The sequence below is a fragment of the Xenopus tropicalis genome, chromosome 8, assembly GCF_000004195.4.
Source record: "Xenopus tropicalis strain Nigerian chromosome 8, UCB_Xtro_10.0, whole genome shotgun sequence".
NCBI lineage: Eukaryota > Metazoa > Chordata > Amphibia > Anura > Pipidae > Xenopus > Xenopus tropicalis.
In genome coordinates, this window is record NC_030684.2 from 57,522,652 (window position 1) to 57,594,740 (window position 72,089).

Sequence of the window (72,089 nt, forward strand, 5' to 3'; positions counted from 1 at the left end):
TACGGGGCAAGGGACCTCTATCCTCTTATCTCTTTGATTCTTAACTTATTGTAACTGTACCTTCTACTTATTTGTTTTTATTGTTATACAGGTATGGGATCCCTTATCCGGAAACCCATTATCCAGAAAGCTCCGAATTACGGACAGCCCATCTCCCATAGACTCCATAATATAATTCAGAATTTTAAAATGGATTTCCTTTTTCTCTGTAGTAATAAAACAGTACCTTGTAATTGATCTCAACTAAGATATAAATAATCCTTATTGGATGCAAAACAATCCTATTGGGTTTAATTAATGTTTTATTGATTTTTTAGTAGACTTAAGGTATGGAGATCAAAATTACAAAAGGCCCCTTATCCGGAATATCCTTGGTCCCGAGCATTCTGGATAACAGGTCATACACTTGAACTTTGAAATTATCTATTATTATTTTAATAGCCCCCTGTTGTATTAATCTATTCTACTGTACAGCACTGTGTACATAAGTAGCGCTTTATAAATAAAGATATACATACATATATGACCAAGGCACAATTAATACTTAGCACAGATATGTGATCACTTATCTGGAAACTTATTATTCAGATTGCTCCAAATTATGGGAATGTCATCCCCCATTGAGCCTATTTTAAACAGTTTTAAGTTTTGCAAATTATTTCCCTTTCCTCTGTAATAATAAGACAGAATTTGGAATGCTTAGGGCCTGGAGTTTTCTGAAGAGGGGATCTTTTAGTAATTTGGATCACCATACCTTAATCTTAAAGGAGAAGGAAAGGCATTTTGGCATTTTACTGGCAACAGATTAGTCACAATAGTGCCACCTAGATCGATATATTTATCCTGCAGAATGCTTTACCATACCTGAGTAGACAGCCCTAGAAGCTCCCTCTGTTTGTTTAAGATAGCAGCTGCCAATTCAGCTTGGTCTCAAGAGTAAGTATATTACTCTACAACCATATTAAACCATCAGTCTTCTTGCAAGTGTTTATCTATTTATGTCACTTCATATAAATATCAACAAATGTCAGTGTGCATTTTGGTTTATCTTTATCCAGAACTCTATTTGCAAGGGCTTTATATGTTCTCCCATTGATTCCATGATCTCCTTTCAGCATTCAAACAACATGCTGATAAACCATCACTTTAGGAAATTGACTTCAGGGGACATTCAGGGGATGGGGAGTTTAACGAGCTTCCTTTAGTTAGTTAAGAAGAGAATGAGGTGGTTGATCAAGGTCTGCTTAATATGCCATCACTATAAAGGACTAGAGTAATGACAAAAAATATATATTTTTTTCCCCTTGAGTACTTTGTTTGCAGAAAAAAACCTTGCACACAAGAATTGCATAATTTTCAGTGAAGCTGATAGTCTTGAATATTTTAATAAAATGGTAATAGAAATAATTTAAGTTGTTCTCTTAAACTTCTGTAGAAACCTGACGGCTTTTTCATGCTTGCCTAGTTTTTTCGACTTTCGTCAACTTTTCACACATTTTTTTATTTAATAAATCCTGTGCTTCCTCGGGAATCGAGAAAAAAACACTGACCCAACATTTTTGCTAAATCTGCCCATGGACAAAAAACAATATTGCACCAAATCCAACCCTTCAGTGGCATTTAGTATAAACTCCCTGCTATACACAAATTTTGGAAACAAATGGATCTTGGATACTTTAATTATTATCAAATATTACAGTCCAGGAGTCCATTTATCTGTGTTTAACAGTAACAAAATATAAATAAGAATAATAAAAACAAAACTCTGTAAACATTCAATGTTATTTACTTCTCATATTTCCAATGTGCATCTCTCTAACCTGCAATACAATTCTTATTTGGTATTATTAGAATAATCCTAAAAACACAGGTATTATTATAATCAGTCTGATCAGTTGGATGGTTGGAGAGGCTACTGTTTTGACCTCATAACTTGGCGTTGTTTTGCTATACAAATGTTAATTCCCTTTGTGTGTATTGGAACAGAACAAAAAAGGGAGGCAAAAAAAGCAAAATGGACAATGTCACACAAAACTTGGACCACTCTTCCTTTGCAAACTACTCCAGGTCTCTCTTATTGGAAGGGCGCCTTTTCCCATCAGCAATTTTAAGATATCTCCACAGATGTTCAATGGTAATTAGATCTGGACACATTGCTGGCCACTTCAGAACTCTCCAGCACTTTCTTGCCATCCATTTCTGGGTGCTTTTTGATGTATGTTTGGGGTCATTATCCTGCTGGAAGACCCAAGATCTCAAACACAAACCCAGCTTTCTGACACTGGGCTCAGTGCAACCCAAAATCCTTTGGTAAACCTCAGATTTCATGATGCCTTGCACACATTCAAGGTACCCAGTGCCAGAGGCAGCAAAACAACCCCAAAACATCATTGAACCTCCACCATATTTCACTGTAGGTACTGTGTTCTTTTCTTTGTAGGCCTCATTCTGTTTTCGGTAAACAGTAGAATGATGTGCTTTACCAAAAAGCTCTATCTTGGTCTCATCTGTCCACAAGACATTTTCACAGAAGGATTGTGGCTTACTCAAGTACATTTGGGCAAACTGTAGTCTTGCTTTTTTATGCCTCTGTGTCAGCAGCGGGGTCTTCCTGGGTCTCCTGCCATAGCGTTTCATTTTATGCAGGACAGCATGAATTTCTTTGGAACTTGTTTGGGGATGCTTATCGACCATCCGGACTATCCTGTGTTGCAACCTTTCATCAATTTTTCTCTTCCGTCCACGCCCAGGAAGATTAGCTACAGTGCCATGGATTGCAAACTTCTTGATAATGTTGCGCACTGTGGACAAAGGCAAATCTAGATCTCTGGAGATGGACTTGTAACCTTGAGATTGTTAATATTTTTCCACAATTTTGGTTCTCAGACAGTTCTCTTCTCCTCTTTCTGTTGTCCATGCTTAGTGTGGCACACAAAGACACACAATGCAAAGACGAAGTGAACTTCTCTCATTTTTATCTGCTTTCTGGTGTGATTTTTATATTGCCCACACCTGTTACTTGTCCCAGGTGAGTTTAAAGGAGCATCACATGTTTGAAACAATCTTATTTATCCACAATTTTGAAAGGGTGCCAATAATTTTGTCCAGCCCATTTTTGGAGTTTTGTGTGATATGTCCATTTTGCTTTTTTTCCTCCCTTTTTTGTTCTGTTCCAATACACATAAAGGGAATAAACATGTTTATAGCAAAACATGTGTTACCGCAATACTTTTCTGTGAGATATACTTGATTTTCTGGAAAAATTTCTGGGGTGCCAACAATTTAAGCCATGACTGTATGTAACAAAAAAGAAACCAGTAACACAGGTAACACATTGTAAGCTTTTTAATTAAAGTGTTTTAATAAAAACAATAAATTTTCCAAAAATATTCATTATTAATACTGTACAGAAATATATATGCATATATAAGTCCATATTTCAGTTATTCATAAATTCAAAATGCTTATATATATCAAGATGCAACAATTGATTGTATAGGTTGTTATCTTGGTTTGGATCACTCAGGACAAAATAAAGCTCACGTCCATGAATCTCTTTAAAATTTGCTTGAAAAGTTGTAGAATTATATCCAACCCACACAGTATATCTGTAGTCCATTGTGCGCATGGAATATCCCATGATTTTTATATCTTTTAAATCAGGAAGATCAGAATTCCACTGTGGAAAATCAGAAGGCCGCGGATAACTGCTGTAAGCCACAGCTAATACTGCATCATCGTGCGTGTTCTCAGATGCGTGCAACTGATGCACAAGGCTTCGGCCTTCAGTACAAAGTTCCATATGGAATGAAGGCTGTGGACAAGCAGGGGGTGCAGGAAGTTTGGCAAGGTCAGCAATGGTGGAAAACAGGGAAACTAGCTCAACAGGATATTCCCTTGACTTGCCTGCGTAGATAATACGTTTTAATTATATTCAATAGAATTTTATAATGATTTTAATTTCCACATGTACTGTAAAAGCATTGCAGCCATCACAAGAGGAACTATTGCAAAAATGAAAATGTAATACAAGTTCCCCTTGTGGAAACTTTCTAAATATAATTAGTTACATTTCTGTTCCATTTCTGAAATAATGGATTCACTATACACCTTTCAGCATTCTGCCTTTCTACATGCAGTTTTTTTTATGTTAGAGGCGGTTATAGTGACATAACTACACAGTGCCGGGCCCCCATTCTCTCTCAAAAAACAATCTTGGAAGGGGGCCTAGCGCACACAGCAACATCCCTACACAACAGTCTCTTCAACGCAAGATAACATGTTAAATATTTCCATGCCACAAGTGGCTAGCTATTTCATTTGAAAACAGATGCCTAGTCATAAATTAGTTAAAATACTTAAAGCCCTTCAAAAGAAAAATGTAATTTTCTTGTTCTAATTATACAGGAGTGAATGTATTTCCTTCTTATATGATAAGGTTATTAGGGGGCTCCATGACCATAAAAATAATCTAGGCCTCAGACCAAGTTCCTTTACACAATTGGCATATGTAATGTTTGGAGCAGCACAGTCCTCCTCAAAAATTAATGCAGGGATAAAATTGCCCTTACTTATCATTTCTATATAATATTACACACCATTAGGGCAATGTTCAGGAATAAGGAATAAGTGAGGATCCCAAAACAATGCCGTTTTGACACTTCTAGCATCTGTTATATCAAGTGGGTTTTTTATTTCAATGAATATTAAGCAACTGACAACAGTCACGTGTGTTTTGATCATTGCGGTTTGAAGTATAAAGGGCTAGAAACAGAATTTTCAATTTGTGTAAATTACAGCAAAAAAAAAATAAATCTGCATTTCTATAACCTGCATCTCAGCAGGTTTAAGGAGGTAAGAATTTTATTTTTTATGACTTTCTTTATAAAAAACACAGTTGGAAGGAATTTCGCCACAATTTACAAAATATAAATAAGCCCATAGTGTTGACTTTATCTACACTTTTAACACCACTTTTAGAAAGAACAACATTTGTATTAAAAAGCTCTACATTCATTTTGTAGGGCTTACAATTCCAAGTCATGCATCAACAATATATAAATTTTAAAAGACATGTAAACCCCAAAAATAAAAACTTAATTCTAAGCAACTTTGCAATATACATTCATTACATATTTGTAATTGTTTTTAAATTATTTGTATATATAGCTGCTATTAAAAGGAGTGTTTGTCCTTTTCTATTCCCTGCCCTGGTGGCACTGACTATTGAAACAATGTAACACAAGGCAGCAGATTTTACAGACCTGCCTTGCTGGAGGAGCGTAGCACTTGCAACATTGTTTAAAAAGTAACAACCAGGAGTACCAGGAGTTAAAAAATTATTTTTGCGATTGACATGTCATGATATTTTTATCCCACAATCTTGTCTTTTGCAGGAATTTATCAAATCAAATTAAAAAAAAATTGAATCTTGCCACCAAAACCCTAGTGAGATGTCACAGGAGTCAATGGAAAGTGTAGCATTCCGTAGTCTTCTATGTATAACATAAAAGAAAAATGTTGTTTACCTGGGAATTTTCTTTGTAGGTTAGTACTAAAAGGATCTATGTATTGAAAAATAGGTTGCTGCGGAATATTGGTCATTCCAGGGACATAGAATATCAAGGGGACACGAGTGGTCACATCAAAATTGCTGTACTTTGCCCATTCACCATGCTCTCCTAATGACCATCCTACAGGCATAAAATACAAATGTACTAAATGCAGAAACTTACAGTATTTAATGAAAAAACATTGCAATCATATTTTAATAGTCATGCACATTATTGTAAACTTCCTAAATGTCCTTTTACTAATCAGCAGGCTTAACAAGTAACAAAACAAGGACTTGTAAAAGACATTGAGTCCTATGGAAGGCTTCCAAAGCTAGACAAGAAAGGCATCAAAGCCAGAATGTTTTCATGGCATAACAAACTTTTCGGCAAAAAAATATTGTGACGTTCGAAACGCAATTTCAATATTTTTGTGCGAGCGATTAAAGCATTGTCGAGACATTTTACAACTTCAGAAATTATTGTGGTTACTCCGAATTCATACCATATCGTGTTTTAAGCCCAGAAAAAAACGTATCTTAGTAAATGTGCCCCTAAGTTGCTGATGCTCCCACACTTGCAAAAGTAACCTCACAGGCACAAGTTGCCCATTTTCACAATCCCCAAGCAGTGTTAGGCACCCCCAAGTGACTTAAATCGCTTACCTTTAACCCCGGGCTGGTGCCCCTGTTAGGAGAGAACTGCACCAGCACGGGGTAGCAGCGAGGGTTCCTTTTTCCGCGTTGGCGTGCTTGCGCAGTAGAGTGAAAAGCCGAACTTTAACAAGAAAGTCGGCTTTTCACTCTAATGAGCATGTGCCGTCCCAGGGATTTCCCGGCAGAAGAAAGAGGAAGGAGGAAGAACTCGCTACAGGTACCCCGGGCTGGTGCTGTTTCCTCCTAACAGGAGCACCAGCCCAGGGTACAAGATTTAAGTCACCTGGGGGTGCCTAACATTTTGGCACCCCCAAGTGACTTAGCCTTTCCTTTTCCTTTAATCAGAAAAAAGAAAATTAACACAATACCGTGATCTGAAGAAAATACAATAATGGTATCATTAGACAGTCCCAGGTCTTCTACTGCATTCAGCAACTGCCCAATCTGATCATCAAGGTAAGAGACAGAGGCATAGTAACTCTGACGAATCAGAAGCTGCAAGATGAACCAGATTAAGCATAACACAGTAAATTACTTTTCTGCACACACTAGTATGTCAAATGAGAAGTTGGGAGGAAAACCTTGAACATTAGTAGATACATTTGTGTTCTGTATTCTCTTTCTTTTATAGACCATAGTTCTAATGCAATATGAGAACAATTATCACAAATAAAGCTTTTGTTACATTGTATGCTTTTAGAAATTCAATGTACCACTTACACAATTCTTCAGTTAAAAATCAAAATGAGAGCCACTAAGCAAATGAATGCATACCTGGAAATGCTCTGGAATAGGACCATAAGGAAAACTGATGTTTAATGCTTGCACGTCCTCTCTTTTACGAATATCTGTCCATGGGTTGTAGGCCACCAGAGGAAGTTTCTTGGGTATGTCTGGGTCTGGTGCCAATGAAATGTTTTCAATAGGATATAACTTCAGGAACTCCTTAAAAATAGTAAATATGCCAAAATGTAGTGGGCACCCCTAAAGTGAAATCCAATCGGTCATTCACCTTTAAATTAACTTTTGTATAATGCAGATATTTATATTCTGAGGCCATTTGCAATTGGTATTCATTTTTTTAATTTATTCATTTTTGTGGTTTTTCAGTAATTTTGTGTTTTTTTTTAGTTTAGCAGCACTCAACGTTGGTATCTCAGCTGCTATATGGTTGCTAGGGTCCAAATTATTCTAGCAACCAGGCAGTGGTGTGAATGAGAGACTGGAATATAAACAGAAGGGAGATGGAATAGAAACACAAGTAATAAAAAGTAAGAATAACAATAAAATTGCAGCCTCACAGAGCAATACTGTTTTAGCTGCTAGGGTCAGTGACCCCCATTGAAAGCTGGAAAGAGGCAGAAGAAGGTAAATAATTAAAAAAAAAACTATAAATAAATAGAAAATGATGACCAATTGTATAGTTCCTAAAAATAGGACATTTTATAACATACTAAAAGTTAACTTAAAGGTGAACCCCCCCTTTAGGGCAAGTCAGGAAAGGCTTTCACTTGGACCCCACACAAGTGGGATAAAATGGAAAATAACTTTCCAGCTTTCAAATGAAGGCCATTGACCCCAACAGCCAGAAAATATTGCTTTGTGAGCTTACAATGTTATGATTATTGTTACTTTTGTATTACTTATGTTTATACTCAGTCCCTCACCTATTCATATTCCAGTCTCTCATTTAAACCACTGTCTGGTTACTAAGGTAAACAAAACCCTAGCAATCAGTTACCTACTTAAATTCCAAATTGGAGAGCGGCTGAACAAAAATCTAAATAAATGAAAAACCACAAAAGTAAATTTAGACTAACTGCAAATAAATTGTTAATTTCATATTAAACATTAATTTAAAGGTGAAAAATGCCTTTAAATACTCAATGCCAAGGTTAAGGAACAGGGTCTTAAACACATAAAAATAAATCTTTTTTCTACAGATATTTCTTTTCAGTTCAACAAGCCAGCCTTTAAATGTCTTACTTTTGGAAACCTAAATGGAATATGTGGTTTATGATATCCAACAGCTAAAAAAAATGAGGCATTCTGTTGTTTTACAGTCTTTAAAAGTCGGATAGCTTCTTCTGTGCTCTGTATATCTGGTAATGTTCCTTCAGGGACTTCAGAAACATCAACTGGACACACCAAGTTGGCATGAAGCTTGCCATCTTTACCCTTACAAGTCTGTACATAAACAAAACACAAAATAAGATGTGGCTGGTAAGTTTTAAACAACAATCACAGATAATGCAAATAATTCAAATGTACCTGTGAATTTTCGTATTTTTCTGCAGAAGGGTGGTATGGATATACTGACCAGCTATAAGGATAGTCATCACTATGGTTGGATGAAATACCTAGAAAAGAAAAAAATTAAATAGTGCTAAATGGGAGACAAAAGCAGCCAAACCAAATTGGCTAATAGACAGATTACATTGTGCAGTCATGTACCTAACTTTAAACAGATCTGAATATAGCAATGGCATCACAAACAAGTGCACACAGTGACCAGGACCCACCCAGCACAGGCCTTGACCCAATGGCAATACTAGCTTTCACATTATAGTTACATAAGGCTACATTGTAGCTGAAGTCACAGATGAGGATGGATGGTATAGGAGGGATTAATGTGTAGGAACTACCTGGATTAACAAAACTAAACTAGGTTTAATAGACAAGGGAAACAATTTGTTAGACAACCCCTACTAGATAACATATTATAGCACTGTATCACCATTTTTTATGCTTTACTTGCCCAGTATAGTATTTTTTCCAGCTTTGCAATAGTGTTTATGTGCAGGCCCAGGGCAGGCATGGGACTGCTGAAATTTTTTTATAGAAGCGCTGGCCTGAGGTCACTAATCTTTTCTTGTCAAATGGGCATGCTGCAATTTAACCACCATGTTTTTTTGTGATGTCAAAGTACCAAATCCAAGTAGATGAAGGATCCATTTACATTTTGTTTTTATTAACAAAGCATGAACCTTCCTAGAGTTAAGTTGCGACCTGGAGCAGACCTAGAAACATTCAAACACTTGTTGAAGTTGTGCTTATTCCACATTGAAAAGTCAGTTATAGTAATAACACATTTAAAGGGCATGTCAACACCAAAAATAATTTTTTCCATAATGAAAGAAAACATAATTCTAAGCAACTTTCCAATCTGAAATAATTAAAAATTTGTAGCGTTTTAAAAGTTATTTGTAAATGTAATTGCTATTGAAAGCAGCATTTGCTGAACTCCTGGTTGTTACATTTTAAACAATGTTGCAAAGGTCTTGCTTCTCCAGCAAGTCAGGTCTGTCAGTCTGCTGCCCTGTGTTACATTGTTTCAACAGAGAATAGAAAAGGACAGGCAAACACTGCTTCTATAATTCTATAAATACAAATAACTCAAAAACCATTACAAACTTGTAATAAATGTATATTGCAAAGCTGCGTAAAATTTCAGTTTCTTTTATTAGGCAAAAATTATATTTTGAGTTGCCTTGTCCTTTAAAGCCATTGAAGCTTTCACACAGGATCCTTACATGTCCAGAAAAATTAGCAAAGCTAATTTAAGAGAGTATAAAGAGGGGGTGGATATTGTTCATGGTTCTCTGCACAACCATTATACAATACAGACCTGCTGTTTCTGGATTTATTTGCAAATGCTGGCTAGAAATACCTTTATTTAGAGTGTATCATGTCTGCACTGTTTGCTATTGCAGACCTTGCTGTGTGGATATGTTGACACCTTGTGGCCAATACAGGACAATAGAATTTCATTTTTTATATGTACTATCTGCATGTACTGCATGGTAAAAATGAATTGATTTCTGACACATAAAAGCATAAAAGCCCTGTTTCCCTCACTTTGCATAAGTCATTAATTACAAGCTGTGGGTATTTTGTAGTGGGCCAATAATTTTGGGCAAGAGATACAACCATGATAGATTACAAAGTATTTTACAAACAAAAATGTTTTTGAATAGAATCTATTCTATGACTCTTTGGAAACTATGACCAACCTATAACACCAATATATAGTAGTAAAAGGTACACTCCGCTATTACAACACTACGGCAGTACAAACTACAGCAGTACAACACTACACTAGGGGAGCAAACATAGGGAATTGTTCTATTATGATACAAGTTTGTAAAATCTAAAACTATTAGTGTTTTCCGATACCCAAAGTATCGCAGAAGAGAGAATAACAATAGTATCTCTATAGTACCATTTTATTTACATATAGGGAAAATAAAAATAATATTTGCTTACAGGTAAATAGTGCACTCCCTTTTTAATCTCAGCTCAACACGTTTTTTGTGGTACACATATAATGAAAAAATAAACTGTTTGTGAACTAACATTGATAACTTGTTACCTGCTGCCCTCTAAAGGCTAAAATATGGTATGATGATTACAATATATACAATTGGGATCTATTACCCAGAATACTTGGGACCAGAGGTTTTCTTGATAAGAGATCTTTCCTTAATTTTTTCATCTCTTTCTTGAGCAGAACAACAACAAAACAATTCTATGTTTTTGAAGGTTTCTAAATGAAGAGCACTTATATCAGTCTCACCTGGGTGGAAGATTTTCCCAACTGACATTGTCACATAACCATGTTCTTTAAAGTACTGAGGAAGAGTTGTGTAGTTTCCAGCATGTGTTCTCCAGTAGGAATTAAAGTCAAAAAGCCTGGTTGTGTCTGGACGCCTTCCTGTTAAGAAGGACACCCTGCTTGGAGCACACACTGCTTGCTGCAACAAAGAATGAAAGTCTATTATTGAGCAAATATCTGGTGAAACCCAAAGTGCACTAGCTTGTTTAACAAAATATCTAGACGAATACACCAGTAACAATGAAATAACCAAGGTTGGTTTTGCACTATTTATGCTCAGAAATATAGTTCTGTGTAAATACTCAATGCAAGCTCAAAATCAATTGTTTTTATTAATATTTGAATTTTTTTATTAATATTTATAATGAATATTAGTATATGAAGCTGGTGTATATTATTATTCTATAGGCCGTTCTATAGGATGGTTCTCAGAAGCTTGTGCACACACTCACCTGTGCATATGCATTTGTAAATATTATACTTTGTGATGCTAGGTGATCGATGTTTGGTGATTTCACAGCACTGTCACCGTAACAGCCAAGACTTGTACGTAGATCATCAGCAATTATAATTAAAACATTCTTTCCACCTAAACACAAATAAATAAAAAAAAACGATCATTAGATGACAGATGGGTACTGAAATACTACTGCAGCATATTCTCTCTTCATGATCTCAGGTATGGGATCTATTATTTTTAATCATATTATCCAGAAAGCTGCAAAATAGAAGAATGCCATTTCCTATTTTTCCTTTTCTCTGTAATAACAGTAACTAAGCTGCATAAATCCTTGTTGGATTCCAAAACAATCCTAACAACAAAATCCTTTTTTTTTTTAAAAAGCACAAATTTTTTTAAATATTTAATTTTAAAATTTCACATGGGGCTAGCCATGTTCTTCATTTCCCAGAGTGTCACAGCCAGCTCTAATAAACTTCAGTAACAATGTACAGCTGCCCTCTAATAATTTGGAGCCCACATGTGGTCCAAAAATCAGACGGAAATACGTTTATATCAGTGCGTGTACTGCCAGCTTTAGAAGGGATACTGTGAGACGCCAAGGTCACTATTTTTGAGGCCTCAATATACCTGAAATGCCAGGGTCTACTTTAAATATTGGTGTGGACCTACCCCTTGCAGAGACACATTATCCCTTAAACAGACGTTATTCTTTTAGCAACCACTAAAAGCCACCCACTCATTAATGTACAGATTACAGGACTACACAGCCCCAATATCACATAAAAATAACAAATGTTGGCCTGATTTGCCCTATAGCAACCAATAAGATGTTCACTTTTAAACAGGTGACCATTACATTCTACCTGTTTATTGGTTGATATATGGATCTAGAGGGCGGTAAAATGAAACTTTCTTCTTTATCTTGGCCCCAACCTGTCGCCGTCACTGATAACGTAAACGCATCACAGTCCCTAACCTGTAGCGGTATGTTTCGGTAAAAAGGGCTGTTGCCAGACAGCAAACACAGTGGTGGCGCACATCAGGAAACGAAGGTATCCAAACAAATTCATTGCGTACTGTAGAACACCACAACAAGCATACTTGTAAGAGCACTCAGCTGACAGGACACGCCACTAAACCACAGTGCTCAAATATTTCCTGAGAAATTAGTTATCCTTAAGGAACTACAATTCCCTACACCGCTTTCGGCGTGGGCAGGGCTCTTATGCGTAAGCGGCTTCGCCTCTATATAGCTCTCTCAGACCTGGTACATGTAAGCTTTCATTTGATTGGCTTAAAATAACACGACGCCAAATAAATATAATTTGAGAGCCTGCCATTGGATCTTTGATCGGTTTGCGTCAGAGTGCAGGAAATGAAACTTTTTCTTGTGTAGCAAAGATTCTAGGAGCAGAAACTTGATGTTACGTCTGTAATAGGTCACGTGACTTAATAATTCTTCCCTTGCAAGTAACTTATGAGCATGGGGGTGGGTTAGTGTCCTGAATGTAGGTGTAGGGAAAACTGTCATAGAGTTTTTAATTAAGATGGAAGGAATGTATTTGTATACCTTGGTATTCATAGGGACGCCATTACCCGGACATATACTTATTAACGTGACGCTCTTCCTCAAATAATTGTCTTTAATATTATTTTTTGCCAAACTTGCTTATTTACCCAGTTACACCCGTAATTATAGTAATTATACCGGATATTATCCACTGATTTCTTCAGAACTCTCCGCCTCCCTTGTTACCGTACTGATCTTAATAGTAGCGCACAGCTCGTTCTGATCTATGCAGTTGCGGAAGGGTGATGGGCTTTAGTGGAAGTAGTTACGGCTGTGTAGGTTAGAGCGGAGGCTCTGCTGGAGCAATGTCCGCCTAGTAAAGCTCGGAGAGGGGCTCGCACCATGAATCTTAGGGGCCTCTTCCAGGATTTTAACCCCAGGTGAGACTCAGAGGAGGACAGAATGAGATCGAAAAGAGGAGGGCGGAAATTAGGCCTACATGGGAAGGGGAAGAGCGGTGGGTAGGATCGACAGAGTAAGCTTGGGAGCCTATATTGGAGGTAAGGAGGCCCATCTGTGGGTAGCCTCCGCTGCTTGAGATCCTGTGGAGCTATCTCTTCCCAAACCCACCATGGCGGAACCGAAGGCCTTAAGTTTTCCCTGGGATTTTGTATTGCCCAGAATGGTCTCTGCCTTCCCAGGGAGCGGCAGGCATGGAAAGCAGTGGCACAGTACAGTGTTACGGCTCCAAGCCACTGTGGTGCCCCGCTTACTTCCTACCGGGGGACATTGTTGTATGCACCGGCCTGAGTTAGTCATCCTGTTAGTTCCTGAGGGGCTCTAGCAACATATAAGCACTTAGCCCAAATCAGTCCCTAACTGGTCTCTTAGCTTGGACCCCCATCGCTCATTACAGATACACTAGAACCCCAGTTTGCTGGGGGACCATGTCTAGACACTAAATTCCAGGAAAATGTAAAATCTGTTTATGACAAATACAGTTTGCCTGTGTGGGACTGCTACAAAATCTACAAAAACTGGGAAACTGTAAAATTCAGGTTTACTGTATATAGAAATAGTGGTATAACAGGTACACGTCTAGACTTAGTGGATTTACCCTAATCAGGCTATAGACTGGACCTCCCCTTGGCTCATAATAAGGTTACAGATATATAAAAACATTAGTACAGTATGGGATCCCTTATCCAGAAGCCTGTTATCCAGAAAGTTCCGAATTATGGAAAGGCCGTCTCCCATAGACTCCATTATAAGCAAATAGTTCTAATTTTAAATGATTTTTTAAAAATGATTTCCTTTTTCCCTGTAATAATAAAACAGTACCTTTTACTTGATCCCTACTAAGATACAATTAATCCTTACTGGAGGCAAAACAATCCTATTGGGTTTATTCAATATTAAAATTAATTTTAGCAGACTTAAGTTATGGAGATCCAAATTATGGAAAGATCCCTTATCTGGAAAACCCCAGGTCCTGAGCATTCTGAATAGCAGGTCCTATACTTGTGAGTCTACCTACTGTAATTCCAGGGGTAACAGGGAATCTCTTACCCTGAATTTACCTTATTTTTGGTTCAGACTGGGCCCCCTTAGCTCATGACAAAGCTACAGATATATAGAAATATATCAACTGAAGAAGCTGCTCGAATGAGTAGTGAAATGTCTTCAAAGATTACTTACCAAGTCCATTTACCTTAGATTTGCTTATACTAGATATATCATGACCTGGATGAATGAAAATCATAATAGTCATAGGTCTTTACACTTGCCACTGGAGCTCCCCATCTTGGATTCTATTAAAACTGGGGGGGGGGCTGTGCAGATGCCCAAAACATAATGTACAACATATCCACAATACTTCTTTAGTTAGGCTTTAGTTCTCCTTTAAGATGAGTATGTTATCAATTAGGTTTATCTAAACTACAGCTCTATTTACTTCCTAAGGCACAGGTCGGTAGGCATAGGTAAGTAGTGGTAAACATGAACTTGGCATACAAGTGGTTGCAGTGAGTGTTGCACTACACAGATAGGAAGGGAGAAAAATGAACACTACGCAAAGTGAATGGACAGTTACCCCTGTTTTGGGGATTTTAACCTTGTTGGAAATTCAGTTAATTTGCTCCAAGTCATTTTTACTGCCTAGAGGAATCATGGTGAAAGATATGGTTAGTGGCTTTACAGTTTTTGTTTACTTTTCACATTTTTGTCTTTAAAGGGAGCCTGTCACCCTAAGTAATAATTTCAATTTCTTTTCTATTCTGTTTTTAAAGCAAAATTAACTTCACATACTATATAAATGATATAAATCTTGTTTCCTTCAGTCTTGGGTAGTGCTGGGTGGTATACCGCCATATACCGAATACCGTTTTTTAAAAAAAAACTGATATTAATTTTTTAAATACCCCCATACCGGTGTAGATCAGGGTTGCGCCCCGTGACCTAGGGAAGGACCCATAGCAACTGTGCAACCCCCCACACCGGGTACCTTTATCCTGCTGTTCTCTCGAGCCTGATGGTGACTGATTTTTTATTATTATTATTATTAAGATCGGGGTAAAAAAAAGTTTAAAAACACAAAGTGCAACGGAGAGTGGCTCTCGGACACAGCCAGAAAGAAAATCTTTTACTGTTCTGTTACGAACAGGAACGCTTGAGCGCTGGCTGTGGGGAGCAGTATTGCTGAGGGACTGCTCCTCCCACACCCGGAAGTATAGAATCCTAAACCAAAGCACGAGATTTTGAATATTTTCATTGTAAGCGGCTATAGTTCTATCAGGGCTTTGTCCGCTAAAGTAAGTAGTGATGGCAGTATCGCTGTACAATATAAGGCAGGAGAGTGTAACCTGTGGCTTCTATAGTTCCCAGACTTGTAATGAAGCACCCTGAGTATCATTGGTGTTAAGAATATATAATAACATGAGGGAATGTATTAAAAGATGCAGTTTGCCGCTGGCGTAGTAACCCTTAGCATCCCAAAGGGGGGCCAACGTTGCTGATGATATGTTTAAAAATAATATGGGTTAGTAAACCTGGGCAGGGTGGAGAACATCTCTTTGTGAACAGCTGCATACCTAAAAAAAAATACTGTCAAATACCGTGACACCGATATAATTTTGAAAAATACCGTGATATAAATTTTTGGTCATACCGCCCAGCTCTAGTCTTGGGAATATACAATCACAGCCAGCAGGCAGGCGCCATTTTGTGGGCATTGTTATTAAGGCAAGCTTTGTATCACCCCAAAATATTGTGTATGTGCTGGAATGGGGGACCTGATGCCCTTGCCCATGCACTGGCTACAAAATTTAGATGGTGAGAAGGTAGGGAGAATGTGAGTGCTGAATGGAAAGTTTAAGTAACTGTCTGCCCTACCTCTATGCCTAAGGCATAGAGGCGGGACAGGCAGTATATGATTGACAGCTGGGATTTTTAAATGCCTTTATAATGGGTTTGGATGTGTTAATATAAAAATGAATTTTGGTTTCATGTTTAATTTGAAAAGGACTTGTATTATACAGCTTTTCATGTTTGGGTGACTGGTCCACTTTAAAAAATATAACATTTATGTTTATAAATGTACAAAATTTAAATTTCTACAATTTTATTTTCCTGTTTTTCAGTAAATTTCTCATCTACGCATGTTTGTTGCTCTTCTCTGTTCTCCTCGCCCTGCGACTGGATAATATTATTCAGTGGAGTTACTGGGCAGTGTTTGCACCAATATGGCTGTGGAAGCTAATGGTTATTGTAGGAGCATCAGTTGGTACAGGTGTATGGGCACGTAACCCTCAATACAGGTAAATAAATAAGTTAAAATCCAGTACTTACTTGTGTGCATTACCCTATACAATGCATTATTTGTAATTTGTTGGGGTTGTTTGGGTCCTATGAGTAGTCAGTGTGTTTTTCTGCGCTAAATTCTCTACCAATAATCTTATTTGCCCATAAAGGCACCTCTTTCTTCAGTGAGTATTTCACACTTGCTATTGATTATTATAGAGGCTTGGCTTACCTAGATCTCAATGTCCAATAAACTATCTATGACATCTTACAGCAGCTCATCTGGCATTTGGCAGAATCCACAGATTGCCAGTCTGGGCCAGACCTTATTCCCACTTTTACTAAAAGCAGTAAAGTGTCTATGCAATGTTTTGGTGTCTTCCCCTATTCAAGTGCTACTGCCCTGAGGTATTGTATGAAGTAAACCCATTTGCTATAAATGGCTGGAGCATGTGTTGAGTAATATACCAGAGGGAGTAGCTGGACTGAATTCCAGTTAAGACAAAATGTGTATCTTCAGTAATTTTGCACTTATAGTTTTTGTACAAACAACCCCTACACCCCTTGGCAGATTTGAACTGTGATTTCTGATTTATTATTAATAGCGTTAACCTCTGTTGTTACAGGGCAGAAGGTGAAACATGTGTGGAGTTCAAGGCCATGCTCATTGCAGTGGGAATTCATTTGCTGCTTCTTATGTTTGAAGTTCTTGTTTGTGATCGTATTGAAAGAGGAAACCACTACTTCTGGTTGCTAGTCTTTATGCCTTTATTCTTTGTGTCCCCTGTATCAGTAGCAGCTTGCGTTTGGGGCTTTCGGCATGATCGGTCTCTGGAAGTAAGTAAAGAATTTTCCTCCTTTTTTTAGCCATCCAGTGTATTAGTTTAATTTAACCATCTTTCTCAGTCCAATACTGAGGTCCATGCCACCGAGCTGGGACAGTTGTGCTGGACGGGGGGAAGTAGCTTCTCCCTGGCTGTCAGTACAGCTTCTAGATCCCAATGTATTTGTCTTACTGAAGAATCTACGCACATTTAACAATTAGATCCCCGGCCCAGCAGTCATACCAAAGTACTGATATAAAACTGCTAATATCTTTTAAACTGCAAAGAATAGGGAATTTAAATGCTCATAAGGGTACTCTAAACTATATTGTTTTAATTTTCTTTTTGACTTTGCAAAACCTTATAAGTCAGTTGGTCCGTTAGAGAGGTTTCAGTCAGAGTGAACTCATACAGTCTGACTAGCTTTAGAATTGTGATGGTACCTACAGCTGTTATTATGGCACCCATACATAAACATGCATAAAATTAAAGGAACAGTAACACCAAAACATGAAAGTGTATAAAAGTAACTAAAATATAATATGCTGCTGCCCTGCACTGGTAAAAGTTGTGTGTTTACTTCAGAAATCCTACTATAATTTATATAAATAAGCTGCTGTGTAGCCATGGAGGCAGCCATTCAAAGGAGAAAAGGCACAGGCACTTAGCAGATAACAGATAAAACACTATTGTATTCTACAGAACTTATCTGTTATCTGCTATGTAACCTGTGCCTTTTCTCCTTTTTTCCAGCTTGAATGGCTGCCCCCGGGGCTACACAGCAGCTTATTATATAAACTATAGTAGTGTTACTGTAGCAAACACACCCGTTTTACCAGTGCAGGGCAACAGTGCATTATATTATTATTACTTTAAAGCGCTTTCATTTTTTGGTGTTACTGTTCCTTTAATACTCATGGATGCTCTGTGAGGAGCTTGCTGTGGAGCAAGGTGAGGGAGATAGATTGATTTGAAGGTAGAACAAGGTTCATCTAATCTGAGCCTAAAGAGGGGTGTGGAAAAGCTTCCAGCAGAAAGACTATTATGTTCAATCTGTTGAATTAGGTATGTCTGTTTAAAAAAAAAAATAATAATTTACATTTATTTCTGGTAGTTCAGATATGCTTTTTGCACATAAACTCAGCTGAGTTAGTTCATGTCCAAAAGATGGGCTTGTTACATTTCCCATTTAAAGAAACTTTCCAGGTAGCATGCAAGACCCAGCAAAAAAAAATAAAGGTGAGTGAAAGAGAAAATACCCAAAATTAGACCAAAAAGGAGATTGGTACGGGAGGGAAGAGGGTTGAAAGGAGTAAAGAAAAGCACAGTATAAGAAAGCATGGCAAAAGGGAGAAGAGTTCAACAAAAGGATAGATGGAAGGGATAATGTGGAGAACTTTTTCAAGTTCTCCAGGAACTTGAAAAAGCTGAAGGGTAGAGAGATTGGGTAAGAACAAGGGATGGGATGGAACACTAACATTAGACTCCAAATTTATTTTAAACATGTTTTTTGAAAATACCAATATGTACAGCTGTACTGTACAGCTGTTCCTGCTGAGAGTTCCATTTAATACCATGCACTGTCAGGTCTATCAGGCCATACCAGCTGGATAGCTAAGCAGTGCCCTCTTTTGACTTTATATTGCAAATTATATAGTAATAGGTTAAACAAGACTACAGTTGTATGTTTAGCCAACACACCTCCACAGGAGTTGGGGAAGAATAGTATTTATACATATATTTTATTTCCATTAGTTAAGTATAAAATGACAGTATGCTGGCCATTTAAAGATAAAGCTTTCGGATCACATACAGTAGTCCTATTAACGATTATATTAAAATTAGTTTTGTGCATAGCTCCTAGTAATATACTTTTCATTGTCTATTACAGAAAAAAATTGTAGTGATTGGATAAGGTACCAAAACAGATTTGCATACATGCTGTGATATTTTCTTGAAAAAATGACTTAACTGTTTGCTTTTCTGTTTTTATAGTTGGAAATCTTGTGCTCCGTCAATATTCTGCAGTTCATATTCATAGCACTAAGACTTGACAGAATCATCACTTGGCCTTGGCTTGTATGTATATCCTTTGTATTCTCACAATTTATTATCATTTATAGATCACTGGCATACTTTCAAGGTCTCGGCTATATAATTCCAGCAGTTTATACATGCTATGTTTGCAATGTTTTTCTGAGTAATAATTTAATACTACTTAAATTTCTAAATTAAATATGTTATTCCTTAGGTGGTGTGTGTCCCGCTGTGGATCCTGATGTCCTTCCTGTGCCTAGTAGTTCTGTATTATATTGTGTGGTCGGTTTTGTTCCTGCGTTCAATGGATGTTATTGCAGAACAAAGGAGAACTCATATCACTATGGCAGTCAGCTGGATGGCAATAGTTGTGCCGCTGTTGACGTTTGAGGTAAACCTGAAGTCGTTTTAAGGTATTTCACTATTTAAAGAAAATCCCTTGCAGGCAAATAGCCCTCTCCTACACTTCTGTTAACAATTGCTGCATTACAGCTGTAACCTGCTACATTACAGCTGTACAGAATATACATACATATTAATTTTATAAATGCGTTTTAATAATAAATGCTGACCTTTACAGAATTTAAAGGGATGCTAACTCACAAATATTTACTGGACAGCGTAAGTATGACATAAAAGAGCTACCTGGCACTAATGTACTCAGGCCCCCCATTGCTTACCCACTTCAGCCAGTGATATTTCCTCTCCTAGCTCTAGTCCAGGTAGGACAGCAGGCTAGGAGGTGTGGAAAGTCCAGAAATAGACATTTTGCCACCAACTCTCTGGTGACATCACTGGGAGAAGGTGTTGGTAGCAGATCTAGCTAGACAGTGAGGACTGGCGTATAACTGCCTATGCCTTTCTCTATTACAGCTCCATTACAGTTTCAGGCACTAATGGTTAGTGGGGCTCCTCTGCCTGCTGAAATACTCTGGTGGGGTGGTGCCCCGTGTGCCTTTCAACTCAAAGGATCTGTATAAGCTCATTAGTTTAAAGAGAAACAAAGGATTTTAAATTTATAGATTTAATTGAACTAAATAAAATATATTTTTATGCATTTTCATTTATTTTTTCTAGATTTTACTTGTTCATCGACTTGATGGGCACAATTATTTTGCATATATCCCTATATTTGTTCCACTTTGGCTTTCCCTGATAACTTTGATGGCAACAACCTTCGGGCAGAAAGGAGGAAATCACTGTAAGTAATATGTCCATGATGTTCTAATCTGCTGAAAAAAATATATTTATAAGGTTTGACTGGGGTTTATCCCTGAGTATGCTCGCTATTAGTGACCAAAACTAATCCATTACCTTTATTTTTTTTGTGCAAATCGGGAGTGTGCAGTGCTCACTGGAACCATGGGGTAAACCTCCTTCCCTTTTGGGTGGCAGATTTACCCATTCCCCTTTTAGCCCTTTATCTCCAAGCTTTTCAGTTTTAATAGTTCATGGGGTTTGTCAGGCTTTTAGTCAAGAATTTCTTGGTCAGTGGTTTCCCTTGGCACCCTTAAACCTGAGACATATGTGCTCTTCTTGGGTCAACTCTGTGTTGCCTGACAGAGGGCTCAAGGTCTGTGTGTATGTGTTGAAAAATCATACCCCTTCCATCAGCATTTTGTTTAGTGTATACTGGTCAGTAGCTGCCTTATGTTGTCAGCCTGTATTCTACCTTTCCCTACTCTCCTGTCCTGGCCTTGTCATTGGTGTCTTCATCCAGCAGAATGTTAGTACCACCTGATTGTGGAGGACTATTCTTCTCTCTCCTCCACCAATCACAAGTTGGTTTTCTTGCCCTGTAAAGGGTAAATGAGGTGGTTCAGAGGTTCTCTAGTGAATTCCTCCTTATATATCCATATTGCTGAAGATAAAAGGGATTCTGCAGTCCCCAGTGGAAGGAAGCAGTCCTTTAAAGTCACTGTTTCATGCCCTTATTCCAAAAAATGCCCTATCAGCTCATGTTATGCCACGACAGCTTCTGTAGAGCCCATCTTCTCCACTAGCTGATCTCTCCCTTGTGGCTCATTTTTGAGCTTCCCCAACAAAGGCTCCCAAGTGGTTCTCCTAGTAAGTCCTATGTCTGCTCAGATCATCTTTGTAGTCTGAAGAGGACAATCCAAATAAAAGGGAAGTTACCCCCTTTGTTTTCATAAGAAGGAGAACATACTTTCACCCCATAGGAACATAAAAGACATTATTTGCCTGATTTTGTTGATCTTTTAATGTCAAGGACTGAACCACTGTATACTAAACTCAAGTTGCTATTTAAGAGGCAGGCAAGCCACTGTCTCTGCTATTCACCCAGTAGAAACTTCAAGCACTCAAATTCCTTACCTTTACAGGAATCCATTTTCAAATATGCCTCAGATAAGAAGCCTATGGCTAATGCCACATGAGACCTTGTCTGCACCTGAAAGCATTGTATCCATCCGGTTGCAGGCACAGGTGATGGATATCGGCAAAAAAAAAAAAGAGTATGCATTTCAAACCGATATCTACTGCATGTGCCCGCACCGGGGTGGACACAATACTTCCAGGTGCAAGTTTGGAGGCTGATGCCAGTTGAGGGGCTGATTCTCAGCAAGCATTTTTCCTCAGGCAAAGAGTCAGTCCCATGTGGCATCAGCCTAATGGATTCTATAAACGTGTGTTCTCCTTTATTGGTGCTCCTTTGGCCAATCCTAGCTTCAGCCTAAATAGCAGTGGAAGACTGACCACAGACCCTTGTTTCATTAGTAATGGAGGTACCCCAAAGTTTTTCTTCTGGCCTACTTCTGGCCAGGGGTTCTTTCCTTTGATGCAACTGTGCTTATAAAAAAAAAAAAAAAAATTCTCAACCAAAGAGAAAGCAGTCTAGCAAAATCCCTCCAAGTCCTTGGAGCAAGTAATTATTGGCATGACTGTGTGTTTCAGTAGGGAGAGATTCAAGGTCTTTCCCAACATTTTAGTTTACAGCATGTTATCATTAAACTATTCTCTCAAGCTGGAATTGCTTCCCTTCAGAGTTTGTCTTGCCTTTCCTTTAAATCACACAAGAGGAAGGCTTTCCCCCTGCATTGCAGACAGTTTTGTAGAATAAGCAGTTGAAGGTTTAAAAGAACAATGATTCCTTCTGTCTGATCCGACACCTAAAGTTTATCATACATTAAAACACATGCTGACCTAGTGAACTCTAACAGAAGTCGGCTTTTCACTCTACTGCGCATGCGCATGTCGTTTAGTCCTTAGAAAACGAAGCAGGAAGGAGGAAGCGCTGTGCTACAGGTACCCCGGGCTGGTGCTGTTTTCTCCTAACAGGGGCACCAGCCTGGGGTACAAGGTAAGCGATTAAAGTCACTTGGGGGTGCCTAACTGGCATCTGCCAGTTCAGGTCCTTCACAACGATTCGGCAGCTTCTCTGCCTGTGTGTGGGCGCCGATATCTGACCTAAAATTGGGCAGATGTCAATCGGGCAGGTTTGATTTTCCTGTCGGATTGGGGGCCACATTGGCTCATTGATGCAGTCTGCTCTCCGGCGGGTCCTATTTCCGTCATTGTAATTCGATCGTTTGGCCCTCGGGATTACTCCTATATTTCCAACCTTAGATGGGCATATCGATGGAAAGATCCTCTCATTTGGCGACCTCACTGAATGACCGGATCTTATAGTGTATGGCCACCTTTATTCTAAAATTTTCCTACTGTTAAATGAATAGTTTATTGCAGGTAATGATAATGATGTAATAAAAGGGTCCACACTCCTGGGATGCCCCAATTCCTGTAATTTGTGAATGTAAATAAAGAATCAAATGTGCAGCAGCAATTTTCTTTGGGTTTGGATTCATACATATCCTGTATTCAGTCACTAGAACATTAAAAGGAGCACACTTATAATACTCATGTAACTTTGCATTTGTTGCAAAGATAAGCTTACATGATGGGATATTTCATTTTAGCTGGTTTTGTGTTAAGGGGAAGGATTATCAAAATCTGGAAAGTGTTTTAACTTTTTCCTCACGGAGAAATCACGAGCACTCCACCAGTCAGGAGATCAAGCTAAGAAATGTTGACATTTTTCTAAACATGTTACTTAGTATTGGATGTGTAACACACTAATCTCTTTAAACCAACACAGGGTGGTTTGGAATTCGCAAAGACTTCTGCCAGTTCCTGCTAGAGATTTTTCCTTTTCTGCGAGAATATGGCAATATATCATATGATATTCATCATGAAGACAGTGAAGATGCTGAAGAAACGCCTGTTCCAGAGCCCCCCAAAATTGCACCGATGTTTCGGAAGAAGACTGGTGTTGTCATTACCCAGAGCCCAGGAAAATATGTTGTGCCTCCTCCTAAACTAAACATCGACATGCCAGATTAAGGTGAAATTTGGTGGTGTGAGGGCACCTTTTTTTTTTCTTAACTAATCCTGTTAGAGGTACACTTTCAGGTGTTGTGGACTGAAGGGAAAAAAGACTTTAAAAGCTACTGACCTCATTCCTTTTGTATTCCTTTGTAAATTTGTTTTTGTTCCTGCAGTGGTCTCTGTTTGCTTTTTCCCATCCCTAATCTATGTCATTTACTCAAGATCAGGGACACCGAAGCATCAACTACAGTTCTTGTGGGCAAAGGATGTTGGAATTTGTAGTTTATAATCTGTGGATGGCTATACGTGTTCCCCATCTATGGTCTTGGTAATAATTGCAGTCTTTGGACTCTAGTTAAATGTAACCTAGAGATATACAAGCTGTGGCCCTTTAGATACTGAACTGACAATAAGCTTTGTGAGACATTCTGGGAATCTTAATTCAGTAGCTCTTGGGCCACAGGTTGGATTTTTCTGTAGTAAAATTAAGTATAGTATATCTATTAAGGATATGTCCTTGTGTGTGTTAATAAGTAATGCAGCTATTGAACAGATCAGTCTTCTTTTACAGCAGAACTTGTGCTGTTTTATACCACTAAATTTTTTTTTTTTTTAATTTCTGTGTAAGGATCAAGCATTACCTTGGAGAAGTGATATTTGAGCAGAGGGCTTATGGGATATATCTAATATACACCTTCCCTTTAGGAGTTACTCCTTGCTCCTTTGTATAGTATTTATAAGAACATTTTATCAATGTAATATATTATGTTCAAAATTATTCTTATGTACAGTATAAATGGATAAATACAAAGTATTTTTTTAAGTAAAATGTGTAAAATACATATACGTTGTCAAAATTTCATTTGTAATTTACATTTTAAAATGGATCTATGTGAATTCTACAATGAAAAAGATACATCTGTACAATTTCAAAAGCCAGTAAGTCATTTTGCTTTCTTACGCTGATAATGCAAAATGTACATTTTATGTATGATGTAAAGCCAGACACCAATGACAGGAATGCTAAGTTATTAGACTATGAAGAAAACATTGGTTTTATTTTACTTTGTAACTTGGATGACAGTTAAGATAAATGTTTAATAAATTCTTTTCATGCGTATGAAACTCTTCTTGCTTGTGACATTTTCATTTACTGATCATCCTGATTTATTCAGACATTTTCAGTAGGATGAATGATTTCAGTCTATTGACAAGTCTATTCTGGGGCCCTGTAACTCTTATATAACAATCCTTCAATAGATATGATTACTTTATTTCAGCTCTTGAGCTCAAGCGAGACATTGTAAATATGCACAATAGGGGGAACATTTCATATTCAAAAAGAATAAACATACTTTTTACAGAAAAAGTGCTGTTTTTATTTTTATTTTTTAAACATTTTGACAAATAGACATATGTGTAGGGCGAATTTCACAGACCACGCAATGGTACTTACCTGACGTTGAAAGCAAATGGGTGCAACTAAAAGTACTTCCAGCTCAACCAAAGGACTTGACAGGTTTCTGTGAAGAAACAAATTAAAAACAAAATTGTTTATAACCATACCATTGAAACATGACATAATACATTGCAGAAGTCAAATTTAGTCCCAGATTGTCATTCATTTGATTCCTCTACCTCAGAGCTATCCAACAGGAGGCCTACGGGGCAGATGTGGCCCTGCAAAGGATTTTTTTTGGCCTCCCATCTGCTCTAGTGCTCCACAGACATCACTGTATGACATTATTTGGATATAAATGTCCCTCGAATATTAATCAACCCAACACCCTCTAGTAACAGCTAGTGTTGCATCATAAAATTTTACCTGGCGTTAATACCAATCATTTTAGTCAAACAATTGCAATCTACTCGAAATTTATCCAATAAAGTGCTCCCCCCCCCCAACATGCTTTTAGGACTGCATTGATATGGAAATTTTATACGTATTTAGTGGGCCCACCCTGTGGTATTGAATAGTTTTCCACTTAAAACAAATCTGGTCTGCAGGCCTCCAGTTGGACATCCTTAGTCCACACCCATAACGCTGGCAAACAGCGACCACACAGTTGTCTTTATGTGTTGGATAGCAGTAAGTTAACGGACATGTGGCTAGTATTAATAATTCACATTGTAGTATCCACTTTATGTCCTTGCTTAAGTTAGAAATAATTACTTTGTATAGCTAGGCAACAGAATAGAGTCAGATTTATAGAAGATATACCAAAGCTCTTGACGGACAGTTGCCTGATTAATGCAAGAGAATCCTGCCTGCTCTGAGTATACCCAGATCTTTTCACCAGAGGCATTAAATGCCTAAATATCAAAATATCCAGTTTTCTAATTTTTTTATTAAAATGTAGTATTGACAAGAAAAAGTTGCAATAAACCTTCATCACATCGGTGGACATGATTCTTATTGGAAAATACTTTTCAATTTATGCTTGATAGTAACTTTGACGCATTTGTTATAAAACTGTGCTACTATCACTAGTAAAGGAAGACTGCACTTTTCATTTTAAAATATTTCCCCCTAGTCATCCCTAAACGTAGTGGTGTTTTGGTTTTGTTTTTTTACAGCCTTTGACACGCACAATTGAGCAAGGATAAATGTTCTGTCATTCCCTTCGATCTGGTGGAGATCCTATAGGCTGGTGTGCAAATGTAAATAGTAGTGCTGTCTAAAGAAGGATTACACAGTCACCAGACCTTCATGCAAGACAGAACTGTCTTTCCATGCTTAGCAGTAGTGCCTGGATTTCTAAATTGCGCTGGGCAGGGAGATGGTTTAGAAGGGATTCCTTTACTAGTGTTATTAGCTTGTTTGCCTGCTTAGAAGTACTGTGGGGAGCTTCAGTGAACAAAGGACATCCCCCTTTATTTCAGGTCACAAACCAAAGACCTTGAAATCATCAATGTTCGATTGTTTATATATTTATGGGAGCAGAAAATGTTTAAGGCTTGGGTTGTACTATTACACTGTATGGCCTTACATAAAAGTTCTTTGTTACTCTATGTTGTGCACAACTGCAGTTACTGTTTGGGGACACAAATATAATACTAATGCAGCTGGTTCTATCAATATTATTTGAATTATTTATTTTAAAATATTACACACTCTTTCTCCAAAAATACTACTTATTAATGTTGGGGGTGGGGGGGAATGTTTACAGTGCTTGCCTATGACACAGCCTTGGCTACTGTAGGCCTTTGATTTACCACTCCACCAACTGACTTTTGTACAAGGGCTTTAATGGAGAACTGAAGCCTAACTAAAGAAGTAGGATAGAAATGTTATATATTATGTTTGGGGCTTCTGTACCAGCCCAAGGCATCCACAGCCCTTTATCAGGGAACATCTGTTCCCCTGAATATGCCCCCAGTAGCTTCTCATCATATTTTCTGCTGCTTACCAGCACATATTCTGTGCTGCTGTCACTTACATGAGCTTATGGATCAACTCACAATATACTGTATATACAGAATATATATGTCACAATATAAGACTGACTAGTAATTAATAGAGCCAGTTACTACATGGCAGGTCAGAAACCAGTGCAATAAGCGTCAGAATTTAATAATCAGCTCTGTAGGATCAGCTTAAATGACAGGCCAACCTCATTTTCTGCTTGCTAATTTGCAACAACCCCTAAGCTTGGCTTCTCAACAGCTGCTTAGATCCCACTGAGCGTGTGAGCGTTACAGTCTCTTTCCTAGATGGAGTCCCTGTGACATGTAGTCCTGGATCATTGCTGCTATTGAGATGCTAAAACTAGGCCAGTGCAGTAAGTTCAGTATATAAAATATGGCATTTTTAGCCATATTCATTGTTAGGGTTTAGTTCTCATTTATATGTATAGTAGAACCTCCATTTTATGTTTTTCAGGGGACCAGATAAAAATGGTAAAATCTGGGAAGATGTAAAACCTGGAAAAAATATTATGTGTTAAATAGTGTTTCACTGTATCTAAAGCAAGATCATGAGCAGCTGATCTGGGCATGAGCGCAGTCATTGGCTACCATGTGAGGACCAAAGCTAAATGCAAATGTAACACAATGAAGTGTAACTGGGCAAAAAGTCAGTTTTAAGCAGTCTTGCCGGACACATGTAACACGCAGCTGATTATTTTATGTATGATATTAAGTCGGTGTTTAAAGTGGTCCTGTGCACAGCTGTTTCTCTATAATAGAGTACATCTTGATGGTAGCCCTGGTAGGCAGGATTTTCAGCAGAGTATACTTTTGTACCTGTATATAGCATTGGGACACCTATTTTGGAGAGTACAATGTAAGAGTTGGTGGATAGTTTACTTTAGGGCATAGGATATAATAATTGCTTTACTCCTCCCCCACCCTCATATTAACCACTAGAAATTGTTTTCAATCACAAACAAAACATTTCTATTTTGATGACAAACATACTTTAAATTGTGTTGTGATAAGAAAAGAGGGCCATTATTATCTGAGTAATTACTGTACATTACTGAATAAATGAGATAAATTGTTTTGTATACATGCTTAATTAACATGCATTTCACAGTGAATGGAGTTTGTGGCAATCTGATTATGAGTTATAGCTCCCTGAACTACCTTTTTTTTGTTCCTGGAAAAGCAGATGTGTCAAAATGAACAGTGTTTATATCTGCCATTCAGCTAATAGTTTTATATCTACAAACAGAATTGTTGCTTTTAGTGCAGGGAAGATGAGCAGCACTACAGCTAGTGGCTTGCAACTGAAGGGGCATAGTATGCATTTCAGGGTTGAACCTTGTACCCCATCTGCAGGAACAAAGTGCTAGTTTGGAAACTGAGCATTCACAAAGGTACTTGTGCCCATTATCTCTAAGCATCTTGTCCAATGCGCTCGGACTTGCTGGTATTATGAACCCTGGGACTGCTGCCAGCTTGGACCTGATGGCATTTCCACGGTTCACAAACAGGTTTTGTCCATAGATGTCCATAGATTTACCTGACTTGCAAGCTAGTCAGAATCTAATACCAGGCCAGAAGTGATGCCATCCCAAATAGGAAACTGAGCAGCAACTTGTGTGTGGTTCCCAATAAAGCAGGTACTAATTGCATCCATGTCGGCCCATCTCCAGCAAGTTACATTGCCCTTTGTACTTGCTTTGTAAATGATCCCTAAAGCCTTGAGCAATCCCCAGTTCCAGGCATTGTGCAATGCTACAACCACAGTTTATTAACAAAATGTCTTGCAATCTGTAATTAGGTTTGGGACAAATAGGCAAGGGGTTGGTGTGATTGGTTTTACTGTGGGTGCACAGAGAGACCTGTGGATATTACATTGAAATACAGCATGGGGAGGGAGGTGGTAGAAAATAGGTCAGGTGGGATTCACATTGGAGATTTCTCTTGCGTCAGGGTGCTAATTCTGGAGACCTGGAGAAAGTTTTTTGAACAGAATATAAACTTTTTTCCAGACTACACGTTACAGTTGGCCATCAGCCTCTCAAACCTATTGATAGGAAGCATAGACAGGCCTGGTGTGTCTTTTCACCCACCCAAGATGACTCACCATGATGGGGAAATGTTTTATTAAGCGGTATTGCTTTAAGAATACAGCTTTGATGTTGGTGGACTATAGCTCCCAGCATGCCTTGATTGTATATTACAGTATGCTTGTATCTGTAGTCCAGCAACAATTGAGTTCGGTGTGGTTGAACAGTTTTAGCTAACTTTTATACTTTGACAGTATGTTGGAAGTTGTAGTCCAGAAACATTTAGCTAAAGCAAACTATGCTCATATCCCATTTTAATGGTGATCTAAATGCCCTCTAATTCTTTAATTGTTGCTGAACTTTCTAAAGTAGGCAGTACTGGAGCTCAGTTGCTCAATATTATATAAATCTGTGTTTAATGCTCCCAGCTTCAATTGTAGGAACACAGAACATGGAGCCAGATTTACCCAGATCAGGTGCAAGAGGAGGGTCACTGACCCTGAGGACTTGGATGAAAATTTTGTTGAGTGATGTTGCTTTAAAGGAGAAGGAAAGGTGAAAACTAAGTAACTTTATTAGAAAGGTCTATGTAAATACTAGGAATGCACCGAACCCCCAAACCCACCGCCGAATCCGAATCCTAATTAGCATATGCTAATTAGGATCGTGAAGGGTTAAAACTTGCTAAAATTCCCCCCCCTAAATGTTAACCCTTTCTGAATGCTAATTAGCATATGCTAATTTAGGTTAATTCAGATTCGGTTCAGCCGGGACCGTGGATTCGGCCGAAACCGAATCCATCAAAAAAAAAGCTGGATTCGGCCCGAATCCGGACATCGGTACATCCCTAGTAAATACAGCCATAAGCACCCACAGAAAAGCTGCACTGTGTGATCTGAGCTACCAGCAGCTAGAGCTGCAGTATGGAAGCTTCTGAGACCAAGCTAAAATGGCAGCTGCAATCTTAAAGGAGAAGGAAAGGTAAAAACTAAGTAACCTTTATCAGAAAGGTCTATGTAAATAAAGCCATAAGCACTTACAGTAATGCTGCACTGAGTCCTCTATCAAAAGAAACAAAGGATTTCTTGTCTCTTTTTTTGTAAACATGATGTTTCAGTGTCTGACTTCCTCTCTCAGAAACATCCTTAATTCCTGTGGCCAGAGTCTGCACAGTTCTCTCCTCTCTCCCCTCTCCTGCTCCCCCTCCCACTAGAATGCAAAGAATCCCTTAGGAATGTGTGATCTGAGCTATAAAGGCTAGACTGCAGGCAGGAAGCTACTTAAAATGGCAGCCGCAAACAGAGAAAACTTCTAAAGCTGTTTACTCAGGTATGGTAATGGTTTCTGCAGAATAAATATATTGTTCTTGGTGGCACTAATGTGGCAAATCTATTGGCAGTAAAATGCCAAAATGACTTTCCTTCTCCTTTAAACAAACTGAGGGAGCTTCTAGGGCTGTTTACTCAGGTTTGGTAAAGCTTTCTGCAGAATAAATAGATGCTATAGATTGCATTAATGTGGCTAATCTATTGGCTGTAAAATGCCAAAATTCCTTTCCTTCTCCTTTGAGAAAACAGCCCTGATCTATTTGTTACGTATACCACAACAAAATGTAAAACAGAACTATGTAACAGTAATAAACTGAACAACATGCATGTAAGCAATATCCTGCTTAAGCAATGACCAAGACAATGTTTCAAAAAAAGGACCCATTGCTTCAAACTGATGTTTTTCAGACCCTACATATTCATTCCAGTTCCTATGCTCGGTGACTTTTATGCAAGGGCTTTAGATATTCCACTTTCTTCTGCAAGAAGCATAATATCACTGTGTCTTTAAAACAGATATTTCCAAATTTAGTACGATCATCCTACATTTCATTCTTTACTGTAAAGGTTAACTACTAATATGGAAACAAACTGTGTGTGTCACATTCCTGCACATCAGCTCCGCGGCACATTGTGTGGGTAACAGCCAGAGAACAGAGAAAGGAAATGCCTCTAATGCTTTTTAAATACAGTAATCGTGTTTAGTTTGGCAGCATCCGCTGCAGCCTAAATGAAACTGTCCCCTCTATTTGAGAAATGATTTTCTGATTACACCATGGGGGAGGATTGAGGGATCCTGTTCTCTAAAAATGATCATCAAAATAGCCTTCTAGTGATATGAAGTGTGATTTCTGGCAAACTGCGGTAGGATTACACTGTTCCCTGTGTATATTTGCACTTTGCGAGATGGGAAAAAAAGGGCAACCTACACAGTCCCATGACATTAATGCTAGGCATTTCTTATGAGAACCACTGTTTAAATAAGGTTATTGGTCTAAGCCTACAAAGGGTGCAAGAGCTTTACTAACAAGGCACAGTGACATAATAGTTAGCATTATCTCCAAGGAGTCAGGATGTTATTCCTGTGCTGCATGAGTTTACTCCCGCGCTCCAAAATCATACAGGGAGGTTAATTGGCTCCTGATAAAACTGACCATAGTGTGTAAATGCAGTATTGGACAGACCCACTAAGATTCCATGGAAACCTGTCAGTATGCTCTCCTGCCCCTAACCATTTGGCCTATTTCATGGTCATTACCTATTTTTGTATGGAAACAAAGAGGAGAAATGGATAAAAGGATAGATTATAGTGTGTAAAGAAAAGAGACAAACCCCTATATGTAATAAGAGGCACTACATTTGCCCAGGAGGAGTAACCAGTAGCAAGCAATAAGATATTTGCATTTAAACAGGTGACCATGAAATGCTACTTGCTGATTGGTTGCTATGGGTTAGTCCTCCTGGGCCTACTTAGTGCCTTTTATTACATATCCCCATTGGAGAATGGCAAGAGGGTCTCAGGTGTTTTGTTGGGCCCCTAGCATCCTAGTCCAGCTCTGTGGCTATTATGGGGGCCTTAAATAGTGAAGCGCTGTCAGCAATTAATATATTAAATTTAATACATAATAATGAGGTAGTTGTGGCTACAAAAAAGAAACAGAAATAACAAATTATTTTCAAACTCTGTAACATCCAGTCCCACTAGCCCATAGATCAACCTTGTATTATTCAAATGAATGAGCAACATTTTAAATATAATGTTTTTTATTATAAAAAAAGTACTGCACCAACTGAACACAAATGCTTCAGGCCCAACAAACTGCACCATATATATATATCCTACTTTTCATTCTCATATTTTACTAGTCAAAATTAGGTAAAAGTAAAACAATGGGCTATTATTATCACCCTTTATACACTGACAGCATATTACACAAGTACTAGAGCACCACCAAAGGGAAAATATTTCTTATGTCAGTCTAAATTTCAAGCAAAATGCATCTTCCTTATGCCTCTGCCAGCTCCCTGTAGTTATTGCCTATTCCATATTAAAGGATTAGGAAAGGTAAAGTCACCTAAGAATGCCAATTTGTTACCCTGGACTGGCACTCTGGTCTTAGGTAGTTTTCTTTAGGCTATGCAGTCACTGTCTTCTCTCTTCTACCCAGGCTCACCTTGTGCCAGGTCAGGCTTAACACATGCCTAGAAGTGGAAGCTTCTCCATTATTACCAGTCTGTGTGAAAGGGAACTAAATATGGAAAGAGTAGAAATGCTTATGCAAATAAAATTAAATAGGTACAATCACTGCAATGGAGTTAAGCAGAGAAATGATTATAATATATGAATGACAGAATATATTATTCCAAACTGTAGCATGCAATAACAGTTGAGCAGCATTTCATATCTGCCTTGCTGGCCATTTGACCAATTGAAGTGATCAATCTGATGCAGCTTCAGCTGGCTCATTTATCAACACTGGGCAAACGTGCCTATAGCAACCAATCAGTTATTGGCTTTTTTAGCCAGCTGCAGGTAGAACAATTAAAGTAACAATTTGATTGGTTGCCATGGGTAACTGACCACGGGCATATTTGCCCAGTCTTGATAAATGACTCCCAGTGCATTGTCCAAAGGCCAAAACTTTGCTCTTGTAGAAACTCTGACCAAAAAACTGAGTCTGTGGTTTTTGTATTGGAAATGCTATATTTAAGCCCTAAATGATCATTTACCTGGGTAAAAAAAGCACTATGTGTGTATGGGTGATGTAATGTCACTTAGTTTTTTCCAAATGTGCAGCTATTTATTTTGCTTTATTAACATACATGCTCATGACATTGTTTTAAGGGGGTCAGTTTTGTAACAATAATGTCTGTCCATCCCCCTAAAATTGTGTGTCCTCAGCTGACTACCCGCATCTCTCTGCTTTCCAAGGAGTGAGGTGAAACTGAACAGCTATTTCTGTGACTGCCTGAGTCCCCCCTTCCCTGCAATCTTTACATACCAAAAGAAAATGTAACAGCAAACACCCGATTGGTTGCAATGGGTCACTAGATCAGCGGTTCTCAACCTGTGGGTCGAGACCCCTTTGGGGGTCGCACAACCCTTTCACAGGGGTCGCGTAAAGGTGGCCACACACGTGGCGATTTTAGATCTTCTATGGCGCCCCATCAAAATCTTTTAATCGGGCCGATCGGTGAGTCGACCGATATCAGCAGCATCCTGCGATATCGGTCGACTCACCGACTTGCCATACACGCACCGAATATCGTACGAAACAAGGTTTTGTACGATATTACCGGTGCGTGTATGGCCAGCTTAAGACCATCGGAAAACACATATTTCTGATGGTCTTAGGAATAATTTTATGGTTGGGGGTCACCACAACATGAGGAACTGTATTAAAGGGTCGCGGCATTAGGAAGGTTGAGTACCATTGCACTAGATGGTTACTGCTCATCAGTTGTACCGTTTTTATGTAGTATCCTGTAGGTGGGCACTGCAAATACTATAATTCATGCATGAAACCCATGTCCTGAATCATGAATCATTTGCCACACAGTCAAAAGATGATTGCCAGACCTGATAATGACTTTTCCCAAGGTAAGTTGTATGCTATCAAGTAAAGTGCTAAAGAAAACAGTGTAAAAAAGGATTTTTAGAACTGTGACTTTTTCCTCTTGAGACAAGTCATTTTTATGTTCTGTAAGTGCTAAAGAAACTTGTAGAATTGCATTTTAAAAGACGACACAGGCTGTAATTTGATCCATGGCCAGTAGATGATGCTGTTTGGCAACCTGAAGATCCAAGTGGTAGATATATATAATCTACAGGAAACAAGAAAAAGAAAAAAAGAACGAAAAAACACAGACTTTTAATTGCTTAATATAGTCTTCCTGCGCCTGGGCTGTTCCAGACAGCGCTTAGTCATTGTAGGACTGTAAGATTTTTGTAACATGTTTTGTAAAAATTGCAACACTGAAAAATTTAGCAGAATGTACGGAAACACCAAACAAACATAATTTTGTTTTCACTGGAGAGCAGTGTTCTGTGGTCTAAATGATTTACTTGTTTGTTCACTCTGCATGCAGCCGTCTCTTGGGTAAGTCCTCTTCTAGGCGGTCAATGCCATTGGAAGGGGCGAGCTATTGTGCTCTTCGTAGCTCAATACGTATCTAAGATATGTCTCCATATGTTCCTTCAGGTGAATACACGGTAAAATACTATAATGTTCAGTGAGTTTGCCACTATGGCTACAGATCTTTGTTTTATAAAATTCAGACTTCTGACTGGCATAATTAGCATCCTGCAGAAATCACATTGTTGCTATTTTTAATTAAGATTCACCATGGCAAGCAAGACCTTTTCAAGCCAACGAGCACCTCTCTTCCCCCTAGAATACATTCACAGTATAATTCTAATGATGTATGTGCGGAACAGTTGGGAGGGATGTAATTGTGCAATAAATCTCACCCGGTGATGGTTATCAGTTGGAGAGCAGCGATAACCTGTACTTAGTGAAGATCTTCCCCCTCTGTTCTTTCTATACTGCCACAAGATGGAGTTTTCTGTTAAAGTATGAATCTTACAAAAGGCTGCATATTCCCATGCAAAGTGTTTAATCATCCCTTTTTTCCAGTAGATTGTCAGGTAAAATGTCTATTAGCAAGATTTACAAGGATTTTGTTCAGCCTTTTGCTGCGTCAGAATTCTTTAAACATGAAGAGAAAGTGGGTGTGGGCATGTAAGCATGGGCGTAATTGCATGCTTTTTCAAAAATATCTTATTGAAAAGTCAATTAATGCTAGGGTTGCACTAAGCAGGTACTAGAGGTTCAACGCTATGCCAAGCAAAGCATTTGTTTTTGTGATTATTTGCAGACAAACCTTGCAGGTTATACCAGAGCCAAGCTGATGACTGAAGTGGTCCAGAGTAAAACTTTGGTAGCGAATGGGTGAGTAGCAATGGTATTCTGCAGGCAGGCATGTGGCAGCAGATGGGGGGTGACATCCTGTAATGTCACTGCTAACAGTATTGGACTGGCCCACTGGGATGCCAGGAAAACCCAGGTGTCATTGGGCCCTTTTGCTCCTAACCATTTGGCCCATTTTATGGTCATTCACCGTTTCTGTTTGAAAACAAAGAGGCTAAATAGATGGAATGATAAGATGTAAAGAAAAGAGACAAGGAGAATAAAGAGGTTGAATGGGGAGAGTACAAATAATTAAGAGAATGGGCCTGTGGTCTAAGGTTTTCTGGTGGGCCCCTGGTGTCCCAGTTCAACACTGACTGCTCATGTTCTAACTAGGAAGGCTCGCGGCTATAGGCTGCGCCATAGCATGTTGTTGCGCTCTGCCACTTACTCCTGACCAACTTTCAGTAAATCATAGCCAAGTGTGTACCTTATCAAAAGGTATTGGCGGTAGTCACCTGGGGCCCTTTCATTTATTAATGTATAGTTAATGTATTTACCAAAAATGAAAACTATTGCATGCTTCTATTGCATGCTTCTATTGCATGCTTCTACTGTAGCTTTTAATAAGCTTTAGAAAACCAAAAATAATGGTCCACCCCCATTTGGTACAGGTATCGGACCCCTTATCCGGAAACCCGTTATCCAGAAAGCTCCGAATTACGGAAAGCCCGTCTCCCATAGACTCCATTATAAGCAAATAATTCAGAATTTTTAAACTGATTTCCTTTTTTTATGTAGAAATAAAACAGAACCTTGTAATTTATCCCAACTAAGATATAAATAATCCTTATTGGATGCAAAACAATCCTATTGGGTTTAATTAATGTTTTATTAATTTTTTAGTAGACTTAAGGTATGGAGATCCAAATTATGGAAAGACCCCTTATCCGGAATACCCTTGGTCCCGAGCATTCTGGATAATGGGTCCTATACCTGTACCAACAAACACAGGCTTTATGCAATTAGCGAGCAAAAATAATATCTTTAAAATGAAATGGTCTGCTTTTTTTAGGGCTCTGGCACACGGGGAGATTAGTCGCCCGCGAACAGGGAGTTTTGCCGCGAGTGACTAATCTCCCCGTGTGCCAGAGCCCTTAGCAGTTTGGATAATTATCAACTGATATCACCATAAAGATACACCTTACGATTCATTGTTCTGTAAAGACTTTTCAGAATACTAAACACAAAGACAAAACATAACACAGACACAATACACTTAGGCGAGTATTTATTAAGATCTTTGCTTTTGTTTTCTGACTTGTAGGTGACCGTTCAAATCTAATTGCTGAATGGTTGCTATTGGCAACATCACTAGTGATGCTTGTCTTTAGTGTTAATAAATACACCCTTAAACCTTTATATGTAATAAAAGGCTTACCCAGATACAGTAACTCTTAGCCAATAAGATATTTGCTTTTAAACCAGCAACCAGTAAATGCTAACTGCTGACTGGGCGATATAAATTACTGCTCCTGGCCAAACCTAGTGCCTTTATTACATATCTCCCCCTTAGGGGCATACTTATTAACATTGGAGACAAACATCACTGACGATGTTTCCCATAGCAACCAATCAGATTTTTATTGCTGATTGGTTGCTATGGGCAACATCGTCAGTGATGTTTGTCTTCAATCCTAATAAATACACCCCTATACTTATACAAATGTAACAGAGGCACTAATTTGTTCAGGTGAAATAACTTATAGCAATCAATCAAATATTTGCTTTAAGGCTGATGCCACACCAGGCGTAGGGCTGATTTTTTCGGCAAGCGGAAAAACGCTTGCCGAAAAATCAGCCCTACGCCTGCTACTTGTGCCTGCACCGGAATGAATGGGATACGCTCGGGTGCAGGCACATGTAGCCGATATACGCATGAAAACGCGAGAGAATGCAAAGTCTCGCGTTTTCATGCGTATATCGGCTACATGTGCCTGCACCCGAGCGTATCCCATTCATTCGGGTGCAGGCACAAGTAGCAGGCGTAGGGCTGAATTTTCGGCAAGCGTTTTTCCGCTTGCCGAAAAAATCAGCCCTACGCCTGGTGTGGCATCAGCCTTAAACCAGTAAATGCTACCTGCTGGTTTGTTACTATGAGTTACTGCTTCTGGCCAAACTTAGCAACTTTTATTACAACCCCTCCCCTCCCTTAGGGCCATATTAATTCCCAGGAGCCATATAACAAATGCTTCTCCTAGAGCTCTTGTAGTAGAGGTTCCATATGTTCCAAGGACCTAAAGACAACACACTTTCAAACATAGACAAATATCTGTGGTAAATGAATAAACACTGATGCGCCATTATCACCATGGGATATTATTTAGGTAGTTTGCTTTTTATTTATATTTTTTAACACTACAAAAACAACAATACTTGTTATTTAATTAGTCCCTTTTATTACTAATGTTATTACATTTGTTTTGTTTGTAAAGCAGAGACATTCAGGTTTTACCTTAGTTTGGTACACCTTGAGCAAACTGTGCCTTATTGGCCATTAGCATTTGCATAGCAATGTGTGACCAGCTGCAGTAAGGCCCGAGTGGAATATTCACCCGTGTTAACCCATGGTATGCATGAGGGTTCACTGTGTAATATCCAAAATGCAGCACAACAGTTTTCATACCTGCTGTTCTACAGTCTGCTGCTATCTAGCTGTCCTGCCGCCCTGCTTACATCTGCACCAACTGTGACTTCTAGTCTATAATGTCAGCATTATTGTGCTATCCTCTTGCTTAACTATAGCAACATTATATAACCTTGTTTTCTAAACACATTTGAACATAAGTTAGGGATAGGAATGGTATATAGCAGGGATCCCCAACCTTTTTTTACCCGTGAGTCACATTTAAATGCAAAAAGAGTTGGAGAGCAACACAAGCATTAAAAAATGTTCCTGGGGTTACAAATAGGGGTTCTGAATGGAGATTTGGCAGCCCCTATGTGGACTGGCAGCCTACATGAGGCTCTGTTTGGCAGTAGGCCTGGTTTTTATGCAATTAAAACTTGCCCAAAAGCCAGGAATTCAAAAATAAGCCCCTGCTTTGAGGTCATTGGGAGCAACATCCAAGGGGTTGTGTTGCTCACCAGCCACTGGTTGGGGATCACTGGTATATAGAAAGCTGCATCACCTACTAAATGTTACATGCTATCAACTTTATTATTTACCAAAAATGTAATAGCTGTAACATGTATTAGTTCTCTCATGTTTCACACAATGGATGGATCATTGGTTATCAGTTTAGTTTCTGGCCCTGGAGTTTATTGTGCAATGTTTCTATGCAAATGCATTTCTACAGTTGCTGGGCTACATCTCCCTTCTTGCTTTAAATAAGCACCCCTAAGTACAAAGTTAACAACAACTTAATTACAGGAATACGAGAATTAACCAATTAGAATGCTGCTTACCAATGCTATGTCTGTCATCGTGTTATCATACATACAGAGATTATTGTGTCATTGTGGCTCCATAATATTACACTGTAATTAAACATGGGGGAAGGAATAACTGCAGAGTGCTAAGGAAACTGTCTTTAATGCCACCAACTCCAACTGTAGGAACAAAGAACATAGAGCTACTGTATGCTTACTTAGATTAGGTGGGATTCTCAATGGAAGGTCATTTTTTCATTTAATGTAGCCATCAAAAGCTTGGGAAATGTTTACTAAACAATATTTCTTTAAGAATAAACATTGGTGTTTATGGACTTTGGTTTCCATCATGTTTTAACCAATGATTGTATTATAGATTTTGCTGGGTTTTGTAGTCCTGTTACAGTACAGGTAAAGGCACTTTGTACTTTCAACCAATTTTATACATTGAAAGATAATATAAACGAATAATAAATGAAATCTAGTCTTTTCTTGTTGCTGGATGGCAACCAGATACCTTTTTCAAGAATAGGCAAGGGTAGAAAGGCAAACAGTATAATCAGTAATCTTTGAATATCAATATCCACATCACACTTAAAAGTTAATTCTAAGGTGGCCTTCTCCTTTAAGGAGAAACAAAATATAAACCTCCAATATACAAGATAATTTTTGAATTTAAATTCCAGTTTTCATTTCCAAAATCTGAATAATGGAAAAAAAAGAAAAGTATGGAAATGAGTCACAATTTCCACTGTTAGGCACTGTGATTCACTTTGCATTACATAAATCCTATGAGTACCTAGCAAAGCCTTCTGCATCAACAAGTGTAAACCTTTGTTGTTTTCCCCACAATTTCCAGAGGTGGTTGATCCATTGGAAAGTTCCGTCCGTGCAAATCCTAGCTGCAGGTGCTTTACTAACAGTTTATGACATCTGCCAAGTCAAATGATGTTGTCTCAATTCACACACTGTAACAGAAAAATAAAATCAGAAGTCAGACAGAAGGCAAACAGTGCTTTGCTTTGAGTTCTGTTATTTTTTTATGGAACACTTCACAATCATTCCAGCTTTAAGGTGGCCATATACAGATCATTGTCATAGGGTAAGACATGTAAAACTATTACTACATGCAGTGACCTCAAGGGTGGTACGTTTTACAGATCATCATACATTCCCACTGTCAGTTTGTGTGCACAAAAAGAAAATCATGTCTGTCCATGCTTCTCATCAGTGGGTGTGGGAAATTCATGGCCACTGGGACAGTTTTGCTGAAAGTGGAATTTTCTGTCCCCAACATGTTTTTGGCAAGTTGTAAGTTTGCTGCTTATAATTAGACTTCCCATAGACTGAACTCACCCTCCAGCTATGAGGCTGTAGGTTCAAAGTTCTGCCAGCATGTACAGTGGTGTTTGAACATTTGTGAACCCTTTAAAATGTTTTATATTTTTATATGAATGTGACCTAAAACATCATCTGATTTCAAACAAGTCCTAAAAGTAAAAATAAAACAAAAATTGTCATATTTTATCATGTATTTATTGGAAAAAAATTAATTAATGTATCTGAGTGTGGTAAAAGTAAGTGAATCCTTAAGACTATCATATAATTTGAAGGTGAAATCTGAGTCAGTATTTTCAGTCAGTGGCATGACAATCAGGTGAGAATGGGGATCCAGCAAAGCCTGATTAAACATTTGTGGATGTGTATCATAGCTCGAACAAAGGAGGAGTCTGAGGATCTCTGAGAAAGAGTTCTTGATGCCCATTACACTAGAAAAGGCTAGCAATTTTAAAAGGTACACAAATTTTGAGAACCACTGTGAATGGAACAGTAGTAACTGCAAAAGAACCCAAATGGTTTGTGCTGTAAATAGTTAAAACTGTGCATTGTACAGCACATGATGTACATACTATTGTTGGTCTGGCACCCAGCAGTCGTTATAAATTGAATCATCCTTTGTCCACTGGCCAGTGAGTCACTAAGCAGTTCCATGACAATATAAAGGTACGAAGACAAAGGCCACGTGCTTTTATACAGATCATAGAGCTCCAAGGTGACTTCTAATATCTTAATATTTTACAGTTAGGGTACACAAGTTCCACTGAGTCATGTAACAGAAATTGCATTACTAATTACTGATTATAAATTATAACTGATGACATCACAAAGTGCCATTAATAAGGATATAACTTACAAGATATTAATAGCTCCTGTGTATTATATACATACAGTGGTGTGAAAAACTATTTGCCCCCTTCCTGATTTCTTATTCTTTTGCATGTTTGTCACACAAAATGTTTCTGATCATCAAACACATTTAACTATTAGTCAAAGATAACACAAGTAAACACAAAATGCAGTTTTTAAATGAGGGTTTTTATTATTTAGGGAGAAAAAAAATCCAAACCTACATGGCCCTGTGTGAAAAAGTAATTGCCCCCTGAACCTAATAACTGGTTGGGCCACCCTTAGCAGCAATAACTGCAATCAAGCGTTTGCGATAACTTGCAACGAGTCTTTTACAGCGCTCTGGAGGAATTTTGGCCCACTCATCTTTGCAGAATTGTTGTCATTCAGCTTTATTTGAGGGTTTTCTAGCATGAACCGCCTTTTTAAGGTCATGCCACAACATCTCAATAGGATTCAGGTCAGGACTTTGACTAGGCCACTCCAAAGTCTTAATTTTGTTTTTCTTCAACCATTCAGAGGTGGATTTGCTGGTGTGTTTTGGGTCATTGTCCTGCTGCAGCACCCAAGATCTCTTCAGCTTGAGTTGACGAACAGATGGCCGGACATTCTCCTTCAGGATTTTTTGGTAGACAGTAGAATTCATGGTTCCATCTATCACAGCAAGCCATCCAGGTCCTGAAGCAGCAAAACAACCCCAGACCATCACACTACCACCACCATATTTTACTGTTTGTATGATGTTCTTTTTCTGAAATGCTGTGTTACTTTTACGCCAGATGTAACGGGACACGCACCTTCCAAAAAGTTCAACTTTTGTCTCGTCGGTCCACAAGGTATTTTCCCAAAAGTCTTGGCAATCATTGAGATGTTTTTTAGCAAAATTGAGACGAGCCATAATGTTCTTTTTGCTTAAAAGTGGTTTGCGCCTTGGAAATCTGCCATGCAGGCCGTTTTTGCCCAGTCTCTTTCTTATGGTGGAGTCGTGAACACTGACCTTAATTGAGGCAAGTGAGGCCTGCAGTTCTTTAGATGTTGTCCTGGGGTCTTTTGTGGCCTCTCGGATGAGTTGTCTCTGCGCTCTTGGGGTAATTTTGGTCGGCTGGCCACTCCTGGGAAGGTTCACCACTGTTCCATGTTTTTGCCATTTGTGGATAATGGCTCTCACTGTGGTTCGCTGGAGTCCCAAAGCTTTAGAAATGGCTTTATAACCTTTACCAGACTGATAGATCTCAATTACTTTTGTTCTCATTTGTTCCTGAATTTCATTGGATCTTGGCATGATGTCTAGCTTTTGAGGTGCTTTTGGTCTACTTCTCTGTGTCAGGTAGCTCCTATTTAAGTGATTTCTTGATTGAAACAGGTGTGGCAGTAATCAGGCCTGGGGGTGACTACAGAAATTGAACTCAGGTGTGATAAACCACAGTTAAGTTATTTTTTAACAAGGGGGGCAATCACTTTTTCACACAGGGCCATGTAGATTTGGAGTTTTTTTTCTCCCTTAATAACGTAAACCTTCATTTAAAAACTGCATTTTGTGTTCAATTATGTTATCTTTGACTAATAGTTAACGGTTTTTGATGAGCAGAAACATTTAAGTGTGACAAACATGCAAAAGAATAAGAAATCAGGAAGGGGGCAAATACCACACCACTGTATTAACAAAATATACCACTGTCACAGGCGTAAGCATTTTTTCTTTTTCTTTTTTTAATGAAAATCTTATGTTTCAGTTACATGAAGTGACTGAAGGACAAAAAGAAGGTTCAAAATGTCTGATTTTTAATAAAGTTCTGTGATTGCAGTATTTTTAATTTGTTTACATTAACCAGCACCCTGGTATATATTACATTTAAGAATGCACTTCAGATTCTAATTAGAGAAATGCTAGAGAACATATTTTTTTGTTTTGTTTTTAAAAAATTGGCACTTTCGTATAGCAAATCCAGTATTTGGAATTGTGTCAATGTATTTGTGTCTCTTCTAGATGCAGAGGAGTGAAAAACAAGCTGGAATACTTTCAAAAGAAGAGCAGAGGAAAAGCCTGATGAAGAGGAAAAGCTCAGCAGTCTTTCTGTTGGTGGTCCACTGGAAAAGAGAAATATAAACCATATTACATTACAGAACCGTTTACATCATTATAACATCTATCCTGTCCAGAGGATTGCGTTGGTGTTTGGAAAGCAAATGAGCATTTAACTCACTTTTTAGACCATGATTAAATAAAGTGAGGTAATAGTTATTATTTCCTGCATTATACATGTTTGCAAAGCTGCTGCCTTCTTTGGCATGTATTTTCCAATCTGCTCCTTAAAAAACACTATCATCAAAAGTTTCAGTCTTGTATTTGGGCCAGAAAAGAAAGTGTCAGAAAAGAGCAAAATCATTTTGGATTAAGTTATATATTTACTTTACCAAAAAATATGGTCCAATTTATTCTTTTTTGGGGTATATTTGGCACTTCTTGTGTATATATTTGTATTGTCAATATACTGTAAACAGCCCAGGAATTATAAATTAAATCCTAGGAATATTGCATAATTCATGATCATTACAGACTAATTAAAGATTTGAAATAATAGGGGTTATATGGTTTATACCAGAGCAGCTCTTAAAGGATAAGAAAATCTTTCAAAAATTGAATGTAAAATTGATCAGGGTGATTTTCTAAGCACTTTTTCAATTCACATAATTTTTTTTATGGTTAGTTCTAGAGCTATTTAAGTTTTTATTAACTGCCAGAATAATGAATTGTGTAACAACAGTGCCACCTGCTGGTCAGTGCTGTACAATCAAAGACAAGCAATCAAATCTGCTCATGAATGAGATGGGAACAGGTATCTGCTGAATAACATTTGGAAATCAGAAAAGGGCCTTGAGCAATTTTGCATTCAATTTTTTTAAGGTTAAGGCTAATGTCAGACCAGACGTATGGCGTATATTTTTGGCAAGCGGAAAAACGCTTGCCGACAATATGCACCATACACTCCTACCTGTGCCTGCACCGGAGTGAATGGGGTACACTCGGGTGCAGGCACATGTAGCTTGCATTCTCTGGCGTTTTTATGTGTATATCGGCTACATGTGCCTGCACCCCGAGCATATTCCATTCATTCGGGTGCAGGCACAGGTAGGAGGCGTATGGCAGTATTTTTGGCAAGCAATTTTTGGCTTGCCGAAAATATACGCTGTGTGTGGCCTTAAGTAAACCTTAGGCGTTGACTAAAGCATATTTGAGAGAAAAATTTTTTAAGGTTTAAGTAAACCATAGAGACTAAAGCATAAGTATGATTATCAAGTCTCATTCCACAAACACTAAATACAAATTGGAATTCTGGGCTGCTTACGCTAAAACGGCAGTAAACCCCAACTCCTTTGTAGCTAGCTTCAATGCAGTGAAAAGCAACAGAAATGTGAGAATGGGTCCTTGAAGGAGTAAAGAGTATAATCCTAATCATAATAAGGAAACTGTGGGCTGGTAAGCTATACATCTTTAGTAGATAAAGTGTTTGAATAAACAGAAACAAATAATACTCCAATACATTATAAAAGTAACATATTTTGGATAATTCACTAATGTTGGAACCTGAATTTGAAAGGTCAGAATTGTCTTAACTCAACATTGTCATTAAGATAACTGGTTTTGAGTAATGACTGGCTTTAAAACATATCAAAGCAAGTCTATAGTCAAAAGGTCCCATTTTGTAAAAAAAAACTTGTCTTTTCAGAATGAATGTGACTAATTTATAAAATAAATATTACAGTATATAAAAGAACTGTGTTATATATTTTAGCCAGCAAGAAAGCGCAATTCTGCCCACTTCCATTACTTCTTCACCCAAGTCTCTAGAATGTGATATTTGCTGCGGCACCAATTACTTTTATAATCTGCTGCGAGATAACGGCCCCATTAACTTGGTTATGCTGGAGGGAAATTCAACAAAATTGTTCTGCGTTGTAGGTGCCCGTAGCACTGGAAGGATAACATTGCAATAATTGTCTGTCTGAGACAATAAAAGCAGTCCTGTGCTTTAAACTTCTATCTTCAGTTTTACTATCAATATTCCAAGTACTTCACACTTAGAGATAAATGATAAAACAGTGCAATATCAACAAACAATTTAAACAAGTAATAAACCATATCAGTACAATCCTGTCTTCTTTTAAGTGCAGCATATATATCACATATTCTTATGGAAATTTCTGAGCATGCTTTTTATTTCCTTGAGAAAAAATGGTGAGTACATCAAAGATGCATGTCTTAAGTTTTTGTGTTCTCAAATATAGTTTATAATAATAGTTTATAATGATACATTATAAATTATTATTATTGGAGATATAATCAGGCAGTGAAAAAATTCCAGTCAGTTATAAATGCTTTTATATAAACACAGCAAATTTAGTAGATAGATCTTACTATTAAAATAGATGATATTAACATTTAGCCAGTGAGCATATGGCATGGCAAAGATCACCAAGAATGTAGAATTTAAATTGTTAGCAATTTAGTACTGTTATGTATTATTTCCTGTTGTGTGTATGTATATATAGTATATATATATATATATATATATATATATATATATATATATATATATATATATATATAATATCAGACGGGTCGGAGAAGAACTGACATTTCGGCTACTCCTGCACCCTTTTTCAAAGGGTTTGAAAAAGGCTGCAGAAGTAGCCGAAACGTCAGTTCTTCACTTGTTATTTATTAAATTACTAAACTTCATGTTAAGACCTGTGTGATTGGTTGATTATATATATATATATATATATATATATATATAAATAGCACGAACGCATTTCTGCAGCACTTTACACAAATTATTCATCATTCACATCAGTCCCTGCACAAGAGGAGCTTACAATCTAAGGTCCCTATCACATTAATACACACTAGGGTCAATTTATTCAGAAACCAATTAACCTGCCTTTATGTTTTGGAAAGTGGGAGGAAACCAGAATACCTGGAGGAAATTCACACAGATGCAGAGAATACAAACTCCTTGCAGATAATGCCCCGACTGGAAACTCAGGACTCCAGCGCTCCAAGGCAGAAGTGCTACTAACTAAGCCACCATGCTGCCCCTATGTAAAACTGTAGAATTTCCAATATATGACATAGGGGTACTGAAGGTGAACATTTTTATTTCATTATTTATTTTGTTTAGTTTTAATGCTATGAAGATTCACAATTCCTTATACCTTTTCCTTCTCCTTCTAATGATTGGCAATTTATTATCAGACATGCATAAAAGCTAACCATTCCCAAGACTCTTTCTGTCTGCTTCCTAAGGAGCTACAGATGTGCTCTGTCACCTTGGCCCTCTGCACTTGCCTCATTGCTGAAATTAGTTGCATGGATCATAAAGTGAACTGGGAGATTTTCCTCCTTGTTATGCAGCAAGTGCTTAACTTGTGTAATACTTTCCACACACACACACTTTAATAATTCCAGATGTAAAATATATAAATACAGAGACAGAAAACTCATATTAATGCTTTGTAATGTTTCTAATACTTGCATATGTAATAGTCATAGTAGGAAGCAGGGTTTATTGTGCAGAGGGGCTATAAGTTCATGTGATACAATATCTTAGGGTCATGATGTCTTGGTTAAAATTATCTTTACACAAGACATCTGCCATTGACTTAAAAACATTGAAACATTTCTTCCATGCCAGACATCTAATAGTGGTGAGTAGTAAAGGTAACTTAAGAAAATACATGATTCTGTAATATTATGCGTGCAATCCCCCCATCAAAAAAACCCATTACAAACATAAATGTCTGATTTGCCTAAGACACAGCCAGAAATCAGATGATGTATTGTACTTGTTCTTGGAGCCAAAGTCTGATCTACAACTCCCAGAGGAGGATCCAGCATGTATCTCAGCACTGGCTCTGATGCCCGCAGAAGATTTAAATTAATTATAACTGACAATTGCAAGCAAACACTATCATACAAAAAAAAAAATTGAGTTAGTCTGCAAAATATGTTTGATGTCATCTGTAAAGTTGTTTTTAATGTTCTCCAGTAATGTTTTCTGTAATCTTCTTCCAATGTTTTCTTTGTGAAATCAGTTCTTTCTTCATATTGAATGTTTTAATGTGTCATAAAACAATTAAAAAAAAACCCAATTGGTGTAATATAGGCAAATGTATCTTTTAGCAATCAATAACAAGAAAAAAACAAGCTTACCAAGGTAACAATGGTAACATTTGCCTCCATTTTCTATTATTACTGACGACTGTCGCTATTACACTGCAATCGAACTTTAAATTGCTTAGAAAATAGGTACTAAACATAATTCATAATTCATACCTCTTAAAATTTCAATTTCGAGATTAATGGGGGCATTTAATAACTGTTGGATTTTTTCCTCAAATTGGATTTTTTAAATTTGCCAAAAAAAAAAAAAAACGCAACTTTTTTGAGAAAATGACAATTCAGAATCCGAAAATACTCAATCTAAAATTTGACAAGCTCATGTAGACATTAATGGCAAATGTCCCTTCCCTTTCCTTTCCTGGAAGATCTTTATTTGCTTCAAATTGTTGGGTTTTGGATTTTTGAAGCTGGCTTTTGTGCAACAATTTGAAAAAGGCACATGCTTTTTTAGTTCAGATTTTTTTTATAAATATCAGACATTTGGGGAAATGAGTTTATTCAAATTTTTAAAAAGAAAAAAAATTAGAAAATTAGGGTTAAAATTCAGTCTATCATGCCTAAGCGTGGGATTATCTATACTGAATTCTACATTTGTTATAATAACCCTTAGCTAGCAGACTATACTACAAACACTAGGGGGCTGATTTACTAAGACACGAATTCGAATCCGAATTGGAAAAATTCCAATTGGAAAACGAACATTTTGCGACTTTTTCGTATTTTTTGTGTTTTTTTTCGGCGCCTTTACGACTTTTCGGAAATTGTCGCGACTTTTTCGTTACCAATACGATTTGCGCGAAAAAACGCGAGTTTTTCATAGCCATTACGATTCGCTCGTATCTTGTTGCGACTTTTTCGTATTGAGCGCTCGTAAGCGGCGGGCGAAACTTTCAGACTTAGCATGATTTTGGAAGCCTCCCATTGGACTCAATGGCACCCTGCAGTTCCAACCTGGCCCAAGAAAAGTCACCATACTGAAGCTTGAATGAATCCGAACGCTACGAAAAAATCGCAACATTTTGCGCAACTTTCGGAATGGTTACGAAAAAGGCGCGACTTTTCACGCAAGTTTTAACGCTACGAAAAAATCGCCAGATTTTGCGCAACATTCGGAATGGCAACGAAAAAGTCGCGATAATTTTCCGAAAAATCGCCAATTACCGATCATTACGAAAAAAACGCAATCGGACGCATTCGGCCAGTTCGTGAGTAAGTAAATGTGCCCCTAGGTCTTGGTTGGTATATTAAGCACAGTATATGTTTTTTCCATATTTCACCACTTGTCAGAAAATCAGTCCAATCAACCGACAGCCACTATTTTACTTTTATGATAATAGCTAGGATTTTATATTTTTCAAAAATGGCTGAAGAACATGTGTTTTGTGCTAACTGCCTCGTGTTACTTGATTGGTCTCATCCTATCCCATGCTTAAATCCTGTAACAAAGTGTTGAACGTGTTAACCATTATCCTATTGCTATTTTGGTCTTGATTAAAATCTTCCCTGTTGTCTCCTTTTCTTGCTTCTGGCATGCTACCAAAGCGATCCTGCAGACCAAGCGGAGACAAGCAAGGTTAGATTCTGAAAATTAATCATTACACAAGCGAACATCCCTTTGGTTAAGAAGCAGTATGCGTGTGTGTTGTATGTACAATGCACTGTGCAGGCATATAGTAAATCAATAGAGTTCTACAGCATGTTAGGGTCAACCTCGATATTGAGATGTATGTTTGCAGCCTTAGCAAATTACACAGTACCTAATGTCTGCAAGCTCATAATCATACACTGCTAGACCTGTTCAGAAATATCCATTTACATTGTAGATAACTTCCTTCTAGTGCGATTGGCATTATCGATCTTTCTTGGGTTCCTGTTACAATATAGTTATAATAGCTACATATAGAAATTAATATACTTTTATGAAGTCGCCATAATTATATATTACTTACAATCACAAGCATTAGACAGTTGTCTTTATAACATAAATGAAAAGCAATACATAACTGAAGGTCAGTTATATAGAAAGCTGGATACAGCAAATATTCTTTGTGACAATGAAGAAAACTTCTAAAGAAGACTTCTAAAGAAACCCAAATAAGAGCAATTGTTTTTTTTTTGCTATTATGCAGTACTTAACACTATAGGATATGATAAGATGTTCAAATTTGTGTAAGATTAAGGTATGGGAAACCAGTTATCTGTAAATCTCTTAATTACAAGGAGGCCATCCTCCATATACTCCATTTTAATCAAATAACTCAAATTTTAAAAAATATATATATATTTTCTCTGTAATAATAATAAAACAGGACCTTGTACTTTATCCCAACTGAGATATAATTAATGCTTATCAGAGGCCAAACAATCCTGTTGGGTTTATTTAATGTTTAAATTATTTTAAAGTAGACTAAAAGTACCCTTATTTGAAAAGCCCCAGGTCTCGAGCATTCTGGATAAGTTTTCCCATACTTGTACTATGGGGCTCATTTATAGTGATGAGCAAATCGGTAACTGCGTCTCATGGATTTTTTGCCATCTTGCAAATTTTTTGGCGAATCGAAATGGCAAAAAATACATGAAACGCAATAACAGAATAATTTCTTTTAACACGCACAACTTTTTTGACACAACCTAAACTTTTTTGACGCGATTTTTTCGTAGCGTTAACACTTGCGCGCAAAGTCGCGCCTTTTTCGTAGCGCTAAAACTTAAAAGGCGCGACGTTTCGCGCAAGTTTAACACTACAGAAATATCGCGACTTTGCGCAACTTTCGTAAAGACGCCGAAAAACTCGCGTTTTTACGCAAAAATCGTAAAGACGCCGAAAAACTCGCGTTTTTACGCAAAAATCGTAAAGACGCCGAAAAAAATCGCAAAATTACGATCATTACGAAAAAACGCAATCGGACGCATTCGGCCCGTTCGTGGGTTAGTAAATGTGCCCCTATGGGTGCTAAATATCACTTGGTACATCTGCAAAAATCCAAAAAGTAGGAAAAAAGCTTCAGCAGATTTACTGCAAACCATTTATTGTGGGTAGTGGTAACACGACATGTTTCGGGTCAATACCCTTTATCAAGTGTACAAAGACCATAACCATGTGTTCATTTAAAGCCAAATTGACCTATGACACACCAAGCACACAGCATTTCAGGAAACTCCTTAAAGTGATAGTACAATAATTGAACATAAGTGAGGGGTCATTGTGAAAGTAGCAAAGTAATGTTTCATTATACATTAACATTAAAGTGATAGTGCAGCGATTAAGCATAGATAATGCCACAATGTGCGTAGATTTGTTAAAACAATAATATATAAGATGATCAAAACAAGTGCAAGGTGAATAAATACAGCAAATAATAAGTCCATAAGTGCTGATCCAATGTCCTTAGAAATCCATTAAAAACAGTTCCATAAAAAAGAAGAAAAAAAAAGAAAAAGTGCTTAACTGTAGCACTTTTTTCACAAGGTATATTATACAATGACCCCTTACTTATGTTCAATTATTGTACTGGTTATGGTCTTTGTACACTTGATAAAGGGTATTGACCCAAAACATGTCGTGTTACCACTACCCACAATAAATGGTTTACAACTAGGAGCTAAAGCTTTTTTCGTAAGTACTTTATACAAAGTTCACCAATCATTTTTTATTTTTGATCACTTGGTACATATATATTGCTTGGTAGTGGCACTTACTCAGAGCAGCTACATATATGTTTTTACTAAAAGCTGCTTAAAAGGCATAGCCGTTAAACAAAATGTTTAGATAGAAGGTGATGGCATTTAGCAGCTGTAATGCACCTTTATATAGTGATAACAATTAGAGCAGTTGATCTCTTATTTAGCACCATATACTACTAAAGCTGATTACGTTATAATCAGTAGGAACTGACATATGATAATTCCTGGCATTTAAATTGTCATAACTGAGTTGCAGTAATCAAAAGGTACCATCACCCTAAAGACTTTAAGCTCCATCCTGTTCTTTTTGCCATATTCAATTCTCCATTTTTTCTCAGGCTTTATAACTCAAGCCCTTTGTGTAACGGCCTATATGTGTTTGTGCAAGTGAATTTTTCGTTCAGAAGGTCAAGTATTCTTCTGCTGAGAGCACTTCTATCAGTTATGTTTAGAGACAGTGAAATATACTCCAGATTCACAGAAGATTTAGTCAGTTCAGTTGTCAAAGATATTTTCATGGTCACCTTTTCCTTTCAAAGGTAAAACATATCCTTCAAATGAATTCAATTTATGCTTGGATTCTAGTCCTTCCAACAGATATTTCCTTAGTTATTGTCACCATAGATACTCCATTAACAGTTCAGCCAAAGACAACTGTCCGTGCATAATATCTTTAATATTGTGTTGTGCTTATGTTTATTGACATCCCCAAGATTAAGATACAGAGAATGATTTCACAAAATATGTTCTTTTAAAAATGAAGTGAAAGTATTAAATAAATCACTGTGCTATTTGAATTATACAAAATGGGAAATGGAAAACATTTAAAACATTAATTAATCTCATGATGGAAACTCGACTAAAGTCTGAAGGGAAATCTGGAACTGAATGAGGAGATAAGCTTTTTTTCATTTAGAAGAATTAGGCCCTGTATCTACATAGGGAGTTGGTAATATAACAAGCAGGAACACTTATTGTTACACTGTATAAAACTTTCACCGACCCACATACATTTGCAGAGAGAATGGACAGGAGACATGGTGAGTGTTGGGGGAAAGATAAAACAATACATGTTATTTTGCAGAGGATTACTACTCTTAAAACCTCAGAAGAACTATTCCATCATCATCCCAATGGAAAGGTGAGAATCGATCATCATTTTTTCTGTTTTTGTGATTCCCTAAACAAAAAAGTAAACTGAAATTATTTCCTTTGTCTTTTTTTGACTTACTTTTTTTGAAAATTGAAATTAAATAATGTGAAAGGTAAACCTGGCAAGCTTCTGTTGAAGTCCTACTTTTTAAACCCATCAAGTTGGGTTTAAAAAGCAGCATATTTATAATCCTGAGGAATGGTTGTATACCTGAGAAAAAGAGTCAGTTTCAAGCTTACTACAGTTATAGTTTTGACTCTGTCCACTTCAGTTGAATATTTACATGCGGACTCTAAATAGGAGCCCAAAAAAGACAAAAACTGGATATCATGTGTGACACTTATTAGCAGTTGATGCAAAGGACTGTGTATGGGCCCATGTACTTTTTCACTAGGCAATTTGCACTTGAGTTCATAAATGAGAATTGTAATCTTTAATAATGGCAATACAACTATATAAATCAAATATAGATTTTAGTAAAGGTATATCTGCTCTGAAAACAGCAACTGTGAGATTTAAGGAAGGTCCTAAATGATCTTACAATTTCTGTATTATAACTATACTTGTGTTTCATGATAGAGATGGGAAAAGTGTATGTACTTTTATGCATAACATAGGCAGCAAAATATAACTTCATGTTGGTTTGAAAAACATGAAGTCACTGAATGAAATCTGATTGGCCGTAGTTTAATATTGTTCATAGGTGCACATATGGATGCAAGGAAGCCCTAAAATAACAGCGCCTGGACCTGCCAGGGTTCTCTTTGTGTCTTTTATCCATAGATAACAAATTGTAGGGAGCACCAAATGCACTTATAACGTGCAATAACTAAGGGGTTGTGCTTACTTCTTAGATGAATGGCCACATCACACTAGAGCAATAAAGTAGAACAGAAGTCATAGCACTCACTGCTTCATAAGTGGTCACACTACTGAGTAACCCTGTGAGGTCATAGAAATATAGATCTGTTCCAGGAGACCTTGTCACCTGAGACCAAAGCCACAGTCTTGGATTCAGCTCTGAAGGTGATACCATACACACAAGCAATAATAATAACAGAAATTTACATATTGTAATTGCTTTTATCACAATCATTTTCCCGAACCATAAGGAAAATAGAAGGTGGACCAATGCCAACCACAGAGTATCTAATCCACTCAAATGATCAAAACTACACTTTTTTTTTTTTAAATTCCTGTATCGCTGAGAGACACACTTGCAAAGAAATGTAGCCAAGGGTCATTTAGAAATCTCTGATCATATCTGAGTATGTGAGTTAAAAATCTTCTAAATTCCATTAGAAAAGCAACAATAATGAAGAATGCACATGTATAGAGAAGGACCGCCAGCTCCTTTTCACATTCTGCCTTTCAAGGCAGCCAAGGATTTTGCATTTTAATGAAGTTGGTTGTTACCATATGCAGCTGCAAATAAATTCACTTCATGGGAAAAAAAATCAGTGTCTTATTCCAACAATAAAGTACAGAACAAAGTGGATACATTATTTAAAAAGTTATACAAATTAGGGATTTTTTTCTGTTTGTATGTTGAAAAAAAGAGACAATCTATTTGCTTAGTGAAAATTCAAAGCATCGGATTAGTTTTGAGCAAATTATATAGCACTGATCTTACATAAAATGGTGAAAATGTGGGCTGCTTACATGATTCATCTCGTTATACTTGAGACAACAAATATGCTATTGTATTTGGTTGCTTCAGTGGGTTTATATCCCACTAGTTCATAAAATACTAAATAATAAGAATAATGTATATAAAAATAATATACAATCACTGATATTATAGCCATTATGCAATATATATGCCCCTGTTAGTTTAAAGGGGTGTATATATTTTTAGTAACTTTTTGCACTTAATGGCATCGTAGGCCTCAATTACGATTGGAAGGGTGGGGGCACCCAGCCCCACAGCAAGTGCCTGTTGCTGCAGGTCTTTGATATTTTGCTGTGCTTTCCCTATAAGTACAATGTTTCCTGTGTTGGCAGCACTAAATTGAAGAGGTAGGCTGGGGCAGGAACATAGTCTTTTTAAAAAAGAATAGCCCTCTACAGTGTTGGGCTGCATGCACCAGGAGGGAGCTCCCAGTTCGGGCAGCCATGTTGTGGCACTCGCATGTTCATAACGACCAAGTGACACAACTCGCTTATTATGCACATGTGTGTAATGTAGGCAGTTGAGTCTCCTCCACCACTCCTACGTCACATGTACGTAGATAATAAGCGAGCAGGTAGTCTTGCTCATTATGCACATGTGCTCCCTCCCGGTGTGGGCGGCCTAGCACTGGTGGGGACTGCTTTTTTAAAACAAAACTATTATTTCCCCCAACCACATTGCTAGCTCTATTAACCCGCATCTCTGGTGGGGGAAGCAAATTTAGGGTGATAGGTGCCCTTTAAGCCCCTCTAGCCCCTTTTAAATATTTGGTGTATAAATGGCCCTTCTCACAGATTTTTAATTGATCTGTCTCCATCCTGTGCCAGAAAGTGGGGAGAGGTATGGCTTCCTGCAGGAAGTCCTATGCACTTGTTAGTTAAGTGGGTTCAAGGTAGGGTCCTGACCCTGTTAGCATTTGGCTTAGGGAAAGAGGAAACCAACAACAACCTGGAAATTGTTGATTTAAGGCCCTAATTTCAATGTTGAATGCATACACCCATCCCTTGTTAAAATAGATTCTGTAGGATCCTATTTTACTTCCTTACTGTGGTTGTGGTGGCAAGTATGACTATTAGACAGCGAGTTGCAGATCATCTTTGTCACTGTTTTGGATCGCAGTGAAAATGTTAGAATATATTTCTCACAGGTTGTTTCTATTATATTGTGTTGCTTCCGGATAGTATTTGTGTACATTATTTAGGGCTTAATCCATAATATATATTTCTTTTTTCCTAATACCTTTCAAAAGGTCAAAAAGCGACATGTAAACCATTGGAGTTATATAAGCTTTGCATGTCTGTGCTATCAACTGACCCGCTGTGCTGCGAAATCTGCCACATAATGATGTCACTTGCCAGCAATGTAATTTGTCAGTTGTAAGACGAGTTATCTTTGACCTTTTCTGCACTTTAGTTTATATTCCCCATTAGATTTGGCAATCACCTTATATGAGTAATCTTGTTTTGATTCAAACTGAAATGTGTATTATAAAAGAAAATCTATGTTATAAAAGCAACTGTCCTGTTGCCTCCTGCCTTTATATGGTTATGGAATTTCTCTGTAATTTCTAATGTGATTGAAGGTTTAAGTCGGGACTAGAGCTAAAGTCAGAAGCAGAGTAACTTTGTCACATTATGTTGTGTGGTTCTATGAGGGATGTATTTATGTATAGGCACTCAAAGCCCTGTGCCTAGGGCATCAGCTTTTGGGGGGGTGGTCCTTAAGTACCTATACAATACATTTTCTTTTTTAAGAATAAAATAATAAAATTCCCCCACTTCTGCTATCAAGGGGACCCATTTAGGTATGGTGCCTAGGGTGGCACTGGATCTAAATACAGTCTATGATATATTTTGTATGCTAAAAGACTGCAGCCTGAAGCTGAAATTAAGGTCGCAAGAAGAATCCCTGGCACCCAACAATCCTTGTGTGGTCACCTGTACGAATTCATTATATCCCATCAACCAAGCATAGTACGTACTGCAGCATGTATATAGACAGTTTATTATAAATAATATATGGCCTTATATACATTCTCAAAAAGCAATATTCATATCCCCTTTATTAGGTGATTGCATTTTCCTGCAATTTATCACATCAAAATATAAATGATTTAAAAGCTATCTAACCATTATTACTCAGCCATATGTTAGTCAGTTTTTCCTGGAATGTTCCACCATACTGCAATGTATTAAATAAGGGATGAAGCATGCTGGGAGTTGTAGTTTAGCAACATCAGGGCCTTTGATTAAGGGTTCATACCCGAAATGTGTCAGATGTGCACCACAGCCATCCATAGTTTTAACAAACACATAAAAGACTGTTTTTAATATTGGATGAGTGCAGCTTTTTTCTCTTCTTTTGCTGTTGCTGACATTGCAGCGTTGGAGCTGGGTTGGCGAGCACCCGATTCCCCTGGTTCCCTCCCCGGCCAAAAAAGGGCAATGAAGGGGGTGAGTCTGTACGGTATTATTTTTCTCTTTGTTTTTGTTTTTTTTTTAACAACATGGCTCTACACAAGTTTCAGAGACCCAGTGAATGCAAGAGAATCTTCTAATGAGAATTGCACTCCATATTTTTAAATCTGTTGTTCATTTCTGCACCTGCAAGGTAAATACTGCATTAAACTGGGTTGAATTTGTGAAAATGGTTCAGGATGCTGTATAAATAGAATGCATAAAAATGAAAAACAGATCATTAGACATGATTATGAATTGGTTTACTTACTCCGTGTGCAATAAATCTCTCTCAGCAGTGCTGGTTCTGTGTGCTGACAGATATATGATAGATTTTGCTGTTGTTGATTTTAAATTGTCATTACAGGCAGTAGTTAGGTAAAATGGTGGGGAGTAATTAAGCCCCGCAGGATTGTAACATAGAGACGGATTTCTGGGAAGCTTGCATATGGGGATTTGTTAGAATGCAACCAATGAATCCATAAATATGTTGTATTCATAGTAATAGGAATGGATGTATAACAGCAAATGTTCTGTTAACATGATTTGATTTTCTGGGAGGTGATAACAAACAAACTCAATTTGAGGTGGACTTATATATTAATTTACTGTATTCTTTTTATTATATTTATTAATAGTTTTTGCATTATTGTGTAGATGCATCAGTGCTGCACCTGGAGAGGACATGGAATCTTTGCACACAGAGGGATAGTTACATATTGGGGGGGACGTGCTGACCAGGAAAAAGGGAAAAGCTTTGGGACAGAGGAAAAGAGTAGGGTATCTACAGCTAGAGAGAAGATAATATGGCATCTATAGTTAGAGGTAAAGACAAACTGTTCTTCAAAGATTCATTATACAAAGCATGTGCTAAAGACTAAGAAGTAGCCATCAGAAATGTCTATGCACCAAGCTGAGTATATAACACCCTCGGTCCCCCTGTCCCACTTACATTAATACCCTAAGAGGTGTGGTTGCATGATTGTGGGGGGAATAGCTAGTGAAAGGCTAAAAAAATTGATGAGCTAGGATGAATATGATAGAGGACCTCTGAGAGGGTTCCATCGCATACGAGGAAAGTCAATAATAAGTAACTCTGTCTTGAGATATATGCAAAGAAGCAGATATTGTTGCTCATTTTTTTGGCTAAGCTTACTCTCCAAATGAATTGGTCCAAAGAATGTAAATTCTAAACAAACTTTGCACAGAATTTTGAAGTTTGCTATGTGACCGTTAAATCCATTTGCCTACTGATCATACAGCCGAGGGAATAAGATTATGGCCAAATTAATGAATAAGCCACCCATCTGAATACAAATAATTAAAATAGATTGACACATTTGTTTCCAGTATCAAAGATTTCCTGTTTATTTGTTGTACCTTTATCAATATAAATGCTATTCATACAACCATTTTACAATGGGGATATACATAAAGAACATTTCAAATGCAAAAAACACAAATGGTGGCCATTTCACTTGATATAAGCTGGGATGCTTGGTACCTGGGCTTTCCAGATCTTTTTGTAATTTGGACCACAATACCTTAAGGTTACTAAAAACATTTAAACATTACAATATACCAATAGGATTGATTGCAAAGCTATCATTACAAATGATAAGCAAATAATTTAAGAAGTAAGAATTGTTTGATTATATAGGAAAATTATATAGGAAAATGGCATTCCTTTATTAATACTGTATCAATAGATCCCATACCTATGAATTACTGATCAATGTCAAAAAGAAAAAAAATACAGAACAGTAAATATTCATAAACTGAAACAAGAGTTTCAGAGGGGACTGGATGGTTTTAGAGAAGGTTTATGATGGCAGAACTTGAATTTTGTGTGACCCTACTTTAACTGGTTGCAGAAGAGGAAACATCCATTATACCTTGCTTTGGCTGTTATGAGTCACATCATTTGTTGAAGCATCTCTCCCTTTCTCCTTTGAACTTGCCTACTGAAAATTGATATCCACAGTGTAGTTCTAACTTGACCTTACTTAATGCTGCCAACTTCCTTTTCACATTGCACAGCTTATGCATTAAATGCGTGTGGGGGATACTTGCCTTTGCATGTATTACCATAATCTATAATATATTAAAAGATATCAGACAATGCTTCTCAGTGAGCTACATATTTTTAAATCCAAAAACACACACACACACATGTGACTCACTGAAACTTGTGCATTAAAATAAATACTATATTCCCTGTTTTAATGTATAAGAACAGTGCTGTCCAACTGGCGGCCCGCGGGCCGCATGCGGCCCGCGACCCCCCTCTGTGTGGCCCCCCACCTGTCTGGCTGCTTTGATGGCTTACTCTTGTGTAAGCTTTAAATAGTATCAGTACTGAGATTAACTGCCCCCCCCTGCATGGTTCTCACCTCAGATTCAGGCTGTAATCAGGCTGTATTGTTTAAATATGTAATTCCCTGTGTTTTTCACACCTTTTAATCTCTGCATTGTTCACCCCCTGCAGTGTTCACACCTCAGGCTCAGGCTGTAATCACCCCCATTGTTCCCCTGTTCACACCTCAGGAGCAGTAGAAACCCACAAATAATCCCTGCACACTACAAAAAGAACATATACTGAGGTGGTACTTCAATTAAAAAGTTTTTTAATATATAGTTATTGTGCAGACTGTAGGAGCAGTGCCAGCATTGTGTCACTGTAGGCTGCCTGTGTGTGAGCATAGGACAAGCAGAGTATGGCTCACACAGGCAGGGTAGGGAAGGCAGAGTATGGCACACACAGGCAGAGTAGGGCAGGCAGAGTATGGCACACACAGGCCAAGTTTGGCACAAACCGGCCAAGAATGGCACACACAGTGAAAGTATGGCACGCAGGCAGGGTAGGGAAGGCAGAGTATGGCACACACAGGCAGGGTAGGGAAAGCAGAGTATGGCACACACAGGCAGGGTAGGGCAGGCAGAGTATGGCACACACAGGCCAAGTATGGCACAAACCAGCCAAGAATGGCACACACAGTGAAAGTATGGCACGCAGGCAGGGTAGGGCAGGCAGAGTATGGCACACACAAAGGCAGGGTAGGGCAGGCAGAGTATGGCACACAGGCAGGGTAGGGAAGACAGAGTATGGCACACAGGCAGGGTAGGGCAGGCAGAGTATGGCAGGTTTTTGCTGTACTACAACCATTAATATGGGTATGGTCATGTGATAACATGGGTGTGGTTTCAAGTGGGTGCAGTTTCAAAAAGGGGAGAGGTCAAAACTGGCTTCCATTATCGGCCCTCCACCACGTAGGTCGGAAAAATTCCGGCCCTCGGTACAACAGAAGTTGGACAGCACTGTATAAGAATATTAAAAGTCACCTAAGAGTTCAATGACCTTGAAAGCACTCAGCCTTCAGCCTTGTGCTTTTATACAGCCTTGGAACGCTTTGGTGACATATAATATCCTTATATGTTACAATGGGGGTATATTATTTACTATATATGTAACATAACATATAACTGGGTCCTAGTGTCATCTTTTTTCCAAAAGTCACCTCTCTTCTGTGAAGTGTTTTTAAATATTCTTCAATTATCAGCCCCTTCTTGTGTTTTTGTGCACTCCTTTACTTTTTTCAGTATAAAATATACTGCCTCAGTTTTGAAGTTGTTTTCTAAATATTTTATTTTAAACACATTTGGAATACCCTGCATTAAGTAACATATACAAATTGCAATCATTTACATGCTCATTGATGATATTATAGTTGATTGCCAGGAATCACTGGGAATTGGAAAGCCTGAATTTTGTGGGGGAGGAAGACTAAATGATGCAAATCATATCATCAAGACTCAAGTCAGAAGCGACAAGACATGAAGAAGGTTAAATGATGCAAATCATATCATCAAGACTCAAGTCAAACTATACAAGACACCAGGTGAGACTTTACAAGCGAAGAAGCAGGAAGCAGGCAGTTTGATTGAGTTTCAGTTAGTGGATGATAGGAGGTTTTGGTTAGACCAGGGGTGCCCAACCTATTATATGCATGAGCCACTTTCAAAATAAAAAAGTTGTTGGTAGAGCAACACAAGCATATAAAAAGTTCCAATGGTTCCAAATAAGGGCTATTGGCTATTTGATAGCCAATATATGGACTGGCAGCCTACACAAGACTCTGTTTGCCTGACACTGGGTTTTTATGCAACCAAAACTTGCCTCCAAGCCAGGGATTTAAAAATGTGCACCTACTTTTAGGATTCTGAGAACAACATCCATGGAGTTGGTAAGCAACATGTTGCTCATGAGCAACTGGTTGGGAATCACTGGGTTAGACAAACACTTGTTTGGTTTGAACAAGCACTTGTTATATGGCTAAACTGTATCATATGGGGACAGTGACTTTGTCTGACACAAAGGTAAACATTGTATTAGACCAGTAACAGAAAAAACTTTAGAATTTTTTGGATTAATGTAACACATCTGCCCATAGCAAATAAACAGATGCATGTTTTTAAACAGCTGACAGTAAATACTACCTGCTGTGGTTTAATAAACAAGTAGCGAAATTAAGACTGTTAATAAAATTACTTCCTTTATCTACATCAAATAAATATCATCATCAAGGCAGGATTAATAAAGGAGCAGAGTAGGTTACTGGTCCTTTACACAAAAGGGGTCCATCACATTTTGCATTTTTTACAAAGAATTAGGTCCTTTTTGGTTTGTAGAGTTAAAAAGCAATGACTATAACTTGTACCTGTTGGGTTTGATCTGGAGAACAGGGATATTCTGGAAGTTGAGGTCTCAAAATTTTATACTGAGGAGGCAGGATACACTAAAATATCTTTAACGAACTGCCAAAGGTATTGGTCTGTATAAAGGGTGACATATTGTCAAGAATTGTGATGGACCAGGAAAATCAACCTCATACCCAAACATTTATACATTTGAAATATTTTGCTTCATTCCAAATATGTATATTTTTTAATGAAAATGAAAGTTAGTACACCGACTCATTTTAGACATGTGATGTTTTTTCCTTACAGGTCTGGTTTGAATCCATCTGAAAACAGACATGTAATAATATCTTTGACACCAATGATTAATGAATTAATCTTGCAAATCTGCCAACGATTATCTTAGAGCTGTGTGAGGCCTTCTTACACATGGCATACCTATATAAAAGTGGTTTGTAATGGAATATAGAAAAAACTGAGGAATGTCAAAAATAACATAAGAAATAATTTGCTTGTGTAAAATATCAACATTTTGGTTGTCCAAAAATATCTGGTTTTACAGTATTGTCTCCTGGAATACTAGAGCGTAAAGGATACAAATGGCAAAGTGTTTGCCATGGGAGAATAAAATAAATGTATTAAAACTTGGGTCCTTTTTTACCCATGAGCAACATTTAAATATAAAAAAGGTTGGGAAACAACGTAAGCATGAAAAAGTTTGTAGGGGTGACCAATAAAGGCTGTGATTAGTTATTTAGTAGCCCAATGTAGACTGGCAGACTACAGGAGGCAATATACAAGGTCTTTTTGTCTCCAAAACTTGCCTCCAAGTTAGAAATTCTAAATTGGGAACCTGCTTTGAGGCCACTGGGAGCAACATCAAAGGGGTTAGTGAGCAACATTTCCTTTCCTCAACAGTTCCATCAGACCCAGCTGATCTTCACTAATCATACATTTGTTTTTAGCCAAATTTGTGGTCCTTGGGGTCATGTTAGACATCAGTGCATTAGGTCAGTAGTTAAAGTGAATTCTACCATGTTCAAAAGGCTTTTGGCAGAAACTGCTGTATTTATCAAGAGCAAGGGGGCAAGGCAAGCTTTACCAAATTTCCAAGCAAGCCTCGTGGTCTAAAAAGGGCTTGTCTTTCTCTGATCATGTAAATATTTTGTATTTCTTATAAGCTCTATGATATACAGTGGTGTGAAAAACTATTTGCCCCTTCCTGATTTCTTATTCTTTTGCATGTTTGTCACACTTAAATGTTTCTGCTCATCAAAAACCGTTAACTATTAGTCAAAGATAACATAATTGAACACAAAATGCCGTTTTTAAATGAAGGTTTACGTTATTAAGGGAGAAAAAAACTCCAAATCTACATGGCCCTGTGTGAAAAAGTGATTGCCCCCCTTGTTAAAAAATAACTTAACTGTGGTTTATCAATTTCAATTTTCAATTTCAATATCAATTTCTGTAGTCACCCCCAGGCCTGATTACTGCCACACCTGTTTCAATCAAGAAATCACTTAAATAGGAGCTACCTGACACAGAGAAGTAGCCCAAAAGCACCTCAAAAGCTAGACATCATGCCAAGATCCAAAGAAATTGAGGAACAAATGAGAACAAAAGTAATTGAGATCTATCAGTCTGGTAAAGGTTATAAAGCCATTTCTAAAGCTTTGGGACTCCAGCGAACCACAGTGAGAGCCATTATCCACAAATGGCAAAAACATGGAACAGTGGTAAACCTTCCCAGGAGTGGCCGGCCGACCAAAATTACCCCAAGAGCGCAGAGACAACTCATCCGAGAGGCCACAAAAGACCCCAGGACAACATCTAAAGAACTGCAGGCCTCACTTGGCTCAATTAAGGTCAGTGTTCACGACTCCACCATAAGAAAGAGACTGGGCAAAAACGGCCTGCATGGCAGATTTCCAAGGCGCAAACCACTTTTAAGCAAAAAGAACATTATGGCTCATCTCAATTTTGCTAAAAAACATCTCAATGATTGCCAAGACTTTTGGGAAAATATCTTGTGGACCGACGAGGCAAAAGTTGAACTTTTTGGAAGGTGCGTGTCCCGTTACATCTGGCGTAAAAGTAACACAGCATTTCAGAAAAAGAACATCATACCAACAGTAAAATATGGTGGCGGTAGTGTGATGGTCTGGGGTTGTTTTGCTGCTTCAGGACCTGGAAGGCTTGCTGTGATAGATGGAACCATGAATTCTACTGTCTACCAAAAAATCCTGAAGGAGAATGTCCGGCCATCTGTTCATCAACTCAAGCTGAAGCGATCTTGGGTGCTGCAGCAGGACAATGACCCAAAACACACCAGCAAATCCACCTCTGAATGGCTGAAGAAAAACAAAATGAAGACTTTGGAGTGGCCTAGTCAAAGTCCTGACCTGAATCCTATTGAGATGTTGTGGCATGACCTTAAAAAGGCGGTTCATGCTAGAAAACCCTCAAATAAAGCTGAATTACAACAATTCTGCAAAGATGAGTGGGCCAAAATTCCTCCAGAGCGCTGTAAAAGACTCGTTGCAAGTTATCGCAAACGCTTGATTGCAGTTATTGCTGCTAAGGGTGGCCCAACCAGTTATTAGGTTCAGGGGGCAATTACTTTTTCACACAGGGTCATGTAGGTTTGGATTTTTTTTCTCCCTAAATAATAAAAACCCTCATTTAAAAACTGCATTTTGTGTTTACTTGTGTTATCTTTGACTAATAGTTAAATGTGTTTGATGATCAGAAACATTTTGTGTGACAAACATGCAAAAGAATAAGAAATCAGGAAGGGGGCAAATAGTTTTTCACACCACTGTATATCAAAGGATTTGTTAATGAATAGACATCCACTAGAGCAAAAACTTTATTCCAAGGCAAATTATCTTGGTCTAGAAATAGTTCCAAATATCTAATCCATGGAACAATGTAAACCAAAAGAACAATGGCAAATAATGTATGCACTCTATGGACATTCAATATTGAACAATAAGATGTTGGTCCTGCAACAAAAGAAAAAAATATTAATTGGAGGAAACGGGCACATAGTTTTCAATCATCAGACCTTATACATTTATTAATAGTTCCTGAATTGTCAAAGAAAAGAAATTCCACACCACGGTAATGTATAAGAGGAAATAAGCTGCTCAAATGCCCTAACCACAGGCTTTAGTGTATTCTTTCTTTAGCAAACAAATAAGCTCAGGAAAATCCAGCCCCTCCAATGTTCATGACTTAGTTTATTAAATTCAAGTGTTTGTTGAAGCTCTGTACATTTAGTTTGTTGCCTTTTTACATGCACTAATGCAAGAGAAAGTGAATGCATGCGTACTGTGTATCTCACTGTCAGATTATATCTGCCATAGCAGCGCTGATAGAAATGTGAGGAATATTCACAGTCATGGCACACAAATATACAAAAAGGGGGGCCGTGGGAGCACCATCAGAGGAGGTCCTCCTCTGATGAAGAAGCCAATGGTGCAAAACGCGTTAGGAGGGCGGACTATGGGTGCCATAGGCACTGGGAAGCACCTGTTTGTCATTTGGTATAGTATGCTTGTGTTTTTTTAAATGTTTTGCTAAGTTGAGCCAATAAATGTTTGTTTGTTTCACTGATTAAATTGTTGTTTAATTATCCTTATATTCAGGACCTATCAGTGGGATATAACTTTTAGATTCTCTCTCTCTCAGTCTAATAAATTTGTTGTATAGCAAAGGTTTTCAGTCCTTTTTTAGTCCTAGCTGCCCCTTGGAATTCTAATATTCTTTAAGTCCACATTAGCTCGTAAATAGGACTATGGCCTTTCAGCCACAATTTCAGTAATATCTAGATGTGCAAATAAGTGCTGACCCCAAAATTTCACTTTAAAGCGTAGATTCCAGGGAGCAAAGAGATATTTTCCCCAAATCGCAGCCTAAGGAGCCTTCAGACTAGCTTTCACAGCCCAACAACATAGGGACCTAGCAAGTAATGAGTGGCTTTGATGTGTGTAGGCATTGTGGAAGGCATCAGTTTCAAGAAGACATTTAAAAATAATACAGATCTAAAGAACTAGTTGGAAGTAGTGCACTTTTTATGACACCTAGGTCATGAGCTGATGGTAATAATGTTTAGAAATGCTAATACTATAACAAAAACCAGTGATGCAGTGTTACAGTATTGGACCATATTTAGCCATAGCACCATCATTTCTATTCACAAAAAATCATTTAGTAGTGCCGCAAAATCAGACACTACCTTGTGGCATGCCATTCCTTTATATACTCAGTTTAGAAATCATATATTAAATGCAGTGAATATCAGACTGAAGACCAGAGTGCCTGTTTTTATGGTGAAAACAGGGATCAGAAGTGACAGTACAACTCCTAATCGTGATATTTTTAGTCTGTTTGATAAACGTGACAGGCAGCGGGAATTATAGGTCTGCGGGGAATCAAAGCAAAGGAAACGGTTTTGTAGAAGAATCATGTCTTGTAGGCATGTATTTTATCTCAGTGCATTACTCTGGCAGGGTGGCAGGTTACACAGATCTCTAAAAGATAGCTTTGGAGCCTGTAATTTGTGTATTTGCACATATAAATGTCTAACCTGTTCTACTTTTCCTTACCTGCCTCCTCAACCAGATTATATAAACAAAACTACGCAGTGGGACAACAAACATATCAGGTTAAACAGACCAAAACCAACTGTAGAAACAGCCTTGATGTACTGTAAAAAGCAAACCGTAAGCATATGACAGATGCTCTTGTTTCTCTATTAAGAGTGGAGAAAAGCAAGTAAAGTGGCATTGGTACTAACATTACAAGTGATATATTTAGACATTCCATTGTTTTCACTTCCATCACCTTTTTCTGTCAGAGATGTGTGGTGATGACTGCTAAATAAATTGATGTTGCCACTGTATGAATCTATGTTTTACTGATATCTGTATCCAAACAGAGAGACTTTAATGGTACATTTAACTTAACATAGCGCAACATGCTACTAAAAATTCCTTTTTTATTTAAGTGAATGATGTTCTTCTGCCCCATGTCAAGATGTAATGCACCATTAAAACCTCTTTCCTCTGTATGTTTATCTCTTGATATTTAAAGATCCTGGAGAATACAGCTACTTAGTCAAAAAGCAATGTAGACATAATGCCATTGGGCTTTCATTAATCTTGGTAGTTAAAGATAAACATGAACAAACTGTGATATTTCTGTACATTTCTCAGCCATCTATATTTGATGACAGTGTCATCCTACCAACTATATTTACATTTAGGGGCCCATTTACTAACCATCATATTTTTTCTTTTACAATTCGGATTTTTAGAGCTAAAAGTTGCGACGATTCACCATCTAAAACTTGCCGAGTTTATGGAGAAGTCAATGGCAGATCACTTTCCTGGAAGATCCTACTTTTGTCTCAAAACGTTAGAGTTTCCAGATTCTGATTTTTGTGTAACAATTCGAAAAAGTTGTAGTTTGTGGATCGGCAACTTGAAAAATGTGTGCCCCTTAAAGTCAAATGATTCGGTCAGACTGCATTTTGACAAATCCACTAACAAAGCAAGGAATATGTATTGCTACTGCTATCTTTTAATGATGCCATTGCCTTAGATTTTCATTCGAGCAATGGTTTTCTGTACAATACCTGCAAGTTAAAGCACCTGCTGTATGGCATCCCCTGACAAACATCTGTCAGCAATCTTCCCTCATACAGGCCCTTCTTCTTCCTCTGGACATGCCCTCTGTCTTCTCTTCAACCACATTAACCTGACATAGCATAGTGGCTAAAGAGGGTTGTGGGCCCCCATATTGGCCTGCTTCGCTTCTGATCCCAAGCATACACATTGAAAGCCATGAGCAGACCCACCCCTGGGATCTTATTAAGTAGTATGACTTTCTTTCTTCAATATTCTAAATATTCTATCACTGAACAGTGCAGGAGGAGCAAAAGTGTCTAATGATACCATTCTTCATTGAAGCTACATTTTTACTTTTTGAGGGCCACTATTCATTAATTTATCATTAGAATATTACTAATAAAATGATAATTATCACAAGTATGATAGTTTTCTTTTTTTCCTTATCACATTTAGTAGCCCATCTATTTATATTCTAAATGTACAGTATATATATATATATATATATATATATATTCCCTGACGAAAGTCCCAAGCGCGGACTGAAACGTTGGAAATAAATTCTCACCGTTTGCATTACAATAGCCTTGATGACCTTTTGTTGACTGTGTATGAAAATCCTAAGAGTGCTGACATTTTTCTATTTTGAATTTCCTTTGCTCTAGCACCAAGGTATAGTAACTTGTTCTGGTGTGCTTTCCATTTTGGACTTTATATATATATATATATAGGAATGAATGAAAAAACTGACCTCTTGTTTAACACCATATATAATTGAACTCATAACAATATCTTGCTTGCCTTTCCATTCCTTTCTGCAGCTAAGTTTATTATCCACAATGATTTCCATCAAGTATTTTCCTTACATTTATCAACATTAAATGGGAGATTTATCAACATTCTAGTTTAATTTTTTTTACAATTCGAGTTTTTTAGCACTCAAATTTTCACAGTTTGAATGTGCTGGTATTCATTAAATGCAACAAACCCAAAAACTTGAATGTAAAACGTTGCCATCAAAAAGCTTGCGAGTTAATTTAGAAGTCAATGGGAGATGCCCTAGTCAAAGTTAAGCCATATTTTCAATTAAAGGTATTTTTGTTTTTCAAGTTTTATTTGAGTTCGTAAACTTGAAAATTCACAGTATTCGAGTTTTTTATTCAAAAGAGTTTTCCTTATTAATAAATAAGCAAGTGTTAGCGAGCCACACAGGCATGAAAAAGTTCTTTGGGAATGCAAAATAAGGGCTATGATTGGCTATTTGGTAGCCCCATGTGGACTACTAGCTTGCAGGAGGCTCTGCTTGGAGTAAAACTGCATCTCTGTGCTTCCAAAACTTGCCTCCATGCCAGAAATGTAAAAATAGGCACCTACTTTGAGGCCAGCTAAGGAGGAGTGGTAAGCAACATGTTGCTCATGAGCCACTGGTTGGGGATCACTGTTCTACATGATCAAGAAGATAGCATAAATCTAAAGACAACCTCCAATAGTCCTTAGAGGGAAAAATAGGCAAGTCCTTGAATTGCTTCTGTACTGAGAGTTAATTCCAGTAACCTTAGATTTTTCCACTTGGTAACATTAAGTATACACAGACAAAGAAATATTTGCCACACACTCACATCTCTGTTTTTAATGAGGAAATGCAATGTTTGTGTTAGTTTATGAGGCACAAGCAATATTTATCCCCGGGGCCTGGTTTACATTGGTGCAAACTAGGAACCAATTCATTTTACAGTTATTATATACAATAAAATAGGTGGCACCTGTATTGTGCATGAATTGTGATTATGGCAAAGAATATTCTCAATCTTCGATATTACGTACTCTCTTTGGGTATTGCATACAGTTTATACCCAATTTCTTAGGTCTAATCTTAAAGTCACATCATGATAGATTTATTTTTAAACAATGGCTCAATGGTAGCAATGAAATTGCCTTTTTATCCCAGGAATTTATGCCATTAAATGTACAGAGTGTCACAGAAATGATAGTTTTTTTTTTAAAATAATTAAGATAAAAGTTTTATCGCAGTGATTTCAATAATAGAAAGATATGTTTTAAAGCTCTGCCAAGGCACACAAATTGGAAGGCTTACAAAATACTATATAAAAAAGCATCAATTTATTAACAAGATAAACACATGAGACATTTTCCCAAACACTGATTATATTATATTTGGCCCCAAAAATATCTCTCTTCTTCCCTAATGCAGCTATTTAAAAGCATTACAACTGCAGGCAAGACAGATTAGGTTTTCATGTGCAATTTTTTATTGTGTGTGTGCTGGGTTTAATTGGAAGGGTTGAACTTAATGGACTCTGGTCTTTTTTCAACCCAATGTAACTATTTATTGCAAATAGGTGTGATTGTATTCATATGTGATTAATTGCGTGTATATAACAGGCCTCGGGAGAGGTCCAAAAAGGTACATTTATCACATTTAACTTCTTGATTAAATAATACATGTTATTGTGGTATTTTCAGAACATTATAGATGTAAGCAAGGCTACTGAAAGGGGAGTATTTGATATACAATAACAGTGAGGTACAGCGCAAAAGCGCTTACCACAGGAGAGATAGAAAATGTAATGGCTTTACCTGAAGGTACAGCGTTTTAAGCCCAGGACACAACATAATCCAAGACTTGTAGAAGTCATTGAAATTTGGCAAGTTAAGAGGGGTGGGTAGTGTAAAAAGCTAATACAGTGAAACCTACAGTATATGTTATATACCATGGTTTGAGATTCTCCCTCATAAGTAGGAATTAAAAATGCCTTGATGCGCATTTCACCTTAAAAGTAGAGAAAAGGACATCCAGCACACTTTGGACATCAGGAATCCGTTAAAATCTGAGCTTTATTTCATCATGTTTAAAAACAAAGAGTGCCTGACGCGTTTCGTGCATTAGGAGCACTTATTCATAGGCAAAAAAAAATAAAATAAAATAAGAATATGAATAAGTGCTCCTAACGCACGAAACGCGTCAGGCACTCTTTGTTTTTAAACATGATGAAATAAAGCTCGGATTTTAACGGATTCCTGATGTCCGAAGTGTGCTCGATGTCCTTTTCTCTACTTTGAAGTTACTCCCCCTCAGCTGTGGGTTCGGGGCTTTGAGCACCCGGACCACTGCCGGACCTTGGTGAGCATGCTGTTTCTCAGACCATATAAGAGATTGACTTTAAATTTCAAGCAATAGGCTCGGGGTTTGAACACCCGAGCCTCATTTGACCACGTGGTACTTATAGTTTATTTATTTCTCTCTTTATTTATTCATTTATTTTTTACTTTGTTATACTTTGTTTTCTGGGAAATTTTGTTTTAGGGTTTGCTCTTAGAGCGACCTTTTTTCTTTTGCGCATTTCACCTTAGGCTCAAAAAGGCAAAAGTTGACAATTTTAATTCACAAACGCTGAGGTATTTTCTTTTTGGTAACAGTAGGCATTTAAAAGGTGGTTTTTATAAGTTTGACTAACATATTTTTTCCCCTTGATCTCTGTGCCTGAATACTGTTTTCTTTTCCAAGGTCCTTGAGGTTTGCGGTTTTGCAGGTTATATAGCCACTGTATCTCAGTATCAGTCAAGGTAAGTTTTGAGGTCTCAGCCTGCCTCCTGCCTTCTCCAGCTTTATGGTATCCCCAGGGCCTATCCGTCCAATGAGAGATAAGAGTTTTTTGGGGGATAACTCCACCATCTATCAATTCTTATTTCTGAACCCTACAGCTCAATCAAGGTGGTTGGTATACCAACATGAGTTATGGTTTTCGTATGCTCACAAATAACTTCTTAAGTGCAATCTAATTTTCTGCACTGTAGTGTATTTTTTGCACTGGTCACTAATTTTTCTGACTATTGGTACAAAGTTGTGGAGATTGAGCACTGATATTTTTGTGTACGTTGGGTACACAGTTTTTAAACAGTGTATTTCAGGTGGCAAGGTGTGTTGCCTCATGTTAAATTTCAAAATTAAATAAAATACCTGTATAGCCCTTTCCTTACCAGAGTCCTGTAGAATTGTATCACATTCTCTTTTCTTGGCTGTTTATCTGTATTTGGAATCCAGTAGCCTGGCCCTCTTTGCATGGATGATACTGGGAACTGGGATTTACAGCACAATGCCTCAAGCAATCAAAATGCAATGGCATCTAATTCAATTAACAATCCTGCCACGAAAAAGTCGCGACAATTCGCGCAAGTCGTAAAGGCTACGAAAAAGTCACAACAATTTACGAAAAAGTCGTAATGGCGACGAAAAAATCGCAAAAAATAGGAAAAAGTCGCAAAATGTTCGTTTCCAATCCGAATTTTACCCATCCGGATTCGTGGATTAGTAAATCAGCCCCTTAGTGTTGCTGGCAGCGCTTTCACTTCTTCCTGCTTCTCTGGATCTGGCTCTGCAGCAGGGAAACCTTTATAACCTGTTGACCCAACCCCTGAATTTGGCTGCAAAGCAAGGTACTCCCTAGGCCCTCCTCTTTTCCCAGAGGTGCATTAGGGCTCCCAGCCAATCAGATTTTTCTCCAGTCTATAGCCGGGCCTAGATGATGTCACAGACAGAAAAATAGGGGAAAAAGTTATCTGACAACCTACAATAAAAAAATATATATTTGTTTAAAATACACATTTCTATTCAGAAATCTACTAAAGAAGCTCTGCATTTTGGAAAAAAAAACATGTCCTTGTAACAGTATCCCTTTGAAAAAATAATTTGAACTAGTTGTGAAGACCTTAATAGATTCAGAACTCCTATACATTTGAGCTTGATTGTGTTTTTGTGAAGGCATGTCCTTTGTTGTGTCACTGTATGCAGGAGGTATAATTTGTAAATATAAACATAAGAAGCAGGTGAATATCCACAGACAAAGCTTCAGGACCTGAACTTTTGTGATTACCCTAAAGACTAGATATTTGAAAACACTGGAATCCAAATTTAATGAAAAGGTGCTAAGGAAAACCTAACTGTTGAATTTCAGTTAATGAGAAAAAATGATTGTCAGATGCCTCTATTCTCTCCAGGCAGCGCATGCTTTTAGACTTACAAGGTTTTTTGTATCGTTATAACACAGAAAATAGTTTTTTCCCAAACAATTAAGCTTCACATGAACTTGCACTTTATTTTACAGCGTAAATGTTGGCATAATTGATTTTTAGGGGCTTATCAAATCAGTCAAATGCATTCTGACTAATCAACACATTTGATTAATGAACACTTTTATTAATGTATCAGTTTGCTAAAACTCTTTCCTGACAGTAAGGGTAATAAAAAATGGCAAAGTTTGTGCCTGCTCAAACTCATAGCAATCACTCAGGAAGTGCCAGAGATCACATGTTTTAAATAAAAAATCTGATTGGATGTTGTGGGTTACTTGACCCACAGACTTTTATTAGATCTCCCACTGTTTTTTTAATTTCAGGATGATGTCACATGGGAGGTTTTGTCGCCTACAGTAAATTTCCTACAAAGGGTTTTCCTTGTAATTCATATACTTAAACA

The 72,089-nt window shown here is 37.7% G+C and overlaps 2 protein-coding genes across 6 annotated transcripts; one reads left to right on the plus strand and one right to left on the minus strand.

The window, feature by feature from the left end:
* Nucleotides 1–3,327: 3,327 nt before the first annotated feature.
* ids (iduronate 2-sulfatase) lies at nt 3,328–12,504 on the minus strand. Its single transcript, NM_001197132.1, is given in 9 exon segments — nt 3,328–3,906; nt 5,529–5,693; nt 6,577–6,703; nt 6,983–7,153; nt 8,195–8,395; nt 8,480–8,568; nt 10,785–10,962; nt 11,276–11,412; nt 12,263–12,504. Coding segments are annotated over 9 exon segments (1,629 nt in total). The 5' UTR covers nt 12,357–12,504; the 3' UTR covers nt 3,328–3,439.
* On the plus strand, nt 12,249–24,927 carry tmem185a (transmembrane protein 185A). 5 transcript variants are annotated; one of them, XM_012968392.2, is made up of 7 exons: nt 12,249–12,338; nt 16,435–16,611; nt 17,221–17,431; nt 19,414–19,497; nt 19,670–19,846; nt 20,533–20,656; nt 23,570–24,924. In XM_012968392.2, exons 2-7 carry the CDS (start codon nt 16,553–16,555, stop codon nt 23,812–23,814), a joined length of 900 nt encoding a protein of 299 aa, XP_012823846.1. In that variant the 5' UTR covers nt 12,249–12,338; nt 16,435–16,552; the 3' UTR covers nt 23,815–24,924.
* Nucleotides 24,928–72,089: the final 47,162 nt, after the last annotated feature.

Coding starts and splice junctions, on each gene's coding strand:
- tmem185a (XM_012968392.2), top strand. CDS start 16,553: ATGGTTATTGTAGGAGCATCAGTTGGTACAGGTGTATGGGCACGTAAC. Junction 16,612..17,220: donor GCACGTAACCCTCAATACAG/GTAAATAAATAA, acceptor CTGTTGTTACAG/GGCAGAAGGTGAAACATGTG. Junction 19,847..20,532: donor TGCCGCTGTTGACGTTTGAG/GTAAACCTGAAG, acceptor TATTTTTTCTAG/ATTTTACTTGTTCATCGACT.